We start from the raw sequence: 72,089 nt of genomic DNA on the forward strand, positions 1-72,089 counted from the left end.
ATGCATGAAAAACAGTCTCAGTTAACCCACAGAAAGGACATTTATTATCCCCCTCTCGGTTGATGATAGAAACAAAAGCGTTCACTGCCACAGCACCATGCAGAATCCTCCACTGAAGGTCTGCCGTTTGTTTCTTTAAAGGAGGTTTGTATAAAACCCTCCACACAGGTTGAGTGTCACTACCTGCACACAGCCTGCTCCTCCATACAGTGTCCACTCTGTTATTTAGCCGTTTCTTATTAATTATTTTGACACAGTTTCTGTACCAAGTTCAAGTTCTTTAATAGTTGTCATACAGAAGTACAGAATACTTTCATACAAAATGCTTCTTACTGTTACGCTCCAGAGACTGTGCTAGACAAGATAGTATCAAATAACATAATAACATAATATAGCATGAATTTAGAAGAAGAAAATGAGGTCACAGTGTTCGGTATAGACATATGTACAATGTTCTGAGTTACCATATAATATACAATACACAATACTATGCAGTGTACTAATGTACAGTACTATCTAGTGCAAAGCAGAAATGGGATGAGGTACAATTTTAGGTACAATTTACAGTAAGGTGTACGAGTTGTAGTGCAATCCTTCATCCATAAATATAAAGTGTGGGGAGTGGGTGCTACAGTGTGTTTGTTTAAAGTGGGTGTGTGCTATAAGTGTGTGGAGTGGGTGCTACAGTGTGTTTGTTTAAAGTGAGTGTGTGCGTGTGGATGTGTGTGCTATGTGCGTTTGGTGGTTGTTGTTGTGTAGTGTTCATTCATTGTTCGTTTAGCAGCCTGATGGCCTGGGGATAGAAGCTTCTTCTGAGTCTTTCTGTGCTCGCCTTGAGACTCCTGTATCGCTTGCCTGACCGCAGCAGTTCAAAGAGGCAGTTGTTCGGGTGACTGGAGTCTTTAATGATTCTCTTAGCCTTGCCCTTGCAACGCTTGTAGTAAATGTTCTGGAGGGTGGGGAGCCCCCCTCCAATTGTGCGTTCGGCTGAACGTGTCACTCTTTGTAGTCTGCTTTGGTCTTGTGCAGTGCTATTCCCAAACCAGGAGGTGATGTTGCCGGTCAAGATGCTCTCTATTGTACATGAGTAGAAGTTCTTAAGGATCTTCTGGCTGACTTGGAACTTCCTTAGGCGCCTGAGGAAGTAGAGGCGTTGTCGTGCCTTCTTCACAACACTGTTAATGTGTGTGGTCCATGTCAAGTCCTCGGATATGTAGGCTCCGAGGTACTTAAAGCTGTTGACTCTCTCAACCGGTGCCCCGTCGATGCTGAGGGGGCTGTAGTCCTTGACCCCCGACCTCCTGAAGTCCACAATCATCTCCTTTGTTTTGCTGACGTTCAGGGAGAGGCTGTTTTCCTGGCACCATCCCGCCAGGACCTTGACCTCTTCCAGGTAGGCCCTCTCGTCGTTGGCAGAGATCAGGCCCACCACCACTGTGTCGTCAGCAAATTTGACGATTGTATTGCTACTCCGCTGAGCCACACAGTCGTGTGTGTACAGGGAGTAGAGGAGGGGACTCAGAACACAGCCCTGGGGGGCCCCTATGTTGAGGGTGATGGATGAGGAGGTGCAGTTGCCTGCTCTCACCACCTGGGGTCTGCCAGTCAGGAAGTCCAAGACCCACTGGCAGAGGTCATAGCCCAAGCCCAGGTCCCTGAGCTTGGCTATGAGTATGGAGGGGACTATGGTATTGAATGCCGAGCTGTAGTCGATGAATAGCATTCTCACATAGTTCCCCTGCCTCTTGTCCAGGTGTGATGCTGCTGTGTGCAGCACATGGGATATGGCGTCCTCCGTGGACCTGTTGGGGCGGTATGCAAATTGCAGGGGGTCCATGTTGATGGGGAGGGAGGAGCAGATGTAGCCCTTTACTAGCTTCTCAAAGCACTTCATGGCTATGGAGGTGAGAGCTACAGGGCGGTAGTCGTTGAGGCAAGCAGGTTTGGATTTTTTGGGTACAGGGATAATAGTGGACTTCTTCAGGCAGGTGGGGATGACAGCCTGTTCTAAGGACAGGTTAAATATGTCAGTGAATACTGGGGCCAGTTGGTCGGCACAGACTTTTAGGACGCGGCCGGGGATGCCGTCTGGACCTGCTGCCTTCCTGATATTCACTTTTTTAAAGGTCCGCCTCACCTCATGCTCTGTTACCCTGAACACTGCGCCTCCATCAGCAGCCGACCCCCCCCCCCCCCATTGCCGAGGCTTGTGAGCTGGTGTTGTTATTACCAGCATCAAACCTCGCATAGAAGGTATTGAGGTCATTTGCTAAGGAGATGTCACTGTTCAGTTTGAGGGAGGCGCCTTTGTAGTCTGTCATCGTTTTGAGCCCCTGCCACATAGCTCATGATTTCCTATCCATTTTGTATAATGTTGAGTCCTTTATAGAAAGTAGAGGACCAGACATTTCTCCCAGTACAGGGCTCAGGTAGACATTTGGAAACTCATCCTGTTTGTCCGGTTTTAATGCTCCACTGCTGTATAAGCTAAGCATGCCCAGCTCCTCAACAGTCAACCTCTGTCTCCAGAGATCCAGCATCCGTGTTGCACAGCGCTGCGACCTCAGGCCCAATAAAGAGCACACAGCCTGAGCATCTTTTAACTCTGGTCCTGCTGTGTCTGAGAGAGAGAGAGAGAGAGAGAGAGAGAGAGAGAGAGAGAGAGAGAGAGAGAGAGAGAGAGAGAGAGAGAGAGAGAGAGAGAGAGAGAGAGAGAGAGAGAGAGAGAGAGAGAGGTGACCATGGTTTGGCGATAGAGAAGGGCAGACACAGACAGACCTGGCTGCCCAGAGAGGAGAGGCTGTGCTGTCTTTGTGATGAGGGAGCCGTAGAGACAGAACTACACTTCCTAACACAATGTGAACATTACAGAAATATTAGGGAGGAGTTCTTTCCAAAAATTGAAATAATTTCCCCAGAATTCCAAAGTATGACAGAAGTGCAGAAATTGCCATTCCTCCTGGGGGAACAGAAAGAATGTGCAGTTTTAGCTGCAAAATATGTCAATTCATGTCACAAGAAAAGGGACAACCAGTAGGACACATATACTGTATATACATGTACCATGTTTTACTCACCACACCATCTCCTGTATTTCTTTGATCTTATATTGTTATGTTGTTTATGTCATAATTGTGCTTTGGCAAGATTTGTGAAATTTCATGCCAATAAAGCTTTTTGAATTGAATTGAATTGAATTGAATAGAGGAAGAGAGATAGAGGAAGAGAGAGAGAGCAAGAGAGAGAGAGGGGGGAGAGAGAGAGAGAGAGAGGAAGAGAGAGATATAGGAAGAAAGAGAGGAAGAGAGAGAGGAGAGAGAGAGGAAGAGAGAGATAGAGAGAGATAGAGGAAGAGAGAGAGAGATAGAGGAAGAGAGAGAGATGAGAGAGAGAGAGAGGAAGAGAGAGATAGAGGAAGAGAGAGAGAGGAGAGAGAGGAAGAGAGAGATAGGAGGAGAGAGATAGAGGAAGAGAGATAGAGAGGAGAGAGAGAGAGAGAGAGAGAGAGAGAGAGAGAGAGAGAGAGAGAGAGAGAGAGAGACAGGAGTACTCCCTCCCCTGCTGGACCCTGAGGTCCTGATTGATCTCCCCTTACTCTCATTTCATTTTCTCTCCTGATGGATCATCTTCCCTCCCGGGAGCCTCGCTGCCCTGGCATGATACCTCCGTGTCTGTATCCTCGCTGCCCTGGCGTGATACCTCCGTGTCTGTATCCTCGCTGCCCTGGCGTGATACCTCCGTGTCTGTATCCTCGCTGCCCTGGCGTGATACCTCCGTGTTGGTCTGTATCCTCGCTGCCCTGGCGTGATACCTCCGTGTCTGTCTGTATCCTCGCTGCCCTGGCGTGATACCTCCGTGTCTGTCTCTATCCTCTCTGCCCTGGTGTGATACCTCCGTGTCTGTATCCTCGCTGCCCTGGTGTGATACCTCCGTGTCTGTATCCTCGCTGCCCTGGCGTGATACCTCCGTGTCTGTATCCTCGCTGCCCTGGCGTGATACCTCCGTGTCGGTCTGTATCCTCGCTGCCCTGGCGTGATACCTCCGTGTCAGTATCCTCGCTGCCCTGGTGTGATACCTCCGTGTCTGTATCCTCGCTGCCCTGGCGTGATACCTCCGTGTCGGTCTGTATCCTCGCTGCCCCGGTGTGATACCTCCGTGTCTGTCTGTATCCTCGCTGCCCTGGCGTGATACCTCCGTGTCTGTCTCTATCCTCGCTGCCCTGGCGTGATGCCTCCGTGTCTGTCTGTATCCTCGCTGCCCTGGCGTGATACCTCCGTGTCGGTCTGTATCCTCGCTGCCCTGGTGTGATACCTCCGTGTCTGTATCCTCGCTGCCCTGGCGTGATACCTCTGTGTCGGTCTGTATCCTCGCTGCCCTGGCGTGATACCTCCGTGTCTGTCTGTATCCTCGCTGCCCTGGCGTGATACCTCCGTGTCGGTCTGTATCCTCGCTGCCCTGGTGTGATACCTCCGTGTCGGCCTGTATCCTCGCTGCCCTGGTGTGATACCTCCGTGTCTGTATCCTCGCTGCCCTGGCGTGATACCTCCGTGTCTGTATCCTCGGTGCCCTGGCGTGATACCTCCGTGTCTGTCTGTATCCTCGCTGCCCTGGCGTGATACCTCCGTATCTGTCTCTATCCTCGCTGCCCTGGCGTGATACCTCCGTGTCTGTCTGTATCCTCGCTGCCCTGGTGTGATACCTCCGTGTCTGTCTGTATCCTCGCTGCCCTGGTGTGATACCTCCGTGTCTGTATCCTCGCTGCCCTGGTGTGATACCTCCGTGTTGGTCTGTATCCGGGACGTTATCCGAGACTGGGTTTAGAGTTGCCAGTCAATAATTCTTGCTATTTAAAAATATTCCTCTTCTTCTCCCCCACTACTCCTCCAACGGGTGTTTGTGCAACCATGTCGACCTGAACAATGGGGGATAATAATAAGAACGAGCCGCCTCGGAGGGAGGATACCGCAGGCGGCGGAAGACGGCCGCTGCTGCTGGAGCTGGACCGAGTCAAGCCGGCGGCGGCGCACGGAAGCCGGGGAGAAACCACCGCATCGCCCCGCTGGCGCTTCACAGCGCGAGAGTGTAAAGGGGGGCGTGCTAGCATAGGTCAGCGGCCAATCAGAGGAACCCGGAAACCGAACAGCGTTGTAGAAGGCATAGATGCGACCCGGATGCCCTGGGTGGAGTGAGTTTAGGGGGGTGAGTGTAACAGAGGTACCGCAGTCTATCCACAGTCACGTGGTACAAGTAGTTCGGTGGCTGTGGATGTTAAGCGGTACTGCAAGTAAACTCACTACCCAGAGGCATCCAAACTGAGCGCTTAGGGGGGATATCCTTTCTTGGCGCAGCGGTTTGTGATGTCGGCCCCGGTGCGGGAGACCGGGGTTCAACTCCCACTCAGGGCAGTCCCTTAACAGGGGTCGAATCGGAATTTGAAACACAACGCAGAGCAATACGAGACCGGTTACATATGCTGACTTAAATTCCACCCCCTGGGAGGAAACCAGGAAGTAGCCTGGTATGTGCCAGTACTGTAATAGAAGAAGAAGAAACCAGGAAGTAGCCTGGTACTGTATGTGCCAGTACTGTAATAGAAGAAGAAGAAACCAGGAAGTAGCCTGGTGCGTGCCGCGTCTCTACAAATCGTAGCTCCAGTTCTGCAGACCCGTCTCTGATTGGTTGAGCTCCATTTCTGCAGCCCCCTCTCTGATTGGTTGAGCGAAGCCCCTCTCTGATTGGTTGAGCGAAGCCCCTCTCTAAGGTACGCGAGGGAGGTGCGCGTAAGGTTATCGAGGTGCTCTCGCCAAGAAAAGAAAAAGATGTCGCAAATGTAATGCCGCAAATATAATGTTATGTTATGTTGGCTCGCTGCGGGGAGGCCGAAGAAAAGTGTGGTGAGCACAGACCATCGCTATAGTTTCCCAACAGGAGTAAAGTCTGGAACGCACCACAGCCTGTCACAAGCAGTAGAGATGTGTCGTAGCAATCCGAAGTGACATTGACCACCAATATAGCATGTACATAAAGACCCAGTGCCTCATCCGTAGCTAACAGTGTATGCACTATCACAGGACCTAGCATGTCCTACCATGCTCTGTAAATAACTTATGTACATATACCGATATGCCCTACTCTGTTTACTTGTTTTATTGCACAATGTCGTTCTATTGGATTCTATTATATGTTATTACTATTGTATTATGCACATCGTTGTGGGCAAGACCACCCGCATTTCATTGTAAACTTGTATGCAAATAAACAACTTGTGACAAATAAAACTCTTGACTTGACTTGACCACCAGCCTCTCTCTCTTAAGGCATTAACTGGGTTAATTAATCTAAATGTTATATTGTAACTGTCTAGTTAGGCATTAACTGTGTTAATCTAAATGTTACATTGTAACTGTCTAGTTAAGGCATTAACTGGGTTAAGTGGGGAGTGCGTCATGGTACAGTTTCAGTAAGTGGGGAGTGTAAACAAGTTGAACGCGTCACGTGAAATAACGTTATGTGAATAAACCTATAACGTTACAATGTACAGTTTCTGACAGCTGGCTGTGTTGTGAAATGTGCATAACGTTATGAATAAACCGCGAAGTCACGCGAAATAACGTTATAAACGCGAATCTGGTAGTACATTTATTTTTATCTTCTTGAGATGATAACATTACATCCGCCTTTTACCGCATGACGAGCTAAACCAATCAGAGAGGGGCTTCGCTCAACCAATCAAAGAGGGGGCTACAGAAATGGAGCTCAACCAATCAGAGAGGGGTCTGCAGAACTGGAGCTACGATTTGTAGAGACGCGTATGTGCCAGTACTGTAATAGGCAGGAAACAGTGGAGCATGTGTTGCTGGCAGGGGTGTAAAAAGTACCCAGAAATGATACTTAAGTGAAAATATGGGTACTGTCTCAATATCTTACTCAAGTAAAAGTCAGAGTATCTGGCTAAAAACACAGTTGAGTAAAAGTAAAAAAGTTTCTACTTTTAAATGTACTTATGTACTAAAAAGTAAAAGTAAAAACTTTTTTTCTGACTGTCTATTCTTCTGATATAGCAGGTGTTTAAGGATGATTTAATGTTTAAAGATCCCTGCTTTCTATCTTGCACAAGGACCAATCAGCGTTGGTGTGGGCGGGTTCATTTTCCATATATGGGGGTTTGATTGGCTGTTTTTAAATAAAGTGCAGATTAATAACGTTAACGTTAGTTCGGCCACTCGGCCAGAGAAACAAATTTACTAATTAAAATTGTTGGACCTGCGAGATTTGTACTTTGTACTTTGTAGGTCTGCATTTTAAATGTAAGGAGTAAAAAGTATGTTTTTTTCCTCTGAAATGTAATTGAGTAAAATTACAAGTATACAAACCTAATAATACTCGAGTAAAGTACAAATCCCCCAAAACAGTACTTAAGTATTGTAACAAAGTACAATTACTCAAGTACTTTACACCACTGGTTGCTGGATTGTATCAAATACCAACAGGAGAGACAGATCCTCAAAGACGGGTTGGAGAGAGACCACATCAAGCTGGAGGTGAGAGAATTGTTACGACTGAGCTCAGGGAATGTGGGGTACAGGGCCATTTACTTTTTCTAAACGGGACTTGATTGATTGATTGAAAAGTTTATTAACAGATTGCAGAATGGGTACAGTACAGTACAGCTCAATACATACAATTGTTAAGGGGATGCAGACCAGAGAAAGACTTTCGTCTTGTTTACATCAGGGTCCCCCATTTTCAATTCATCATAACATATATGACATACATGACATAAAGATAGACAGTACTGCTACATCTATACATTTATGACATATCAGATTTGCAAATACAGTACTGTTTGTGATACAAAAGTGTCCAGAAAAGGAGTGTATATACATTTGGCGTAGAAACTGTACATTGGAGGAGGTTGGATGGGTGGGGTGGGGTTGGGTGGGTTGGGTGAGGGCTGTACATTGGAATACTGGGTGGGTTGGGTAGGGGACACACACACATTTTACACTGTACATTGGAATACTGACAAAGCCTTACTTGGTCATTTACTGTACAACTAGGTTAGGACATTTGTAGGGGCCAGTTTCGAATTGCAGTCTCACGTAGGTGTTTTTTGAGAGTGTTTTTGAAAGTGGGTAGTGATTCACATTCCTTTACAGCTTTAGGTAGGGCGTTCCACATTGATGTGGCATAATTGCGAAACGTGTTTAGTCCCTTGTTTGAGCCGAATCTGGGTTTTACATGATTTGTGGAGCTCCCTCTGGTTTGAGTGGAAGGATATCGAGTAGTCACTAGTCATTAGCATCATGTGCATAACTCATCTAGATCCACACTCCATTTCAGAAGGTGGCGGTAATGCACCAAAAAGTTTGTGCCAACAGCTAATAAAAGCCAGAAGAAGAAGAAGCAGCAGCAGAAAGAGTGGAGAGTATGAATGAATGAATGAAAACTTTATTTAACAGATTGCAGAATGGGTACAATACAGTACGGCTCAATACATACAATTGTTAAGGGGATGCAGACCTGAGAAAGACGTTTGTCTTGTTTCCATCAGGGTCCCCCATTTTCAATTCATATAGACATTTATGACATACACAACATACATGACATTTATGGCATAGGGACATATAGGTATTTAGTACTGATACATTTGTGACATAAACGGTATTCAAATATACAGTACTGTTACCCCTAGATCCTGACAGAGTATATACATATGATGGGGAGGGGACTGTACTGTATGTAGTGGAGAATGGGACACCTCAAGGAAGCGTAATAAGTCCAGTTTTATTTTCTATTATGATAAATGAAGTGTTTAAGAATATAGAGAGCAGTATTGGGGTGGCATTATTTGCAGATGATGGGATTATGTGGAAAAGGGGAAATAATATAGAGTATATAGTTAAGAAATTACAAGAAGCAGTAGAGAAAGTAGAGAAGTGGACACAAGAGTGGGGTTTTAGATTTTCAGTGGCAAAGACAAAGGTGGCATTTTTTACCAGAAGGAAAGTTTCAGATCAGGTTAGTCTTAAGTTATATGGGGAAAGGTTAGAGAGAGTAGAGTGCTTTAAATATCTAGGGATTTGGTTTGATAAAAGGCTTACGTGGGCAAACCATATAGGGAAAGTTGTTGCTAAGTGTAAGAAAGTATTAAATATTGTAAGGTGCCTGAGGGGTAGGGAGTGGGGAGCAGGTAGGGGTTCTTTGAAAGCTGTGTATATAGGGTTAGTAAGGTCTGCTTTAGATTATGGCTGCATCGTGTATCAGTCTGCATCAAAAACGTTATTAAAGAAGTTAGATATAATGTAGTATCAGGCGTTAAGACTGTGCTGTGGTGCGATCAGAACAACCCCAGTATCTGCATTGCAAGTGGAAACGAATGAAGCTCCTTTGGAGTTCAGATGGAAGCAAATAGCGTTAACGTATTGGGTAAACTTAAAGGGCCATAAGGAGAGTCACCCCACTCAAAAGGTATTATTAGCGTGTCAGGAAAAAGAAAAGAAAGAGTTTAAGAGTTTTGGGTGGACAATAGGGAATGACAGTAGGGAGATAGGGATAGGGGAGATGGAGATAAGCCCGACGGTACCATTGTCTGATGTTCCACCATGGCTGTTTGAGGAGGTGGAGGTAGATTTTCATTTATTGGAAAGAAGGAGGGAAAGAGGTGAGGAAGTGTTGGATAGGTATGAAGTCAATAGGTATATAGAAAGTAAGTATGGAGAGCAGATTAAAGTATACACAGATGCATCAAAAACAATCAGTGGCAAGGTGGGGGTTGCATTTATAAGCCCAGAAGTGGATATCATGGAAAAGGTGAGGGTGAGTGATAAATTGTCGGTATACACGGGTGAGTTAATGGCTATTTTGTTAGCTATTAATTGGGTGGAAACAATTAAGCCAAGCAAGGTGTTAATAGCGTCAGACTCAAGCAGTGCGTTAGTAAGTATAAAGAACACAGAGTCAGAATCAAGGCAGGACATTATTTTAGAAATAGCGCAGGCGATGTTTAGGATAAGGAGGGTATAGGCGCAGATGTGTGTTTCATATGGGTGCCAGCACATATAGGGGTGGAGGGGAACGAACTGGCGGATACATTTGCTAAGGAAGCAGCTAGTAGAGTAGAAGTAAGTAGGGAAGTGAGGTACAGCAAGGCAGAAGTTAAGAGTGTAGTTAAGTATGAAATGAAAAAGAAGTGGCAGGAGGAGTGGGATAGAGGAAGTAAAGGTAGGCAGTTTTATAATATCCAGAGGGCAGTAGGGAAGATGAGAAGTGGGGGTAGGGGTACGAGGGAAGAAGTGATTGTATCAAGAATGAGATTAGGGCACACAGGGCTAAATAGTACACTTAGGTTAATGGGCAAGCATGAGACGGGTAGGTGTGAGTATTGCAGTAGGCAGGAAACAGTGGAGCATGTGTTAGTGGAGTGTAGTAAGTATAGGGAAGAGAGACAGATCCTCAAAGAAAGGTTAGAGTTACCTCAACTGTGACGACATCAAACTTATTACAAGCAAAAATGGACTTCACATATTTCATCTGAATACAAATAGCCTGAGACCGAAACTGGCTGAAATCAAACAGTTGTTTGTAAACGGTAAGGCTAACATATTGTGTTTCACAGAAACAAAATTAGACTCATCTGTACAGGATCCAGAGATTGAAATTGAAAACTACTCAATAGTCAGGAGGGATAGGAACCAGTATGGAGGTGGCGTCTGTGTGTATATACACAAGGATACCAAATACATCAACCGTACTGACCTTAACCATGATGAAATTGAAACTGTTTGGATTGAAATCTTATTAGACAGGGCGAAACCGGTACTAGTAGGCACAATCTATAGACCACCAGAACAGAGTGGGTTTTATGACACACTTGATGGGTGTTTAGCTGGGGTGGAGGGGGTAGAAAAAATTCTTATTGGGGACTGGAACACGGATATGCTGCGTAAATCAGCACCCGTCTTCAAGGCCTTCAGTAGATTTTCTGACCTGCACGGTTTCAGCCAGCTAATCACACAACCCACAAGGGTATGCGATTCGACACAAACCACCATTGACCTCATTTTGACCTCTGACAAGTCCATGATCTCCAGTAAAGGGGTGATAGCATGCGGGTTAAGTGATCATTATATGATTTTCTGTACCCGCAAAAAGCTAAAACAGAAGGCCGGCTGTCACAAAACAGTCACATCTAGAGACCTCAAAACGTACTCTAGAGAGGCCTTTAACCTAGAACTGGGGAGCTTGGACTGGTCAGATGAGCTCAGTGGTACACAGGTTGAAGAAACATGGCTAGGATTCAAAACCAAATTCACAGCAATACTCAACAACATGGCACCGATAAGAACCACCAGGGTTAAAAATCGCGCTGAGGCATGGATGCACACTGAAATACTGGCCGCTATGAAAACCAGAGACAAAAAATGCTCTGAACTTCATAAAAGTCAGACAAAGCTTTCCAAAAGCTCAAACAGTGAACTCCAAGCCCACGTGGTTGAACTAAAAATCCAAAGAAACAGACTAAGAAATGACGTAAACACCATGATCAGAACCGCAAAAAGAAATTTCATCAACGACAAAACTGAGGAAAACAAAAACAAACCCCGCGAACTTTGGAAATTACTCAATAATCAACTAGGCTGCAGTAAAAAACTTAAAACCAGATTCTCAAACATAAACATAAAGACGGACAACACGCTCATCACAGACAAGCTGGATGTAGCCAATTACTTAAACATCTTCTTCACAAACATAGCCACAACACTGGTAAACAAACTACCCTCCCACTCAGGGCATTATGGGGTAGAACACATAGTAGCATACTACAAAAACCTAGGGGTCCACAAAGACGATTTCAAACTTGAAATGGTAACAACCGATGAGGTACTCAAAAAATTGAGCGCCCTCCAACCTAACAAGGCCACTGGCCATGACAACATCCCCTCCAAATTCCTCAGAGACGCAGCAGCCGCCATCACCCCAGTCATCACACACATAATAAACCTCTCTATAAAACAGGGGCACGTCCCCAAGGACTTCAAAATTGCGAGAGTGACCCCTCTACACAAAAAGGGCAGCAAATTAGACCCAGACAACTACCGCCCTGTTTCTATTCTTACCTCCATCTCGAAAGTCATGGAGAAAATAGTCTACGAACAGGTCGAAAAGTACCTGGCGGAAAAAAACCTAATCTACGAATTCCAATCTGGCTTCAGAACGTCCCACTCCACTGACACATGCCTCCTCTATTTGAACGACCACATCAAACAAGAGGTGGACGCTGGCAAATACTGCGGCATGGTCATGCTGGACCTACAAAAGGCCTTCGACACTGTCAATCACTCCATTCTAATGGACAAGCTAAAAGCAATTGGTTTTGATAGCCTATCAGTGAGCTGGATGCAATCCTACCTGGAGGGGAGAGAACAGATGGTAGAGGTAAACGGTACTCTATCCCCCCCCCTCACAGTGAGCTGTGGTGTTCCACAAGGAAGCATACTAGGACCGCTACTCTTCCTAATTTATGCAAATGACATGTCGTCAGCCTGTGACTGCAACTTGTTCCTGTTTGCGGACGACTCAGCCCTGCTGGTCTCTGACAAGAACAAATTGCAGGTTGAAAAAACCCTCAGCACGGAACTAGGCAAAATCTGCATATGGCTCGCTGATAACAAACTATCATTACACATGGGCAAAACAGAGTCCATTCTCTTCGGTTCAAATAACAAACTCAGCAAGACCGACGGCTTCTCAGTTACAGTGGGTGACAATATTGTCACAAGGAAAGACGAAATTACCTACCTGGGTTCCATCCTAGAGGCAAATCTTTCCTGTGACAAAATGGCATCCAATGTAATAAAAAAAGTCAACCAACGAACTAGATTCTTGTACCGGATCTCCTCTCTGGTAAACAAGAATACCCTGAGGACTCTGGCAGGAGCACTCATTCAAGGGTACTATGACTATGCGTGCACCTCATGGTACCAAAGCACCTCAAAGGCGCTTAAAACAAAATTACAAACATCACAAAACAAACTGGTCAGACTACTACTTGACCTGAACCCCAGAACCCACCTCACCCCTGCCCACTTTGCCAACCTAGGATGGCTTAGAGTAGACGACAGAGTACAGCAACTTGCAATGGGCCTGGTCTACAAGATACACTATACGACCGGGGTGCCCATGTACATGTCAAAATACTTCCCAAAGGTCAGTGAATACCACAACCACTACACCAGAGGAAGCTCAACAAATCATGTTAAACCCAGATTCGGCTCAAACAAGGGACTAAACACGTTTCGCAATTATGCCACAACAATGTGGAACGCCCTACCCAAAGCTGTAAAGGAATGTGAATCCCTGCCCACATTCAAAACCGCCCTTAAAGAGCACCTACGGGAGGCTGCAATTCGAAACTGGCCACCGTAAATGCCCAAAACCCCCACCACCTCCTAATAGACAGTCTCCTCCCCACCGCATGTATATATTCCCTCCCCGCCGTATGTATATTCCCCTCCCACCCACCCACCCCCTCCTAATGTACAGTCCCCTCCCCATCATATGTATATACTCTGTCAGGATCTAGGGGTAACAGTACTGTATATTTGAATACCGCCTATGTCACAAATGTATCAGTACTAAATACCTATATGTCCCTATGCCATAAATGTCATGTATGTTATGTATGTCATAAATGTCTATATGAATTGAAAATGGGGGACCCTGATGGAAACAAGACAAACGTCTTTCTCAGGTCTGCATCCCCTTAACAATTGTATGTATTGAGCCGTACTGTATTGTACCCATTCTGCAATCTGTTAAATAAAGTTTTCATTCATTCATTCATTCATTCATTCATTCATTCATTCATTCATTCAGAGAGAGACCACATCAAGCTGGAGGTAAGAGAAGTGTTGCGACTGAGTTCAGGGAATGTGGGGTACAGGGCCATTTTTTATTTTCTAAATAGTACAGGTTTGAGTGGTAGGATATAGAGTAGTGTAGAATAGTGATTGTCATGTGCATAATCCATCTAGCTCTAAAATCAATTTCAGTAGGTGGCGGTAATGCACCAACACGTTAGTGCCAACCGCCAATAAACATTAGAAGAAGAAGAAGAAGAAGAAGAAGAAGAAGAAGAAGAAGAAGAAGAAGAAGAAGAAGAAGAAGAAGAAGAAGAAGAAGAAGAAGAAGAAGAAGAAGCAGCAGAAAGCAGGAAGTGCCGCCCCTTCTCTCCCTTTTCAGAGAAAACGAAACTGTTCAGTTGTTGTTGCCTCTTGTCTGAGGGCGACGTCACGTGTGTAACAGAGTGTCGGGTTCACTTCATTTCACCTGGAAGAGACGGTAAGAAGAGGGTTTAGCCATCAGAGATGTATTACAGAGTGAATAAAACAACATTACAGAGAATACACACAGCTGTGGAGTGGACAGTGGACACGGTTGGACATTTACACTTTCTAATTGCAGTCTCCTGTTGGTGCTCTTTGAGAGCGGTTTTGAAGGTGGGTAGTGATTCACATTCCTTTACAGCTGTGGGTAGGGCCGCGTTCCACATTGATGTGGCATAATTGCGGAACGTGGAGTTAGTTATTTTGGGGAAGGAAGTTTAAATGTGAAGAGTTTATCGCCGGCCACTAGAGGGCAGCGTCTTACCAACCATGCTGAGCGGCCATCTTTGTTTTCACTCATTCACTATTACTGTATAAATATTATATATATTATATTATATGCATTATATAGATATATATATATGTGTTAACATAGTGTTATTATGTATTTATGGTATATGTTGTCAGCCGAGTTTGCTATCTTGTTCTGTTTCAGGGTGTCTTCATCTTTGTCAAGTATTAAATACTATTAAATACTATACTACTATTATTTTATGTTGTACAACATGCAGGTATGCAATATGTGCAGTGACCAGAAAACTACAGTTATTGTATTTGATGTCCTCTGTAGGTATGTGGCACCATACATAATGCAAACATGTTATTTTCATTCACTACGACTATGCTTGCACCTCATGGTACCAAAGCACCTCAAAGGCGTTAAAAACTAAATTACAAACATCACAAAACAAACTGGTCAGACTACTGCTTGACCTTACTCCTAGAACCCACCTCACCCCTGCCCACTTTGACAACCTAGGATGGCTTAGAGTAGACGACAGAGTACAGCAACTTGCAATGGGCCTGGTCTACAAGATACACTACACGACTAAGGTACCCATGTATGTCAAAATACTTCCCAAAGGTCAGTGAATACCACAATCACAACACCAGAGGGAGTTCCACAAATCATGTTAAACCCAGATTCGGCTCAAACAAGGGACTAAACACGTTTCGCAATTATGCCACATCAATGTGGAACGCCCTACCCAAAGCTGTAAAGGAATGTGAATCACTACCCACTTTCAAAACCACTCTCAAAGAACACCTACGGGAGACTGACTGCAATTCGAAACTGGCCCCTGTAAATGTCCTAACCCAACCCCCTCCAATGTACAGTAAATTACCTAACCCAGTAATACACGAGACCCTCTTGGGACCAAGTAAGGTTTAGTCGATATTCCAATGTACAGTTTCCCCCACCCGCCCACCCAACCACCTCCAAATGTACAGTTTCTACGTCAAATGTATATACTCTCTTTTTTTAGACTATTTTTGTATCACAAACTGTACTGTATTTGTAAATCTGGTATGTCATAAATGTATAGATGTAGCAGTACTGTATATGTGAATGAATGAATGAATGAAAACTTTATTTAACATTGCAGAATGGGTACAATACAGTACGGCTCAATGCACACTGTATGTCGTGTATGTCATATATGTTATATATTGAAAATGGGGGACCCTGATGTAAACAAAGTATTTCTCTGGTCTGCATCCCCTTAACAATTGTGTGTATTGAGCTGTACTGTATTGTACCCATTCTGCAATCTGTTATTAAAGTTTTCAATCAATCAATTTTCAACGTTATATATTGTACCTGTTGCATTTCCTGCTATGTCCAGCAGGTTGTGCAAGTTTACCAATTTGGTTTATAGACCTACAAATGTATGTTATAGGCTACTGTGTTCTGGTACATTGTGTTGGCAAGTAGAGATTGTAAAATAGTACATGTATTTTTTATAAATACTGTGTCATTGAGACATTATAAAAAGAGCAGTCTTGTAGCTATCTGCTGAGGTATGCAAGATGTGCAGTGACCAGAAAACTACAGTTATTGTATTTGATGTGTCTTCTGTAGGAAATAAATAGTCGACAGCAGTCTATTCAATCTCTGACCAATTGAGAACCGTTACACGTGGGTAAAATGGCTGAACAGCAGGAGGGTGTTGTGTTGGACAAGGACCAGTTCTGCTGTTCTATCTGTCTGGACCTTCTGACGGAACCAGTCACGGTCCCCTGTGGACACAGTTACTGCAGCAGCTGTATTGGAGATAGCTGGGACCAGGATGAGAAGAAGGGAGTATACAGCTGTCCCCAGTGCAGACAGCGCTTCAATCCAAGGCCCGCACTGAAGAAAAACACCATGCTGGCGGAGGTGGGTGGCTCGATGAGCAGGTTGGCACCTTGCATGGCTCTGCCGTCGGTGTGTGAATGTGTGAGTGAATGGTAAAATGTGAGGAACAAATTGTAAAGCGCTTTGGATAAAAGCACTATATAAATGCACCATTTACTAGTTTAAGAGGGGAACAGATGACCTATGGCCCAAAACTGGGGGAGGGCTCTCAGTGTCTTTACTGAAAGGTTTGTTTTAAAAGTTTAAAAAAGGTGTTTTCTTCCTGTGCAGGATATTGAGCTTTTTGTTCTATGAACATTTTAAACATAAGGGCATTTTTGAATGTGCGATAATAACAATGCTAACCATACGAATCCTCATTTTTACTATGGATGTGTCAATCATCAATGAATTAATGAACAAGGCACAGAAAGGTCTAGCTATGCCCCTGTATACATAGTGTTCCTGCACATTTCAGAACTTTTCTCCAGGCCTACATTTCTTTGATTGAATTTAAAGTGTTTGGTCAGTGTGCAATATGAAGTAACTTATGCTAATAGTAGACTCAATAACAACAAATATCTCTGATGGTCAGTTTTGCGTATCAGTACTGAACCCCCCCTCCCCCCATGTACATGAAGAGAGACAGAAACACGTGTAATTTCTCATTGCAGATGTATTGTTTTCCTTGTTTTGTGCTCATCAGTGACTGAGCCGACTTCCTTCTGTCCTCCTAGGTGGTGGAGCAGCTGAAGAGGACAGGGGGCCAGCAGGCTTCTGCCTCTGCTGCTCTGACCTACGCCGGACCAGGAGACGTGGCCTGTGATTTCTGCACTGGAACCAGACGCCACAAGGCCCTCATGTCTTGCCTGGTGTGTCTGGCTTCTTTCTGCGAGACCCACCTCCAACCTCACCACAGTATCCCCGTGTTGAAGAAGCACAAGCTGGTCAAAGCCACGGCCAGACTGCAGGACATGATGTGTTCTAGTCACAACAAGCTGCTGGAGGTCTACTGTCGTACGGACCAGCAGTGTATCTGTCTGCTGTGCACCATGGAGGAACATAAAGGCCACGACACGGTGTCAGCTGCAGCAGAGAGGACTGAGGAACAGGTAGGACCAGAACATCTACTTCATGACGAAGATCACATTTAAAGAATGAGAAAGGTCCACAATGAACAAAGGTGTTTAATTAGATCATCACGAAACACAAGTGAAACAAGGTAATGATTACTGAGGAAAATAGACTAAAGAACATCTGAGTCAGAGATTTTATTTGCCATGTATGGACAAATCCACATTGGAATACAGGTACAGAGCAAACACTGTCTACAACTAATCCAATACAGGAGCAGAGTAGAAACGGTACAGAATAAAAAATAAAAACATAGACAATATAAAAGGACAAATGCTAAGGTTGATATCAACATCCCCTAAAAGTGCATATCATAGTAAAGTGCATAATGCATAGGGGCACAATTTACAGTAAAAGTGCATATAATCAAAGTGCGTGATGCACAGACACACAGAAACAGCACTTCCACAACCTGACTAATAACACACCAAAATAAAATAGGATAATATACAAATCTAGCCTTTGGAGTTATTCAGGCTGCGCACAGCACTGGGGAAGAAACTCTTAGTAAACTCAGAGGTAGAGCATTGATTGATTGATTGAAAACTTTATTAACAGATTGCAGAATGGGTACAGTACAGCTCAATACATAACATTTTTAAGGGGATGCAGACCAGAGAAAGACTTTCGTCTTGTTTACATCAGGGTCCCCCATTTTCAATTCATCATAACATATATGACATACACGACAGGGTTCGAAATTAACGGGGGCTTGGGGCAAAAATGCCCTCGAAAATTGACCAAATGCCCTCGAAAATCAGTTAAGGGGGGCAAGAAAAGCCCCAGACAGTTTACTAATTATATATATAATTATATATATGCTCGAACCGGAAAAATCATTTACTTGCAGTGTGCGAGACGAGTGAAGATTACAAAACAGCTCCGCTGTTAATAGTTCAGAAACTGGACTGAAATTCAGTTTTTGGGTGGAATGTTTGTTTGGGAGGGAGGCGGGGCCCGCTGCGTGTTACCGGTACTTGAGAGGTGCAACGCAGACAGACGGAGAGCTCTGCTTTCATCAAGCATGCATAGTGTAACATTAAGTTACACTGCTATCTTAACGTTAGCAAGCTAAGCATCTGCATAGCGCGACCTGTGTAACGTTAAGTAACTTGTGTTCCGCGGGGAAAGACTGTTCCATTTGTAACACAACTTCAAAGAATAACATCCAAATCCGATCCCGATGCGCATTTCCTTCATTCCACAGTGCTGAGCGCGCAACGTATTTCATTGATAGATCTGGCCAGAGCCTATACTCACAAACGTTCCAGTGCTGTCTTCGGGATGATTTTAATCCAAACGTCCATTCAAAACTTGTATTATGAAATAATTCTGGGATGTCTGACTATTTCCCTATGCATTGGTGCGAGTTCAGCTGACAGTCCATAGTCATGACATAAGTTCATGAGATGCTCTGTTCTTTTGTTGTGTTTGCGGTGGATGATGTTGCGTGTGTGGGGTTTTTCATGTATCAATTTGAAACAAGCCTCTTGACTGTTGGAATTAGGGATGTTAAAAATAAAATAGCTAATAATATTATTCAATATTCATTGATCCAGAGGCAACCGGCTATTCGTCTGCTATTTGTAGATATATCAAGACAACAACACAACTTGCCCTCAGGTAGGGCTGGGCGATATAACGATAACGATAAATATCAATATCGAATATCGGATTTTTTTTTTTTTTTTTGTGACCTGCAACAGGGCAGTTTTAAAACCAGAGACAGTGGACAGACTTGTCTTTCTTGCCTGCAACTTAAAGTAATGGCTTTGCTTGTCCAAATGACAATACTGACCAAATTGAGATTTATTTTTCTCTTGTCCATTTATTTTGTTTGCTTTCTAATTTAAAATACAGTTTGAAACCGTCTGTACACAGTAGGCTATGTGTGCTAGCAGAACTAGACTCCAGTCACGAGTTACGGTGCACATGTGCGGTGGTTTGTCCACCAAAAAAGCGTCAAAAGATCGAAAATAAACTAGCAGAGCCAGAACTGTTCAACTCCCCTGGAGCCACAGCCAGCAGAGAAGCCGGTTTACTTTCGCTTTTAAACCAGCTGCAGCCTGAGAACTGGAGTGTGAGGGGATGTAACACTAAAGATGGCGGCAATGACAAAGAATTGCTGCAAAATAAACATACATCTGTTGTTTAATTTTTTTAATTAATTAGCGATATCGAGAAATATGATAACATCATATCGTTATCGCGATATGATTTTTTTCCATATCGCCCAGCCCTACCCTCAGGGACAATCATATTTAATCTATTTAGATGGAGTATGTATGTATTATTTACAGATGATTGAAGGTACCTCAAAACATGAAACCAAGCCATGTCACACATCGTGTGTGTGTTACTTGAACAATTGTCACTGTGCTCCTAAATTTGTATTTAGATTTTATTTATTAACATTTTATTTAGGAGCACATGTGCTCCTTGGGAAAAAGGTTAGCGTAGAGCCCTATATATGGAGACATTAACATTACGTTATCAAACATAGGGACGAAGACTGTAAAAAAAAAACAATGTTTTATAATCTTTGTTAATTTTCATTATAAAAATGTTGTGCCCCCGAAATAAAAAAAAAAGCCCCCGAAAATCAATTAACACTATGGTCGTCAAAAACGCCGTAGCAGTCTTTCCCTGCCATGCTCATTCTGCCAAAGACGCCGTACCACGTCTTTGATATCAATATTTCAAAAATCTGTGATCGAAATCATATTTCTCCCCCGGAGACTTGAGATCTACTGTTGATCCCCTCTCAACTCTCCAACGGTTCAAGAGCGCCATCTGGTGGCGGATCGCCCAGAGCGGAAACAGGAAATGGAAGCTGGTGCTCATTCCAATTCGCATGCATTAAAGCATTCCGTCTCCAGACGGATTTCCGTCAATTTGATTGGGGAGATCCGTCCATTTGATTCGCAGTCTGACGGAAGTATTTGCATGATTTGTAGATGCATACAGATTGAAACAAAATTGAGCCAATCAGAGGCGCCAAATATGGAAAAGGGCTTTTTTTTCCTATCGCGCCAAGCAGTCATCATCACTCAGCGACTCAAGAGACAGGTCGCCTTTTTTGCAGCCTCACGCGTCAACTGCTTGTTTACCAACGTCACAGCCACCACGCTGCTTGCACTCGCTGCTATATACCGATTAGCTAACGTTAGCTTAATAGCGTCTGTTAAATGGAAGGAGTAAGCCGGCCACTAAAAAGAGAACCCACCACGGGGTTCTCAGATGAAAAGGATCAGCGGGACCACCTAACAAAAAGTTTCGAGAGGAGAGGACGTTTGAAGAGACTGGCTAGGCAGCGCTACTGGGGGCTGTAGTGGTGAGTTAACTTGTTCCGTGTGCCGCAACGATGTCAAAAAGAAAAACAGAAACAACACGTTTGTCATTGTCGTGTTACTTCACAGTACAATATGTGAGTCCCCTGCTGTGGTTGTGAGTATACGTTTATTAGCTTAACTCCGTAGCAACATCACACAGGTGTATCTGTAGACAGTCTCCTCCCCACCGTATATATTCTCTCTGTCAGGATCTATGGGTAACATTACTGTATATTTGCATATCGTATATGTCACAAATGTAACAGTACTATATACCTGTAGTATGTCCCTATGCTATAAATGTCATGATGTCAATGTCATGCATGTCATAAATGTCACTGAATTGAAAATGGGGGACCCTGATGATGTAAACAAGACAAACGTCTTTCTCTGGTCTGCATCCCCTTAACAATTGTGTGTATTGAGCCATACTGTATTGTACCCATTCTGCAATCGGTTAAATATTGATTGATTGTTATAACGGATTGCAGAATGGGTACAATACAGTACAGCTCAATACACACAATTGTCAAGGGGTTGCAGACCAGAGAAAGACTTTCCTCTTTACATCAGGGTCCCCCATTTTCAATTCATCATAACATATATGACATACATGACATACAGATAGATAATACTGCTACATCTATACATTTATGACGTACCAGATTTACACAGTATTGTTTGTGATACAATAAGAGTCTAAAAAAGAGAGCATATACATTTGACGAAGAAACTGTACATTGGAGGAGGTTGGGTGGAGGGGGGGGGGGACTGTACATTGGAGGTGGTTGGGGAGGGAAGGGTTGGGTAGGCGGGGTGGGGGGGTAACTGTACATTGGATTATCGACGAAACCGAAACAAGTAGGCTCCCTTAAAACGCCAACGCTATTAAAAAGAAATACAGTGGAGGTTAAAATAAGAATATGACTTGGCCTGAAAAAAATTTCAGTCAGGAGATTTTTTTTTGCTTTAATCCCTGAATTCGGTCCGATCACTCGGTAATAGTCCCAGGACTCGAGCTAGACACAACGGATAGCAATCCGTTACCAATAACTCGATAAACAACATGATTTGGACGTATATACTATTATACAGCCTGGAAATGGATCGCATATTTCTACATCCCATAATAGGAATATTTCTGTTCCACGCTCATCGCCCAACGCTATGAGGAAGCTACGGTAAGATTCAGCGTTATTTTTTAACGTGTTCGATACTAACTGCTCTAATGATCATATCACCCACACTAGATGAATCATCTAACGTTGGCCACGGAATTATAAACGACCCCCCCCCCCATCCGGTCAACATCAGATGATCAGTAGTAACTTCTAGAAGCACGTCCATTTGAAATTTTTTATCTCGCGCAGATTCCTATAAAACTGTATTTGATCATCAATATAATGCATTTGGGGCTATAAATCACGTTCTGGAGAAAGCTGCAGAAAACGATAAAAACATACTTATACTTTAGACCGTATTTTAGTATGAATATGTGAATGAAAAAGTATAACGTTGCTACACCCTGAACAATAGATACTTGACGTTGAATGGGCCATAGTAATGTCAATTTAGCAATACAATTTAAAAAGTTATAGCCCTGCAAAGAAGGTAAACATCCCCATAGACAAATAGAGCTGGTGGAGGATGGTATAATATTAAGAATATAATAGGTGATAGATAGACAGATGTGATAGAGCGGTAGCGTCTGCCCGACGGGAGGGGGACAAAGAGGCCTGCGGCATCATACTGCATAACCTAACAAGAGATGCAGGATGTTGCAATATGCTCTCAGTGCAGGCCTCCTCCCTTCCGGTTCAAAGATCAGCCTGATCTTCATGTTGACCTACTTCTAACGCAGTTATACAATAAAACATTCCCTTTTGCTCGGCATTCACAGGAGTCGGCACAAACAAAGTGCAATGGCCAAGCCTCACCCAGTGCGATCTCATCAACAGCCCAATTATTTTACTTGGCAACAGCTTTGGGCAATGATTATCATTTAGAAAATGTATATATAATATAAATTAGACATTTTGATTGATTTTTATTTATCTCGAACCAACACACATAACTATCACAACAAATTTGATAAAAGCAAAAACAATATACATACATACATACATACATACATATATCTACATACACACACATACATATACACACAAATACACTCACACATACAAATAAAAAGAATGAAACCAAAACATAGAATTTGGTTCGAGAAATGGTGGAATGAACTACCCACCCCAGTTAGGACAGCCGAATCACGTCCAATCTTTCGCCGTCGACTAAAGACGCACTTCTTCAACCATTATCTGAATTAAAAAAAAAAAAAAAAAAAAAAAAATCTAACCCTAACTAACCGTACTGTCATGCACTTGTCCTAATAAACTAACCTACACTGTAGCACTCAACACTTTGATGAACATTGTTGCTCAGCTGATAGAGTTGTGCCCTTCCTGATGGCTTGTCGTACAGAACTTGTAAGTCGCTTTGGATAAAAGCGTCAGCTAAATGACTAAATGTAAATGTAAATGTAAATGAGAAGGGTAGAAAGAATTAGTGCTTATCTAGTCCTGCCCCTTCCTTACATCACACAATTGACAGATTCTTGCTTTCTATCTATAGTGAAAAAAGTTGTAGAACGCGCTCACCTCACTAGACTTGACACTGGGTGCTGTAACCTCTGATATCATGTTGTATTGGCAGCCTGAAATAAATCATATCATATCATGACGTTTCGGTGTGAACATAGAGTAAATGATAAAAAAACTGAGAAGAGAAAGCAGTATTTGCAAGGAATAGAATATGTCATCATAATCGTAACTAACAGTACTACTCTAGATTTTCCTCTTCCATGTATTTGTTTAAGAATGTTTGTTTATAACCGCTTTTAAATGTTCTAATATTTTTACAAATTTTTAACGTCTCATGCAGGCTGTTCCAAAGTGACACCCCACAGACCGAGATGCCCTTTTGCTTCAAGGTCGTACGGACCCTAGGGTGTTTTAGGAGCAGTTTCCCTCTTAACCCGTAGATACCATCTCTGCCTGTGAACATGTACTGAATGTTACTAGGCACTGTCTGTATTATTGATTACTTTAAACATAATTTGCGCTGTTTTGAATTTAACCAGGTCAGTGAATTTCAAAGTTTGATTCTTTAAAAACAGAAGGTTAGTGTGAGGGAGTGAGGAGTTCATTTTGTGATGTGAACAGCGTGGCCAAAGGCCGCCAGCACGTCTCTTGTTTTCCAGTAACCAGCTAGTGTTACTCAGTTGTGTTTTGAGAAATCATGACATGACTGGTTGGGCAGTCAGAGTAAACGCTAGCGTTTTCTATTGGAAGCAACTTGTGTATGCTAAAGGCACATCAATCCCAATGAAAACCACAAACTGCAAGAAAGCACTTGTGACTCACACACCTCCTGAACAGACCACAAGAGACGATATAAAACATATATGTATCAGTGGCGGCTCGCCACCGGGGGCGCTAGGGCGCCGACCCACCTGTTAAATGAGAGAAGAAAAATAGCCCTATAAATAATATAAACATGTTTTAAAATGAATAATATTTACTCATTTTAAGTGTTTGTGTTTCCAATGCACAATATAACGTTAATATATAAAATAAAAAATACTCGTTTTCCTGAACAGGAAGTGACATACTTTTTTTAATTCTTTTTAATTTTTTTGTATTTCTCGGCCCGGGCTAGACGCAATAGCGCTCTGAGTGCGCGTCACTGGTTGATCGCTGTATCCGTCGCAGCCAATCAGTGCGTAACGCGTTGTGCGTTGAAATATGACTATTATGTTGGAATCCGGGCGCGATTTGAAGCGGTCTAGGCAGCAGCGTCAAGAATTTCTGTAGCCGCATTTCGCGGAGACGCTCTCTGATTGGCCGACGCCAGTATTTTTTTCCGTAGCAGCATTTCGCGGAGACGATCTCTGATTGGCCGAATCCACTTTCTAATGTTCCAATTCTAGCTTATTCTAGGTTGGTGGTAGATAGTTGTTGTTGTTGTGAGATGCAGCTGTTTGTCTTAGAGCGTGACTGCAAGTTCTTTAGAAGGTTAAGCTTAGGCACTCTTTCAAAGTTGGTTAAGGTTAGAGTTTGTCTTAGAGCATGGCGATAGAACGCCAGGTAGTTTGCAGTCTGTTCGACGCGGAAATGGACAAAGAAATGAAGTACTTGTGTTGTGTGGTGCTAACTGCTAACAGCTAACACTTGGCTAACAAGCTATATGGCGGATGCAGTCTGGACAGTGGTCTGGAATACATCAACAGTGGATTATACACTTTATCAAGCCCTCCTGCCCTGGACGTTTCAACTAAACAGTGAGTCTCTCTCTCTCTCTCTCGCTCTCGCTACACAGCTGTCTCCGCGAAATGCGGCTACGGAAAAAAGTATTGACTGTGCTTGCTGAGACGATAATAGGCTAGCGATTCAAAATGCTGTGTTGTGAACTATAACATTAATTTAGCTGCTGCTGATGCATAATGAATGAATGGTGAGTTGTTTAAAATGACAACATACATGTGTTAATTCTTTTATTGGATTGATCCGAGAGACGGAGAGAGAGATTGCTCCAGAGCATCTCAGAGCATTACACTTTCAACTCGACCTAACGTGAACTGCGACCCACAAGGCTCCGATAGTACCAGCCGCTACTGATATGTATACATGCCATACCTCCTTCACTCATTGGGGGGACATATTTATTCCCAATTATATAGCATGTCGCGGACATATGTGCTTCAACGAGCACCCATTCTAGTTTGTTACCGTTTTCTCTCATCCGCCATGTTTAAACGAGATGCAATTACCTCTCATGGCCACAGGGTGCCAATCTTACACTATAGTTAAAGCTGTCGCTAGTGTAGCTTTAAATGAAGTCCCTAACTAAAACTCTTCTTCCTACGTTGATTTGTTACAGAAACAGCTGGCGGAGAGTATTTTCAAAGTCCAGGAGAGAGTCCAGGAGAGAGAGAAGGAGCTGAAAGCACTCAGACTGGCTGTGGAGACACTGAAGGTGAGGTCATATGAAACTGGACTTTGAAGAAGAAGTCTTTATTTGTAGCACATTGCTACATCGTCATGCAGCGAACACACACATGCGAGATGGGTGACATCCTGTAGGACACGCATGCATTTTTTGGCATTCAGTCGTCTGGTAATCTGAATGTTCCCGGTTCGATCCCAGCTCTTCCTGGAAGCATGCCGAAGTGTCCTTCAGCAAGACACAATGGGCCTCATTTACGAAGCGATATAAGAACATATTTAGTTCTTAACTAGCATTTTTATTTTTTTTTTAAACTTTTTTTATTAACATTTATAGACAAACAACACTTACACCATATCTACAATGACATCAACAACACAACAGTACATCCACATGGGCCCCTTGAATTCGATTGGGCCAGGCCCCCCACCGAGCCAAGCCCGCTACCTCCCATGCCACCCAGCACCCCACCCCACGGCCGACGACCCCACAACATCCAAGACCCCACTCTCCCGGGCCAAACCGCGGAAACGATGGTCCCCCCCTGAGTTAAGCCCATAGGAGCCCCCCATATCCCAGGCCGATGCGCCCGCCGCCGGGCCCCCAGCGACACAGGTCCCTTGAATCAATTGGGCCAGGCCCAGTAGAGGAAAGGATAGGGGACTCCCCCCCCCCCCCCCCCCACCGAGCCAAGCCCGCTATTTCCCATGCCACGAGAGCCACGCCCACCGACCCCCCAACACACAGGACCCCGCCTGGCAAAGCCCAGCCGCTCTGATCCCCCTGAGAGAAACCCCTCCCTCCCGCCCTCCTCCCCGAGAAACGGAACACCCCCATATATCCTGGTCCACCATGCGCGATGCGTGATTCCCCATGTTCCCTGTCATCTTGTTTGTGTGTCATGTGTGCTAGTGTCTACCGTTTAGTCTAGTACGTGTTATTTGTATTATATGTCCCGAATCAAGTCCCAACCTCCCCAACGAATGCGTTTACCTTGTCTGTATTCCCAGTGGTCTGTGTGTTATCTGCAGTGTGTCTCGAACCATAACCTCCATTCTAGGGCTGTCTTAAATACTTCGATGCTTCGAAGCTTCGTTCGATGGCACAAGCTTCGAACAGAAAAAAAAATCGAAGTTTAAAAATAATAATTTTTTTTATTTTAAATTTTTTTTTTGCCTCCAAAATCTTGCGCCTCCATTCCAATGAAACGAAAGTAAGCGGCGTCTTCCCGCCTCCATTCCAATGAAACTGAAGTAAGCGGCGCCTTGACTCCACCTCTCTACAACAAGCACGTGGAGATTATCTGTGTTGAAAACATGTGCAGCAGACATGTCGACGAAGAAGCGAAGCAATGCCGTTTGTTATTTAAGACTATGTCGGACAGATTTGTGTTCATTGTGCTGCTTTTTTAAAGTGTCCCGACCCATATAAAAATATGTCTTAATAAAACGTGCTTAATTAAGTCGAATTCTGCCTTTGTCTCTATCAACTACATATAAATATTTATATAATTGTTTGCTTGATAGACGAAGGTTGCAACATAATTATGTAATGTCATGTCGTTGGCTGTGAGAGCAGCCCCACTGCACCCAGGCAGCGCAGCCGAGTGAAACCTTGTTGGCTGCGTCACAGTCACAAAAGGGGCTACTTAATTAATTAATCCAATCCACTTTATTTATAGAGCACATTTAAAAACAACAAAGTTCACCAAAGTGCTGTACAAGTCCCACAACATAAGATAAAAACAAAAAAATATATATATATTAAAAAAAAAAAAAAAAATCTCGAAGCTTCGAATTAAAATCGAAGCTCGGCCCCGAAGCTTCGATTGCCAAAAAAAGCTTCGAAGGTCAGCCCTACTCCATTCACTATCAAATAATATGCTTAGTTGTGCGTCATGTGTGTTTGTGTCTACAGTTTAGTCTAGTACGTGTTATTTGTATTATATGTCCCAAATCAAGTCCCAATTTCCCCATCTAATGTGTTTACCCTGTCTGTATTCCCAGTGGTCTGTGTGTTGTCTGCAGTGTGTCTCGAATCATAACCTCCATTCACTATCACATTATATGCATATGTGGTATTGAATCTTGGTCGGTGTGTATGACCTCAGTGCTCGAGTCCTGCTTGGTGTGTGAAACCTCATTATTCAAGTTCTGGCTGGTCCGGTTGATCTCGTTGCTCGGATCTCGGTTGGTGTGTGTGGCCTCCGTGTTCGCATCTTGGCCGCCCAGGCGACCTCCGCGCCTGCATCTCGTGTGCGGATGGTCCGGCCGACCTCGGTGTCCGAGTCCTGGTTGATCCGGTTGTATCCAGCGTCTCCCCGTCCCTCCCCTGGGGGCTGTCCGTTTCACCTCCCAAACCAGCTTGTATCCCTTGCTGCGTCGTATTCATTGTGTTAACTTCCATGTTAGCTTGCAGCTCCTTCTCCAGCCAGACCTCGCTGCGGTCCAACACCACGTTAGCTTGTATCCCTTGCTGCGTCGTATTCATCGTGTTAATTTCCATGTTAGCTTGCAGCTCCTTCTCCAGCCAGGCCCTGCAGCGGTCCAACACCACGTTAGCTTGTATCCCTTGCTGCGTCGCATTCATCGTGTTAACTTCCATGTTAGCTTGCAGCTCCTTCTCCAGCCAGACCTTGCAGCGGTCCAACGGCACGTTAGCTTGTATCCCTTGCTGCGTCGTATTCACTGTGTTAACTTCCATGTTAGCTTGCAGCTCCTCCAGCCAGGCCTCGCTGTGGTCCAACACCACGTTAGCTTGTATCCCTTGCTGCGTCGTATTCATCGTGTTAACTTCCATGTTAGCTTGCAGCTCCTCCAGCCAGGCCTGCGTGCTAGCTTGGATTGCCCGGATAGCCCGTGTGTTAGCTTGGATAGCTTGGTTAGCTAACTCAATAGCCCGTGTGCTAGCCCGCATGTCCTGGGCGATCTGCATTTTAACTTGGATGTCAGTCTGTATGCTAGCTGCCCACTGCGTCATGCTAGTCTGAATCATTCACTTTTTATTTCGCTTTGAATTGTTTTACTTCCTTTTCTTGATATTCACCGACCGGGAGCTCTTTCATGTGGCTGCTCACCAGAACGTCGCAAACCGGAAGTCCTTATTTTGTTCTTACCTGGGCTTCAGCAATGTTTTCTATTTTTGCTTTTCTCTTAGGCAAGACCAAATTCTAAGAGTGTTCGAGAGCACTCTTACCGAGATGAGAAACTCATACCCAGATAAAACATTTATTTAAAAGCCTACCATTGGTCAATTGCTCTCAAATCCGACTTTAAAATCCCAGTGTGTTGAGATAACAGACGGTTAAGCAAAAATATAAGAAAAATAATGAGAGTATTGGTGAATGAGGCCCAATGTGCCCAGAGATGGTGTAGTGGTTAGGACCCTGCCTCTGGAACCACATGTACCCCTGTTAGCCTGCGATCCAATCCTGCCAGAGCCTTCTTTCCTGTATCTGCCCTATTCTGCATCCCTCTCCACCATCTTACTGTCTACGTACATAAAGAAAACATACTCTCTTAATAATAATAAATAATGGTTTTAATAAAGAAAAAGACACTGACGGAACCAACAAGCAGGTTAGCGCCTTGCATGTTAACCTCAGCCTTCTGTGTGTGTGTGTGTGTGTGTGATTGAATACTTTATTGACACAACAGTAGGACAACATTTTAACTAACAGTGTCATAACGCTGGTCAAATGGATAAAACGCAATAAAGCCGTGGCTTGTTTCCATTGTGGCCATTTACATGGAACATAAAAAGGCACAAAAACACGAATGGACATGTACACAGACAGGACACCCTAAAAGTAAGTATAAAAAGAGATAAAAACTAGTGCTGTCAGGCGATTAAAAAAATTTATCTAATTAATTACAGGATTTGTAATTAATTAATTAATCTAATTAATCGCATTTTAATCGCATAACCATTTTAGGCCTGTTATTCTATATTCTATAATCCTATTTCAAATTGCATGTGTCCGGATGGCAGAATTCAGTACTGTATCATCTTCCATTTATTCATTTGCTTAGATTTTTCAGGTCTGGTCAATTTGAGCATGATGTTATTCACAGTCAAAGATTAAAAAAAATTAATTGATATTCTCATTTGGTTCATTACAATTTACTCAAGCTTCGTAACAGACACAGTATTTCTGACACTGGGAATACATTCCCTGAGATCCATAGATGTCCCTAGAATCAGATACCAAGAACATGCAAATGGACCATATTAAAAAAAAGTCTGTAAATGTGTATTCTACGTTCTTATGGAATGAATGAGATAAAAAATATATATATATTAAAAAAAGAACAAAAAAAAATGATTAGCTTTTTTCTGTATGAGCCCCTGGGAGTGTGCTTCATACTGTAATAAATAAAAGAAAATAAGTAAAAAGTATGCAGAATAAAGTAGTGTTCAGTCAATATACATATACAATACAGAGTCAAATTAGTAACGGTGAGGTACAACGCAGAAATGGAATGTGGTACAAAACTTAGGGTAAGGTGCAATGAGGTATGAATGAGTGCAAATCTCTTTGAATGTGAGACATAAGTTGTTTTGTTTAGTTTAGTTTATTCGGATCCCCATTAGCCATTGCCACAGGCATAGGCTACTATTACTGGGGTCCATACAAATCAATACAATACTCAATACAATACAATAAAACAATACAATACACCTCAATAACGCATACAAATATTATATAATAAAATATCTTAAAGTTCACCAATCACACATACCCATCTTCTCATGTTTCAAGGCATATATGTTCACTTAAAGTACAACAATACATCTCAATACAACATACAAATATATTAAAATTAGGGATGTCCGATATTATCGGCCTACCGATATTGGCATAAAAATGTGATATCGGAAAATATCGGTATCGGTTTTCAAATATATATATATATTTTTTTACATTTATTTAACCTTTATTTACCAGGCAAGCAAGTAAGAACAGATTATTATTTTATTTATTGTCAAAGTATGCATAATGTTGTGTTAATTACACGACAAGAGATATGTAATGTTAATTAACTGAAATTATTCAGTTTTTTGGGGGGGGAAACTCTGCATATATTGGTATCGGTTGGTATCGGTTGATATCGGTATCGGAAATTAAGAGTTGGACAATATCGGTATATCGGTATTGGTAAAAAAGCCAATATCGAGCATCCCTAATTAAAATCTAAGTTCACCAATCACACATACCCATCTTCTCAATCACCCACTATGTTTACTTAACTGACGGTACGATTCTTTCTTATATGATTTGTGTTTTTTAAATGTCTGTTTTTCTTCAACCCTAGTTAATGCAGGTGGTAAGGTATTCCATGCAGTCATGGCTCTATACATCACAGTCCTTTTCATTGCATTTGTTCTTGGCATCTTTACAGTACATCTTTCCATTGACACATAGTTGTAAAGCTCTTTAGAAGAAAGTGCTATAAAAGTGCAGTCCATTCATGTCTTTGTGTCTTAACAGAGTTCAGCCCAGACAGCAGTGAAGGCCAGTGATAAGATCTTCTCTGAGATGATCCGCTCCATACAGACGAGGCGCAAGGAGGTGAAGGCCCTGATCGGAGCCCAGGAGAAGACTGCAGTCAGTCAGGCTGAAGGGGTCCTGAAGCAACTGGAACAGGAGATAGAGGAGCTGAGGAGGAGAGGGGTGGAGCTGGAGCAGCTGGAGCACGCTGACGACCACATCCATTTCATTCAGGTTCACTAGATGTTAATATATTCTATTCCTTTTATATTTAAACCATATAGATCTACTTTAAAATGTCTGTTTCTGCCCATGTACTATTTGCAGTAGTAAAGTCAATAAATGTACGGTGAATCACTAGTATCCCTGTGGTTTTACCAAAGAAATACTATGTATATAGTTATTTCTATAGTGATTCACTATAGAACAGCCATTTGTACATCTGGAAAAAAAATAAATACTAGTTTTACTGTAGGTGATTTTCGTATGATTCTGACTCTTTGTTTAATATAATTTATCTCTATCCAGGGTTTCCAGTCCTTCTCCAGTCCCAGCGTATCTCCAGACTTACCCAGTATCGCGGTCCATCCTCTACGTGACTTCAGGAATGTGAGTGATGCTGTTTCTGAGCTGAGAGACGAACTGACGGACATCCTGAAGGATACGTGGCCGAAGATATCAGGAGAAGGTGAGATGAATATATATATAGACTGTTGTAAAACATGAAGATATCAGTTGTTACCAAGTAAACAAATCATGGAACGTTACTCTAGAGAGGCCTTTAACCTAGAACTGGGGAGCTTGGACTGGTCAGATGAACTCAGTGGTACACAGGTTGAAGAAACATGGCTTGGATTCAAAACCAAATTCACAGCAATACTCAACAACATGGCACCGATAAGAACCACCAGGGTTAAAAATCGCGCTGAGGCATGGATTTAAATACTGGCCGCTATGAAAACCAGAGACAAAAAATGCTCTGAACTTCATAAAAGTCAGACAAAGCTTTCCAAAAGCTCAAACAGTGAACTCCAAGCCCACGTGGTTGAACAAAAAATCCAAAGAAACAGACTAAGAAGTGACGTAAACACCATGATCAGAACCGCAAAAAGAAATTTCATCAACGACAAAACTGAGAAACAAAAACAAACCCTGCGAACTTTGGAAATTACTCAATAATCAACTAGGCTGCAGTAAAAAACTTAAAACCAGATTCTCAAACATAAACATAAAGACGGACATCACGCTCATCACAGACAAGCTGGATGTAGCCAATTACTTAAACATCTTCTTCACAAACATAGCCACAACACTGGTAAACAAACTACCCTCCCACTCAGGGCTGTTACGTGCCCCCGTGGGGAGACGCAACACTAGGCCACAGACAGGATAGGTGAGGGTGCAGTGACACAAAACACCAGAGACGGATTGTAAAATAACAATATTTATTTTACACAAATGAGGATCAGCAACACAGAGCAAAGAGGACCTACCAGTGAGCACCAAATAATATCAAAAGGAAACAAAAGCCCACCCCTCCCTTTACAGGCGCGGACGCCCCAAAGTACAGGTGGTGGTGCTCACTCTAAAGCTGGTGTTTTTAACAGTAGTTCTCCTACGTGATGCAGATGTAGACCCCAGGGTATCTTCCTGCCCTCAATGTCCCTGTGTGCAAAACAAAAGATTAATAACAAAGCAAAACAATCACCATAGGCTGGGTGACGAGGAAATACACAAGTTAGGAACAAAACAGAAATGTACAAATAACTAAACTAATGCCAACCAGGCCACAGCTCTATACAACACACAAACAGCACAAAACTATACCAAAATCCTAAACTAACTAATAGCACAAAGTGCCAGAGCCTTCACCAGCTCTATTACCAGACCACACAAAGATGAGCTCCCACACAGACACAGACCAAGTATAATTACCACAACCACAGACCAAACGAACCAGGGAGCCAACTAACACTGAAACACAAAGGGTATTATGAAGGGAGAGTGGATGTTGATTGCAGAACGAGTCTCAGCTGCCGCTGCACCGGGGTGAGTTGCTGATTGACCAGCTGCTGCTGCAACTGGGAACCTGGGGATATGTAGACACAAGAGGGAGACAAGACAACAACAAACAAAACATGCCTATATACACAACAGATTACATACATTACTCCCATATATATACACATAAGGACACCGTCCGTAACAAGGGCATTATGGGGTAGAACACATGGTAGCATACTACAAAAACCTAGGGGTCCACAAAGACGACTTCAAACTTGAAATGGTAACAACCGATGAGGTACTCAAAAAATTGAGCGCCCTCCAACCTAACAAGGCCACTGGCCATGACAACATCCCCTCCAAATTCCTCAGACGCAGCAGCCGCCATCACCCCAGTCATCACACACATAATAAACCTCTCTATAAAACAGGGGCACGTCCCCAAGGACTTCAAAATTGCGAGAGTGACCCCTCTGCACAAAAAGGGCAGCAAATTAGACCCAGGCAACTACCGCCCTGTTTCTATTCTTACCTCCATCTCGAAAGTCATGGAGAAAATAGTCTACGAACAGGTCGAAAAGTACCTGGCGGAAAAAAATCTAATCTACGAATTCCAATCTGGCTTCAGAACGTCCCACTCCACTGACACATGCCTCCTCTATTTGAACGACCACATCAAACAAGAGGTGGACGCGGGCAAATACTGCGGCATGGTCATGCTGGACCTACAAAAGGCCTTCGACACTGTCAATCACTCCATTCTAATGGACAAGCTAAAAGCAATTGGTTTTGATTAGGGATGTCCCGATCCGATCACGTGATCGGAATCGGCGTCGATCACGTGCTTTTCAGAGTATCGGGGATCGGGAAAAAATAATAATAAAAATCGGCAGTCAAAAAAAGAAAATTTTTATTCAACAAACATGACCATGTCCACGTCTTAAACTCATACGGAGGCCTTAGTTTTGGTTTTAAATTACATATAATATATCATCATTAATGTATTTATTGTCACACAGAGCAGAATAATTTTCCACAACAAACACATTCCCCTTTAATTTTCACCGTTGCAACAAACACCCCTTTAATTTAGACGCTACACGCTACACGCGGCTCGACCACAACAACAACAACACGTCGCTCCCGAAACACGGTTAATATCCACTGACTTGAGCAGCTAGACTTAATGTCAGAGGTTTGGAACTAAGCATTTAAAAATAGAAAGTCAAGCCAGTTGCAATGTTTGCAAGGAGGACAGCCGGCTGGAGGCGAAGTTTTCAGACTAACTTTTGGAGGATAACGTTACGTGACTGAGGATGATCGTCGGCGTTTCAGACCAGAATGGACCATTACGTAAGTCGAACACTGAATGTATACTAATGTGCAAACATATATTGAAACTTTTAATATTTCTCATATGAAGCAGAAGCACATTTCTCAGGGTGAATGTAATAACAAACGCCTCTGCGCTCGCGCCCCGGATATAGGCAACAGATGGGCTTGTCTCGCTCCACCAGTTTCTGACAAATGCGTCAAAATTGATTACTAATGTGAAAGATCGGATCGGAAATGATCGGATCGATAGATATTTAAAATCACATGCTCGGGATCGGATCGGAAGCAAAAAAAGGCGATCGGGACATCCCTAGTTTTGATAGCTTATCAGTGAGCTGGATGCAATCCTACCTGGAGGGGAGAGAACAGATGGTAGAGGTAAACGGTACTCTATCCCCCCCCCTCACAGTGAGCTGTGGTGTTCCACAAGGAAGCATACTAGGACCGCTACTCTTCCTAATTTATGCAAATGACATGTCGTCAGCCTGTGACTGCAACTTGTTCCTGTTTGCGGACAACTCAGCCCTGCTGGTCTCTGACAAGAACAAATTGCAGGTTGAAAAAACCCTCAGCACGGAACTAGGCAAAATCTGCATATGGCTCGCTGACTATCATTACACATGGGCAAAACAGAGTCCATTCTCTTCGGTTCAAATAACAAACTCAGCAAGACCGACGGATTCTCAGTTACAGTGGGTGACAATATTGTCACAAGGAAAGACGAAATTACCTACCTGGGTTCCATCCTAGAGGCAAATCTTTCCTGTGACAAAATGGCATCCAATGTAATAAAAAAAGTCAACCAACGAACTAGATTCTTGTACCGGATCTCCTCTCTGGTAAACAAGAATACCCTGAAGACTCTGGCAGGAGCACTCATTCAAGGGTACTATGACTATGCGTGCACCTCATGGTACCAAAGCACCTCAAAGGCGCTTAAAACAAAATTACAAACATCACAAAACAAACTGGTCAGACTACTACTTGACCTGAACCCCAGAACCCACCTCACCCCTGCCCACTTTGACAACCTAGGATGGCTTAGAGTAGACAACAGAGTACAGCAACTTGCAATGGGCCTGGTCTACAAGATACACTATACGACCGGGGTGCCCATGTACATGTCAAAATACTTCCCAAAGGTCAGTGAATACCACAACCACTACACCAGAGGAAGCTCAACAAATCATGTTAAACCCAGATTCGGCTCAAACAAGGGACTAAACACGTTTCGCAATTATGCCACAACAATGTGGAACGCCCTACCCAAAGCTGTAAAGGAATGTGAATCCCTGCCCACATTCAAAACCGCTCTTAAAGAGCACCTACGGGAGGCTGCAATTCGAAACTGGCCACCGTAAATGCCCAAAACCCCCACCACCTCCTAATAGACAGTCTCCTCCCCACCGCATGTATATATTCCCTCCCCGCCGTATGTATATTTCCCTCCCACCCACCCCCTCCTAATGTACAGTCCCCTCCCCATCATATGTATATACTCTGTCAGGATCTAGGGGTAACAGTACTGTATATTTGAATACCGCTTATGTCACAAATGTATCAGTACTAAATACCTATATGTCCCTATGCCATAAATGTCATGTATGTTGTGTATGTCATAAATGTCTATATGAATTGAAAATGGGGGACCCTGATGGAAACAAGACAAACGTCTTTCTCAGGTCTGCATCCCCTTAACAATTGTATGTATTGAGCCGTACTGTATTGTACCCATTCTGCAATCTGTTAAATAAAGTTTTCATTCATTCATTCATTCAGCGATTTAATCTTTTCAGTGATTAAATTAAAAAAGCAAAACTCTTATAGATTCATTACATACAAAGTGAAATATTTCAAGCCTTTATTTGTTTTAATTTTGATGAGTATGGCTTACAATCACAAAGCGGGCGCTGACATGGAACCCACAGCGCAGGAGGAAGAGAGGCAGACCGAAAGCCACCTGGAGAAGAACCACAGAACAGGAGATGAAGAAAGAAGGGCTGTCCTGGCAACATCTGGAGCGGAGGGCACAAGCCAGGGATTTAAAGACCTACGTAAAAGTAAGTAATGGCTTACAGCTCATGAAAACCCCAAATTCAGTATCTCAAATGTTTATATTACATAAGACCAATCAAAAAATATATATATTTAATATAGAAATGTCAGCCTACTGAAAAGTATGTTCACTCTACTAGTACTTAGTTGGGGCTCCTTTTGCACATATTACTGCATCAATGCGGCGAAATAAATGGACTTTTCCACGATATTCTAATTTATTGAGCTGCACCTGTATAGACTTGTAAAACATGACTCAATGCTGGCTACACTCCAGCAGGTACTATGATAACATATATATATATAAACAATATTTCATTAAGATGGTATCTATTTCTGCTCATTTCTTTTGTTTACTTTAGATGATCATGAAAGTATGTTTTAGGAAAGCAGTGAAGCAGTGAAATGGAATTTATTTTCATTTTTAATCAATAGAAATTGTAATCGATCACTCAATCCAATCAAATAGCAACAGATAACAGACCGAAATAGTGAGAGATAGATGCATACAAAGACAAATAAATAAAGACAAGTGACATCACAATAGAAACCCAGAATGAGCCTCCCTGTGAACCCACTCGTCAGGACCTCTGGAACAGCTCAAGGAGCAAATCAGAAATAAGTGATGAGTTCTATTGTTTCATCCATGTTGATAATAACATGCTATGACTGATATTTTGTGTCTCTAGTTTCTCCAGTGGCTGTTCTACTTCAACCAAAGCCCGGGACGAGAGAGTACTTTTTCCAATGTGAGTTCAACAATGACATCTTTCTATCACTTGTGTGTCGGCTGACGGACAGACTCTGACATAATAGGGAGGTGTAGTGGTTACGTCATTGCTGTTTCCGGCCGGTCCACCATCTTGAAAACACAATGTATTTGCCCATTTCTAAATTGTCTCGTTTAAACCAAGTAAAGCATGAACATTTGCATGGTGTACCTTTCTGTGCGTATTCATCCACAATCTATAGCTCTACATGAAGATATTCGCAATTAATGGTAAAAAGAAATCGTCGAATAAAATTTTAACCAAAAATGCTTAAACGATAATGTTAGTGATAGAAGGGAACACATCTTGTGCAAGAATGGAAAGCTTTTAAATGTTCATGCGGCAGAATTGTTACAATAGCCGATGATCCATTTTCCCAATGATGAATCCCTATACGGGTGGACCTCGCGGGCGGTCCAGAGTGACGTCAGACTGCACCTCCCTTTTTTGAGCAGCAGGGACAATGACGCCTCTGATAGCGTGGGTGGCATTTGGCCCTTTAGAAGGGAGTCGTTATATACACTCAGTAGGAAAGGGGCAACCAACACGGAGTAAGTTTTATAAAATTCTGTAGTATAGTCAAGTCAAGTCAAGAGTTTTAATTGTCACGGCATACAAGTATACAATGAAATGCGGGTGGTCTTGGTATAGCCATCTGGCCCGGGTGATTTACCACTTTGTAAAGATTTGATTGCCTCAGTCACTTCAGAGATGGTTATAGGCGTGCCTAACTCTTCAGCTTCCGCTTTATTCGCTTGAGGGTACTTGAGAGACTTGAGGGGGTTTGGGCGATCCCAGTCCTGCTGGGAAGACTCCGACGTGTAAAGTTTGGAATAATAGTCAGAGAAAATTTCAGACATTTCCGTAGGGTCTGTTGTAGTGACACCTAATTGGGATTTTATCTTGGGAATCAGTCTAGAGGCACTCGCCACTCGTGCTTGGTATGCAAGTAATCTTCCTGCCTTGTCCCCCTGCTCGAAAAAACGTTGCTTGGTGTGCAGGAGTAGTCTCTCGATCTTACTAGTTGAAAGCAAATCATATTGTGATTGAAGCTGGAGTCGTTTTTTATATAGAGCAGGGGTGGGTTTAGACGAGTACTGGATGTCTAATAGTTTAATCTCATCTGATATACCCGTTAATTTGGATTGTTCCTGCTTCCCAAAATGAGAGGCAAAGGAGATAGCCTGTCCGCGGAGATATGCCTTAACCTGTTCCACCCCAGGTGAAAATCTGCATAAAATGTATACCTAGGTAAATGGAATATTGCTCCACTTCTACAAGGGCTATTTGCATATTCTTGGTATCTAGGAACATCTATGGACCTCAATGAATGTATTCTCAGTGTCAGAAATATTGTGTCTATTACTAGGCTTGCTTAAATTGTGATGAAACAAAGGAAAATATGAATTATGATTTTTCTTTTCATCTTTGACAGTGAATAAAACCATGATAATAATGACCAGACTTAAAAAACTGCCACTGAGCTCATTCAGTACCCTCTTGAGATCATGTGTACAAAAGATCTAAGGAAATTAATAAAGGGAAGATGATAAAACTGAAGGTTCTGTATATACAGTACTGAATTCTCCCATCCGGACCAATGCAATTTGAAATATTATTATAGAATATAGAATATATGCTTATACATTACCTTATTATAGCCAATTCGCACATTTATATATATATATACATATAGTATCTTTCAAATGGCTGAGTTCAATTTGGATATAGTATCACCAAGCGTGCATAATAACAGATACTGATATTTACTGTAATCGACTGTACTTTTTTATTTCCACCACAGTGTAACCATTTTGAAACTAATTTCAGATCTAATTCTTCCTACATGGTAACAATAGTGAGGAGAAACTGACTGCGTTTCAATATTTGTCAAAAACGTTACCTTTTGTAGCTTATTATCGCGAATCATAAAAATTATTGATATGATTCATTCAGAACGCTGAACTTTGAACCACCATAGTATGTGACAGGAAGTGTAGATCGGATAAATTTCAACGCTGGCCGATAGCTATGAATCTCCTCTACAAAATGGCAGCAAAAAAACTACAATTCCCATGGTTCAACATTTCCATTTCCGGTTCCGGGTCAGATAGACGATTGCATATCGAAAACTTAAAACGATATAAGAACACTTTTAACCTATTGCTAAACTATTGCCAACCTAACGTTTTACATTCTACATGCATTTGTGACATAGTAGTGATGTTAATACTTGAAAACGGTTGATTTTAAAATCACAAATTATTTCCATCATTCATAAAAATATGCCTATATGATTATAATGTCAAAAGGGGTCAGTACCGACCCCGTGGGGGGGAACAAAGGCCTCCCAGAGTATGTCACTGCTAATTTCAGGTGTGTCGTTTATCTCAAAGAAGATTTTTATTTGTGTATGAATAAAATCCTTAAATTCAGGTTCAGATAATAAGTGGGAGTTGAATCTCCAAAATTTAGAGGGTTCTTTCCCAGCAACATCTATGCTATGTGTTTGTATGTTTTGCAGATGTGTTTGTCAACAACCTCGGTGTGGGGGGGATGTGGTGGGAATGAGGGAGGGGAAGGGGAAATTAAAGGGAAAAAAAGAAAAAAAATATGGAAAATGTACAATATCTACAACTGAAAATGTTCAATAATTTTTTTTCTTGTAATAAAGAAAAAAAAAGAAAGAAAATACTGCACCTACTCTCTACCTACTCTCTACCTACTCTCTACCTACTCTCTACCTACTCTCTACCTACTCAGTACCTACTCAGTACCTACTCTCTACCTACTCTCTACCTACTCTCTACCTACTCACTACCTACTCAGTACCTACTCAGTACCTACTCTCACTACCTACTCACCTTGGAACCCGTCTAGCACACTCAATCAATGGATGAATGATTCAATTAAGCAATCAATCAACTGATACATGACAGATATTCGCAATTAATGGTAAAAAGAAATCGTCGAATAAAATTTTAACCAAAAATAAAAATGGAGAGGCAGTTAAATCATTTTGTGTCCTGTAGGAGGTGAAGGAGGTTGAAGGAGGTAGAAGGAGGTGGAAGGAGGTGAAGTGGATCACAGTGATGTAGCAGGACAGTGGATCACAGTGATGCAGCAGGACAGTGGATCACAGTGATGCAGCAGGACAGTGGATCACAGTGATGCAGCAGGACAGTGGATCACAGTGATGTAGCAGGACAGTGGATCACAGTGATGCAGCAGGACAGTGGATCACAGTGATGTAGCACGACAGTGGATCACAGTGATGTAGCACGACAGTGGATCACAGTGATGTAGCAGGACAGTGGATCACAGTGATGTAGCAGGACAGTGGATCACAGTGATGTAGCAGGACAGTGGATCACAGTGATGCAGCAGGACAGTGGATCACAGTGATGTAGCAGGACAGTGGATCACAGTGATGTAGCAGGACAGTGGATCACAGTGATGCAGCAGGACAGTGGATCACAGTGATGTACCAGGACAGTGGATCACAGTGATGCAGCAGGACAGGTCTCTCTGTCTCTCTCTCTCTTTCTCTCTCTCTCTCCCACGGGCCGAATATTGCCCCGATCCTCGCGAGATTAAATCCACGGGTACCTCTCGGCGTGCCGAAGCTTTTCCTAAATCACTTCCATCATCGAAAACGAGGGGAAAAGGTCTGCTCGCGACCCTGAAAATTTTGCGTGATTTTAAAAACGCTGTATTAAGTGAGCCTATTATGGGCTCCACGCGAGCTTTCTACCGTGGGTACATCTGGGCGTCCCGCAACTTTCACCCATTCACATGTAGCCCCGAAAACGCTTAGAAAAGGAAAGTTGAAAGCGTGGAATAAACTCGCCGAAATGGTAAAGTGTCCCACGGGCGCGCCGTGATTCCGATCCGCGTGAAAATATTCCCGGCCATAGAGGAGACCGTGGGACACCTTTTTGGAACCGAATATGTGTCTCGAATTTGCTCCCACGCGGCGCGCAAAATCGCGCGCCCAGCCTAGTGAATGAGAAAAGCCTGCCCCTAGTGGAGCAGGACAGTCCCTACACAATTACAACAGTACAGGACACAAAATGATTTAACTCCTACTGCAAAAATGCTTAAACGATAATGTTAGTGATAGAAGCAAGAATGGAACGCTTTTCAATGTTCATGCGGCAGAATTGTTACAATAGCCGATGATCCATTTTCCCAGTGATGAATCCCTGTACGGGTGGACCTCGCGGGCGCTCCAGAGTGACGTCAGACTGCACCTCCCTGTAGAGGTTGTGTGTTTAACTTGCTCTGATTTGATGTCATGTATTTTTCTCCCAGACGCCCGTCCCCTCTCACTGGACCCAAACACAATGAAGAACTGGCTGTCCCTGTCAGTGGAGAACAGGAAGGTGACTGGTACAAGAAACAACCACCACTACGCTGACCATCCTGAGAGATTCACTGAGTGGCCTCAGGTGTTGTGCAGAGAGGGTCAGTCTGCACGCTGTTACTGGGAAGTAGAGTGGAGCGGCTCCTGTGTAAATACAGCAGTCTGTTACAGAGACATGAGAAGAGAAGGTGCTGTTGATGAGTCATGCTTTGGATGGAATAACAAGTCCTGGTGTTTGAGCTACAGGTCCATCAATGGAGGAGGCTACATGTTCACTCACAATGATGTTCACACTACAGTCTCAGGCCCTCGGTCCTCCAGGATAGGAGTGTACCTGGATCACAAGGCAGGTACTCTGTCCTTCTACAGTGTCTCTGACACCATGACCCTCCTCCATACAGTTCACACCAGGTTCAGACGCGCCCTCTATCCAGGGATAGGTGTTGGCTGTGGTGGAGAAACAGCAGAATTAATGAAGATATGGTAGAGCCTGAGATCAGCGTATCTATTTTTAAATATAATTGATACCAATTAGAGATGTTTTCGGCCTACCGATATTATTGGCCCATATTGGCATTAAAATGTAATATCGGAAATATATATATATCTTTTTTTTTTTTTTTTTTATGTAACCTTTATTTACCCAGGCAACCAAGTAAGAACAAATGATGATTATACAAAAGCAGCCTGACCAAAAACCTATATCCTTTAGAGGGGGGGGGGGGGGGGGGCTGCAACAAAAAACAAGGTTATGTGTACTGTACATGCATACTGTACAAGTAAATTAAATACAAAATGACAGTAGCAATAGTATACAAGGAGAATTGCAATAAATAAGGGAGAGAGAAGGAAAGAGAGAGAGGGAAAAAGGGGAGAGCGAGAACCAGAGGGAGAGAGAGAAGAAAAGGGGAGGTGCACAGATAATGTTTACATTTAGAAAGCCTTGTTGATGCATCCAGTGAAATTAACCCACCAATGCATACTTTTATTGTCAAAATGCATAATGTTGTGTTAATTCCACGACAAGAGGAATGCAATGTTAGTTACCTGAAATTAATTTGTATGTGCTCATTTCATCATTCATGTCTTTTCTATTCTAATAAAATCGAATCAAACTATAAACAAGGTGGCCTGTTGGAATGTTAGATCCTAATGTGAAAAACTGTGATTTTATATGTCTGCTCATTTTACTCTTGCTATTATTTTACTTATTTTTACTTTTGTCTTTACGCCCCACTATCCGCTGGGTCCATACTATAACCTGTATCATGTTTTGTAACAGATTACAGAAATTCAAGAAGCCTACGTGAGGTTCTGATATGATTTGATTAATATATCTGCATTTATCCCACTTTATGCTTTGCTCTTGCTGCTTGTTTTACACTGATTTTATGTCTTATTTCTTACTGATGTAAAGCACGTTTAACTGCAATCCCCTGCATGAAAGGTGCTATACAAATAAAGTTATTATTATTCAGTTTCAGTTTATTTAAAAAGGACAGTACACATTAATAAACATTTCTGTAAATGTGTCAGTTTTAGCCAAAAACATATTATTACTAAATAGACAACTATCGTCCTGTCTCTCTTCTCTCCTTTCTTTCTAAAACACTTGAACGTGCTGTATCCAACCAACTTAGTGATTATCTCTTACAGAATGACCTCCTAGATCCTTATCAGTCAGGCTTCAGGACTGGTCACTCCACAGAGACGGCCCTCATTGCGGTCACAGATGCTCTTCACTTAGCAAAAGTGAAAGGCCTCTCCTTTGTCCTGATTCTCCTGGACCTGTCGGCAGCCTTCCACACAGCCAACCATCAGATCCTCCTCGTGTCCCTCACAGGAATGGGAGTGGCTGGCTCTGACATCCTACCTCGACGACCGCTCCTACCAAGTGTCACGGAGAGGGACCCTGTCGGCCCCCCGCCCCCTTCGGACAGGTGTCCCCCAGGGCTCGGTCCTTGGACCCTGTTCCCTCTACACAAAATCTCAGGGTAACATTATTACGTCTCAAGCCTTCTCCCATCGAACAAGCGAGAGTAGACTATTGCAGCCGGGGGGGAGTCAGAAAGTCGAACACTTCATAGTTGACAACAAGCCTTATAGCCTGCTCGCCTAGTCTCGCATGGCAGATATCGCGTTCATGTTCCCACACACACACACACACACACACCTGTCCAGCTCATTACAATCAAGGGGCATGTCACCCCCCCCCCCCCCCCCACACACACATACACACACACGTGCAGATTCCTCATGAGCAACGTCAGAAGGATCTGCCCCTTCCTGACAAAAGAAGCTGCTCATCTCCTTGTCCAATCAACAGTCATGTCTCGCCTTGACCACTGCAATGCACTGCTTGCTGGTCTACTGATCACCACCACCAAGCCTCTTCAACTCATCCAGACTCATCCTTCTGATCTCCAACCTACCAAAGTCAGCCCATGTCACCCCACTTCTTAGGGACCTGCACTGGCTCCCCATCGCCGCACGAATCCGCTTCAAGGCCCTCGACTTGGCATATTGTGCAGCGAAGGGAACGGCTCCCGCCTACCTCCGGTCAATGGTCTCTAACTACACACCCTCAAGACCCCTCCGCTCTGCATCTTCTAACTACACACCCTCAAGACCCCTCCGCTCTACTTCTTCTGGCCGCCTCAGAGCCACTCCTATCGGAGTTCCGGGAGGTCGTCAAAATGAAGCCGCATATTCTCAGTCCTCGCTCCACAATGGTGGAACGAACTTCCCACCACAGTTAGGACAGCCGAAACCCGATCAGTCTTTCGCCGTCGACTAAAGACACACTTCTTCAATCAATATCTGAAATGAAAAAGAAATATTAAAAAAATAACCTTCTTAACTGTCCTATCATGCACTCTTCCTACTATACTAACATGTCTCTACTGCTCTGCACTCACCACTGCAGCACCCAGGTTTCAGCACTGTTTGATGAACATTGTTACTCAGCTGTAAGAGTTGTACCCTTCCTGCTGACCTGTTGTACAGACCGCGTAAGTCGCTTTGGATACATAAGTCAGCTAAATGACTAAATGTAAATAATCGTCCTTGCCTATATCACTACCTACTATGGTAGTATGTCTTTACTACGATGCACTGACTCAAGACTAGCACTCAAGCTTAGCACTGTTTGACAAGCAGTGCTACTTCGTTGAAGGAGTTGCACCCTTCCTGCTGACCTGTTGTACAGAACTTTTAATGAGAATGACTAAATGTCATTGGTGGAAGAAGTACACAGTTCCTTTACTTAAGTAAAAGTAAAAGTACTCAGATAAATGAGTAATCTGGTCGAAGTAAAAGTCCTCCATAAAAATTCTACTTGAGTAAAAGTAGAGAATTTTTTGCTATTGATATGATATGATATTTGCATTTATAATGCCCCCCCCAGCCAATATTTACATCGGTTCGGCGCGCAGCCCGGGGAAAAATAATACGAATAAATGGTCAGGACAAAAAAAACGGAACCAGGCAGACGGACGGACAGAGAACATGAGAACACCTCAGACACACAACACAACAGCAAAGTAACTCAGTGATCATCCGGAGAGAAAAGGTGGGTTTTAAGCGAGACCTTGAATGTCTGTACGGTGGTGGCAGACTCGATGTTGAGAGGGAGCTTATTCCACAGTGTCGGCGTCATCACTGCAAAGGCCCGGAAACTATATCGGCATTAAAATGTGATATCGGAAAATATCGGTATCTGTTAAAACATTTAAAATAAACAATAATTTTTTTTTTTTTTACATTTCTATAACTTTTATTTACCCAGGCAAGCAAGTACGAACAAATTCTGATTTTATTTATTGTCAAAAGTATGCATAATGTTGTGTTAATTCCACGACAAGAGATATGTAATGTTAATTACCTGAAATTATTCTGTTTTTTGGGGGGGGGGAAACCCTGCATATATCGGTATCGGTTGATATCGGTATCGGAAATTAAGAGTTGGACAATATCGGTATATCGTTATCAGTAAAAAAGCCAATATCGAGCATCCCTACTGGAAACCCTTTGTCACCAGTTTGGCCCGTGGGACCCTCAGCCACAGTTGCTCATTTGATCTGAGGGACCTGGAGCTGACGGGTTGGACCAAGAGTGCCTCAATGTAGGCCGGAGCGAGACCATTGAGGGCTTTGTAGGTGAGGAGTAGCATTTTAAAGTTGATTCTCTTCCTCACTGGGAGCCAGTGGAGAGAGACAAGGACTGGGGAGATGTGGTCCCTATTGAATGTACTTAAGTATCTAAAGTAAAAGCACACATTCTACATTTGTGACGTTTGTGTATCCATTGACCTCTATAGGTTGTGTTAAAGTGGTGTGTGGTCCAGTTATGCTGCTCTGATTAAAGGTTATGTTAAAGTGGTGTGTGGTCCAGGTATGCTGCTCTGATTAAAGGTTATATTAAAGTGGTATGTGGTCCAGTTATGCTGCTCTGATTAAAGGTGATGTTAAAGTGGTGTGTGGTCCAGTTATGCTGCTCTGATTAAAGGTGATGTTAAAGTGGTATGTGGTGCAGTTATGCTGCTCTGATTAAAGGTTGTGTTAAAGTGGTATGTGGTCCAGTTATGCTGCTCTGATTAAAGGTTGTGTTAAAGTGGTATGTGGTCCAGTTATGCTGCTCTGATTAAAGGCTGTGTTAAAGTGGTATGTGGTCCAGTTATGCTGCTCTGATTAAAGGTGATGTTAAAGTGGTGTGTGGTCCAGTTATGCTGCTCTGATTAAAGGTGATGTTAAAGTGGTATGTGGTCCAGTTATGCTGCTCTGATTAAAGGTTATGTTAAAGTGGTATGTGGTCCAGTTATGCTGCTCTGATTAAAGGTTGTGTTAAAGTGGTGTGTGGTCCAGTTATGCTGCTCTGATTAAAGGTTATATTAAAGTGGTATGTGGTCCAGTTATGCTGCTCTGATTAAAGGTGACGTTAAAGTGGTACGTGGTCCAGTTATGCTGTTCTGATTACAGGTTGTGTTAAAGTGGTATGTGGTCCAGTTATGCTGCTCTGATTAAACGTTATATTAAAGTGGTATGTGGTCCAGTTATGCTGCTCTGATTAAAGGTTGTGTTAAAGTGGTATGTGGTCCAGTTATGCTGCTCTGATTAAAGGTTATGTTAAAGTGGTATGTGGTCCAGTTATGCTGCTCTGATTACAGGTTGTGTTAAAGTGGTATGTGGTCCAGTTATGCTGCTCTGATTAAACGTTATATTAAAGTGGTATGTGGTCCAGTTATGCTGCTCTGATTAAAGGTTATATTAAAGTGGTATGTGGTGCAGTTATGCTGCTCTGATTAAACGTTATATTAAAGTGGTATGTGGTCCAGTTATGCTGCGCTGATTAAAGTTTATGTTAAAGTGGTATGTGGTCCACTTATGCTGCTCTGATTAAACGTTGTGTTAAAGTGGTATGTGGTCCAGTTATGCTGCTCTGATTAAAGGTTATGTTAAAGTGGTATGTGGTCCAGTTATGGTGCTCTGATTAAAGGCTGTGTTAAAGTGGTATGTGGTCCAGTTATGCTGCTCTGATTAAAGGTTATATTAATGTGGTATGTGGTCCAGTTATGCTGCTCTGATTAAAGGTTATGTTAAAGTGGTATGTGGTCCAGTTATGCTGCTCTGATTAAAGGTCATGTTAAAGTGGTATGTGGTCCAGTTATGCTGCTCTGATTAAACGTGATGTTTAAGTGGTATGTGGTCCAGTTATGCTGCTCTGATTACAGGTTGTGTTAAAGTGGTATGTGGTCCAGTTATGCTGCTCTGATTAAACGTTATATTAAAGTGGTATGTGGTCCAGTTATGCTGCTCTGATTCAAGGTTATATTAAAGTGGTATGTGGTGCAGTTATGCTGCTCTGATTAAACGTTATATTAAAGTGGTATGTGGTCCAGTTATGCTGCGCTGATTAAAGGTTATGTTAAAGTGGTATGTGGTCCAGTTATGCTGCTCTGATTAAACGTTATATTAAAGTGGTATGTGGTCCAGTTATGCTGCTCTGATTAAACGTTGTGTTAAAGTGGTATGTGGTCCAGTTATGCTGCTCTGATTAAAGGTTATGTTAAAGTGGTATGTGGTCCAGTTATGCTGCTCTGATTAAAGGTGATGTTAAAGTGGTATGTGGTCCAGTTATGCTTCTCTGATTAAAGGTTATGTTAAAGTGGTATGTGGTCCAGTTATGCTGCTCTGATTACGTCCTCTTGAAGTTGACAGGCTTCACATGTGAAAGTATATAATCTTCATAATTTTTTTTAATGTTGTATAAATTGTGTTTTCTATGCAAAATCTTTTTCTTGAAAGTAACTAGTAACTGATGGGTTCAGATAAATGTAGTGGAGTAAAAAGTACAATATTTCCCTTGAAATGTAGTGGAGTAAAAGTATAAAGTTCCTAAAATGAAAATACTCATAAAGTCCAAGTAGCTTGACATTGTACTTTAAGGTTAACTGTCTGTATAATAATAATGCAGGACCTGCTCAGAGGTCTTTAATTGGCATGCAATTATCCTCAACACACACACACACACCGGAACACACACGCATGCATTGTCTCTGTAGGATCGCCGATGCGATTTGTCTCTGCGATTAACCCATCCCGTCGTCCTTCCCCCCCAAGGGCAGCCGGGAGCAGACAGGCGTCAACGTGAGCCGCGCCAGGGGACCAATCCAAGTGCTCCTGTCCGTCTTCGTCAAGGACGCCACAGCGTTAGCGATCTGTTGTTGTGCATGTTTTTCCATTGTGTTTATCTTATCGGGGGGGGGGGAACCCTTGCGAGCACGGGGAGAACATGCAAACTCCACACAGAAAGGCCTGGGAGATACCCCACCTGGGTACCTGGCATCATGGAAACCTGGTCCCCAAGCGGGAATCGAACCCTGGACCTTCTTGCTGTGAGGCGACAGTGTTAACCACTACAACACCGTGTAGTGTGGTAGTGAAAGGGTTAACCGTCTGTAGTGTGGTAGTGAAAGTGTTAACCGCCTGTAGTGTGGTAGTGAAAGGTTAACCGTCTGTAGTGTGGTAGTAAAAGGGTTAACAGTCTATCGTGTGGTAGTGAAAGGGTTAACCGTCTGTAGTGTGGTAGTGAAAGTGTTAACCGTCTGTAGTGTGGTAGTGATAGGTTAACCGTCTGTAGTGTTGTAGTAAAAGGGTTAACCGTCTGTAGTGTGGTAGTGAAAGGGTTAACCGTCTGTGTTGTGGTAGTGAAAGGGTTAACCTTCTGTAGTGTGGTAGTGGAAGGGTTAACCGTCTGTAGTGTGGCAGTGCAAGTGTTAACCGTCTGTAGTGTGGTAGTGAAAGGGTTAACCTTCTGTAGTGTGGTAGTGAAAGGTTAACCTTCTGTAGTGTGGTAGTGGAAGGGTTAACCTTCTGTAGTGTGGTAGTGAAAGGTTAATGTTCTGTAGTGTGGTAGTGAAAGGTTAACCGTCTGTAGTGTGGTAGTGAAAGGGTTAACCTTCTGTAGTGTGGTAGTGAAAGGTTAACCTTCTGTATTGTGGTAGTGAAAGTGTTAACCGTCTGTAGTGTGGTAGTGAAAGTGTTAACCGTCTGTAGTGTGGTAGTGAAAGTGTTAACCTAAAGGGGGACCCTGATGTAAACAAGATGAAAGTCTTTCTCTGGTCTGCATCCCCTTAACAAGTGTGTGTATTGAGCCGTACTGTATTGTACCCATTCTGCAATCTGCTAATACAATGTTCAATCAATCAATCAGTCGGAGGACATTCCATGGTGTTGGAGGCATCAAAGGAAAAAGCAGTGATATGATTACTGGCAAAGCGTCTTGCTCCACCTATTGGACTATGGACGCGCCTATTTGTATTTTGTATTGTATTTTTGTATTTATTTATTAACACAAAGAGTTAAACAAAAGTTAAAAATAGTACATAATAACCATATTGTGTAGGAGAAGTTTAGAAGCCTAGAGGCTTATGGAGAACTTCCCCTGTTTTGTAAAATCAATCATACAAAAATATACATATTATTTTAAAATACCAGTAATACATTAAAAAGATATGTGTCAATACAAACATACATACACACAGCACATACATGCATATATACTGTGTACATAATAATACATAACCACCCACCCACCTGCCTACAAACCTACCCACATAACCAAATGCATACCTACATGTATGACCTATTTATCTATCTACTACTTTTGGATATGACCATTTTTTTGTAGTTTGCTTTATAAATAAGCAGAGATGGAGATTTCCTCAGCATAGGATCGGCTGCATTCCACAGACTGGACCCTCTATACCTCACTGAGAACTGCCTAAGAGAATTACCACAATAAGGTATGTGCAGGTCCCTGGACTGACGTGTGACATATGAATGAACATCCGAATTAAAAGAAAAAAAGCTATTAAAACCCTTTGCGCCTATTGCGCACGTTGAAAGAACTTTTCACCTTACATCTACCGAGCCACGCCCACTTCTGTAGTATATAACCAGGTGAAGTGGCCATGTTCACCATTCCTCGCTCTTTCACGCGAAAGGACAGCTCATACGAGAGAGAGAGAGAGAGAGAGAGGAAGAGAGAGATGGAGGAAGAGAGAGAGAGGAGAGAGGAAGAGAGAGATAGAGGAAGAGAGATAGAGGAAGAGAGATTGAGAGAGACAGGAAGAGAGAGAGATAGAGGAAGAGAGAGATAGAGGAAGAGAGACAGAGATGAGAGATAGAGGAAGAGAGAGATGAGAGAGAGAGGAAGAGAGAGATAGAGGAAGAGATAGAGAGATTTCTTTGATTTTTTAAAGTACTTAATGTAGCAGGGTGGATTATCCTTGCTTCGTGGGAACTGTGGTGCAGTTTTTGGGGTCCGGAGCGTCAACTGGAGACTGGCAGTGGGAGTGTATGAGGCCCAGGATTTACAAACCCGGTCCGGTACTCTGGTCTTCCTCCCTCTCTCTGGGGCAGTCAGCAGTACTCCCCAACACACCCTCACCCTCCACAATTGTCTCCTTAGCCCTCCCACACCTAATGACTGGATGGTAAAGAAATAACTTGGTTCCCCCCGCAAGCAGTACCCTCCCTCAGTAACACCAGAAACCTTACAGTGGAAATGGAAGGTGGAATAGGAAGGGGTTAATGATATATATATTAGCCGCATCAAAGGGTTAGGATTAGGGTTAGGTTCAATAAAAGACACGCACACAGTGCTCCCGTTCTGGATGGATGTTATTATAACTCAGCCTAGTTACAACAATGCTACGTCTGGTGATTACTGCACCATGGGTATCAACACAATGATTACACTGGCATAAATCAATTATTGTACTACACCCAGGCACCAAGTGCTCTCACGGTACCCAGACTAAGTGCTGCCCACGTCTGGGCGGAACACAGTATTTACCTTCTCTAAGGAATTACACATACACTGTTCCCGGTTGGTAATAGGGGGAAGGAAGGGGGAGCATAGGGAATGAGAATAAAAGGGATTCACTGAACGGGAAATATTATGAAACACACACCTTATCACGCTCAAAGAAAAGGAATGAAATAAAAGAGTGAGCCCACAAAATACCGGTAAAGTCCTATCTTAATGCCGGCATATATTGTTCGGGGTACCCCTATGAAGTGGTAGTAGCAACGTTACTTTCGCCCGCGGGCTGCACCACACTGTGTATTGTATAAGGAATCGGGAGCATCAATGCTCATTTGTACTCATCCGAAATGGCCGCCTCGCCACTCCACTGTTGTCCGGGAGGCAAGATGGCGTCGAACGCTCTCGGCGAGGATGTTAGCAGGCGGAGCTAGGCAGAGAGGCAGCGCCGGCTGAGAGCGTGTACTGAGCGATGACGACCCCTGCTGGATGGGCGGAACTCCCGTCGGCCGCAGGCAGCCTGGTGCAGGTCTGAGTGAAGTCCTCCGGAGCAGGCTGAATGCAGGCAGCCGGTTGCAGGTCTGGTCGAAGTCAGCCGGAGCAGAATGGTTGTTGGCCCACGCTCGTCCTGGTGCGCGCACTCTATACCGCACACTGTAACTACTATAACTCGGTAGTTAAAGACTTGAATACTTCTTTAACCGCACGTTACTTATACCGCACACAGTAACTATCATAACCCGATTGCTAGTGCCTGGCTCTGCACTTATTGTTCATATACTACCGCTGGTACTGCTAGGATATCGTGTCCACTAGCCAGTACTGGTTATCACCCGTTGTCCTCTCTCGGGGCCCTCTGGCATAACGTCAGCAACAGGGCTATCCAGAGCCCCCGTTAGCTGCAACTACTCGTTGTCCAAGTTCACTGCCGAAGAGAACGGCTTCCGCTGGTCTCTTCCATATATCACCTCCCAACTCTCTCCGCCACTCTCTGCCTGCTACCGCCCCCTGCTGGTCCCGCCTGCCAGTCACAAGGGGAGACGCATTGTAGAATATGATTCAGTACTGTCATTTATAATCCATATTCCAGTGCTCTTCGGAAGGGGTCTTGTGTCGTTGTTCGTGTGAATATCAATGACACTAGTTAGAATGTCTTTGTGTACAAAAGGGATATAAAACACCAGTCAGCAGTTCTGAATAATATACCATATTTTCCAGACTGCTACATTTATTTTGTACTGTATCAAAAACCTTTACAACAAGCCTTTAAAATACTTTACATCTTCAAGATAAAAAAAAAAAAACAATACACAACAATACAAAAAAATAGAATTTCACATATTCATAATGTTGTTAAACACCAATTCATCATCAATGACATCACAAATCACATTTCCATAACACCATTCCCGAGCAAAAGCTTCCAAATGTCCCATAGCTTTATAAAACCTGAACTCCAGCCAGACTCTAGCCTTCACATTACAGAACCACACTAATACTGCATCCTGGTCCGGTCTATCTTCCACTCTGTTTCTCCTGTTCACATAGACTGCACGCTTAGCTTCCCCCACCAGAAAATTAAGCAGTTGCCATTTTTTCTTATTTTATTTTTTATATCCTGCTCCAAAAATATAACCAATAACAGAGAGGGTTTCACCAAAATGCCTGAAAACGTCGGTGAGCAGCTCAAACAGCCCTAAAAGCCTGTTACACTCTAAAGATGCATGAAAAACAGTCTCAGTTAACCCACAGAAAGGACATTTATTATCCCCCTCTGGGTTGATGATAGAAACAAAAGTGTTCACTGCCACAGCACCATGCAGAATCCTCCACTGAAGGTCTGCCGTTTGTTTCTTTAAAGGAGGTTTGTATAAAACCCTCCACACAGGTTGAGTGTCACTACCTGCACACAGCCTGCTCCTCCATACAGTGTCCACTCTGTTATTTAGCCGTTTCTTATTAATTAATTTTGACACAGTTTCTGTACCATGATTTCCTATCCATTTCGTATAATGTTGAGTCCTTTATAGAAAGTAGAGGACCAGACATTTCTCCCAGTACAGGGCTCAGGTAGACATTTGGAAACTCATCCTGTTTGTCCGGTTTTAATGCTCCACTGCTGTATAAGCTAAGCATGCCCAGCTCCTCGACAGTCAACCTCTGTCTCCAGAGATCCAGCATCCTTGTTGCACAGCGCTGCGACCTCAGACCCAATAAAGAGCACACAGCCTGAGCATCTTTTAACTCTGGTCCTGCTGTGTCTGAGAGAGAGAGAGAGAGAGAGAGAGAGAGAGAGAGAGAGAGAGAGAGAGAGAGAGAGAGAGAGAGAGAGAGAGAGAGAGAGAGAGAGAGAGAGAGAGAGAGAGGGGAAGAGAGAGAGGGGAAGAGAGAGAGAGAGAAGGTGACCATGGTTTGGCGATAGAGAAGGGCAGACACAGACAGACCTGGCTGCCCAGAGAGGAGAGGCTGTGCTGTCTTTGTGATGAGGGAGCCGTAGAGACAGAACTACACTTCCTAACACAATGTGAACATTACAGAAATATTAGGGAGGAGTTCTTTCCAAAAATTGAAATAATTTCCCCAGAATTCCAAAGTATGACAGAAGTGCAGAAATTGCCATTCCTCCTGGGGGAACAGAAAGAATGTGCAGTTTTGCTGCAAAATATGTCAATTCATGTCACAAGAAAAGGGACAACCAGTAGGACACATATACTGTATATACATGTACCATGTTTTACTCACCGCACCATCTCCTGTATTTCTTTGATCTTATATTGTTATGTTGTTTATGTCATAATTGTGCTTTGGCAAGATTTGTGAAATTTCATGCCAATAAAGCTTTTTGAATTGAATTGAATTGAATAGAGGAAGAGAGATAAAGGAAGAGAGAGAGAGAGCAAGAGAGAGAGAGGGGGGAGAGAGAGAGAGAGGAAGAGAGAGAGATATAGGAAGAGAGAGAGGAAGAGAGAGAGGAGAGAGAGAGGAAGAGAGAGATAGAGAGAGATAGAGGAAGAGAGAGAGATAGAGGAAGAGAGAGAGATGAGAGAGAGAGAGGAAGAGAGAGATAGAGGAAGAGAGAGAGAGGAGAGAGAGGAAGAGAGAGATATGAGAGAGATAGAGGAAGAGAGATAGAGAGGAGAGAGAGAGAGAGAGAGAGAGAGAGAGAGAGAGAGAGAGAGAGAGAGAGAGAGAGAGAGAGAGAGACAGGAGTACTCCCTCCCCTGCTGGACCCTGAGGTCCTAATTGATCTCCCCTTACTCTCATTTCATTTTCTCTCCTGATGGATCATCTTCCCTCCCGGGAGCCTCGCTGCCCTGGCATGATACCTCCGTGTCTGTATCCTCGCTGCCCTGGCGTGATACCTCCGTGTCTGTATCCTCGCTGCCCTGGTGTGATACCTCCGTGTCTGTATCCTCGCTGCCCTGGCGTGATACCTCCGTGTCTGTATCCTCGCTGCCCTGGCGTGATACCTCCGTGTCGGTCTGTATCCTCGCTGCCCTGGCGTGATACCTCCGTGTCAGTATCCTCGCTGCCCTGGTGTGATACCTCCGTGTCTGTATCCTCGCTGCCCTGGCGTGATACCTCCGTGTCGGTCTGTATCCTCGCTGCCCTGGTGTGATACCTCCGTGTCTGTCTGTATCCTCGCTGCCCTGGCGTGATACCTCCGTGTCTGTCTCTATCCTCGCTGCCCTGGCGTGATACCTCCGTGTCTGTCTGTATCCTCGCTGCCCTGGCGTGATACCTCCATGTCGGTCTGTATCCTCGCTGCCCTGGTGTGATACCTCCGTGTCTGTATCCTCGCTGCCCTGGCGTGATACCTCTGTGTCGGTCTGTATCCTCGCTGCCCTGGCGTGATACCTCCGTGTCTGTCTGTATCCTCGCTGCCCTGGCGTGATACCTCCGTGTCGGTCTGTATCCTCGCTGCCCTGGTGTGATACCTCCGTGTCTGTATCCTCGCTGCCCTGGTGTGATACCTCCGTGTCTGTATCCTCGGTGCCCTGGCGTGATACCTCCTTGTCTGTCTGTATCCTCGCTGCCCTGGCGTGATACCTCCGTGTCTGTCTCTATCCTCGCTGCCCTGGCGTGATACCTCCGTGTCTGTAGCCTCGCTGCCCTGGCGTGATACCTCCGTGTCTGTAGCCTCGCTGCCCTGGCGTGATACCTCCGTGTCTGTCTGTATCCTCGCTGCCCTGGCGTGATACCTCCATGTCTGTCTCTATCCTCGCTGCCCTGGCGTGATACCTCCGTGTCTGTCTGTATCCTCGCTGCCCTGGTGTGATACCTCCGTGTCTGTATCCTCGCTGCCCTGGTGTGATACCTCCGTGTTGGTCTGTATCCGGGACGTTATCCGAGACTGGGTTTAGAGTTGCCAGTCAATAATTCTTGCTATTTAAAAATATTCCTCTTCTTCTCCCCCACTACTCCTCCAACGGGTGTTTGTGCAACCATGTCGACCTGAACAATGGGGGATAATAATAAGAACGAGCCGCCTCGGAGGGAGGATACCGCAGGCGGCGGTAGACGGCCGCTGCTGCTGGAGCTGGACCGAGTCAAGCCGGCGGCGGCGCACGGAAGCCGGGGAGAAACCACCGCATCACCCCGCTGGCGCTTCACAGCGCGAGAGTGTAAAGGGGGGCGTGCTAGCATAGGTCAGCGGCCAATCAGAGGAACCCGGAAACCGAACAGCGTTGTAGAAGGCATAGACGCGACCCGGATGCGCTGGGTGGAGTGAGTTTAGGGGGGTGAGTGTAACAGAGGTACCGCAGTCTATCCACAGTCACGTGGTACAAGTAGTTCGGTGGCTGTGGATGTTAAGCAGTACTGCAAGTAAACTCACTACCCAGAGGCATCCAAACTGAGCGCTTAGGGGGGATATCCTTTCTTGGCGCAGCGGTTTGTGATGTCGGCCCCGGTGCGGGAGACCGGGGTTCAACTCCCACTCAGGGCAGTCCCTTAACAGGGGTCGAATCGGAATTTGAAACACAACGCAGAGCAATACGAGACCGGTTACATATGCTGACTTAAATTCCACCCCCTGGGAGGAAACCAGGAAGTAGCCTGGTATGTGCCAGTACTGTAATAGAAGAAGAAGAAACCAGGAAGTAGCCTGGTATGTGCCAGTACTGTAATAGAAGAAGAAGAAACCAGGAAGTAGCCTGGTGCGTGCCGCGTCTCTACAAATCGTAGCTCCAGTTCTGCAGACCCGTCTCTGATTGGTTGAGCTCCATTTCTGCAGCCCCCTCTCTGATTGGTTGAGCGAAGCCCCTCTCTGATTGGTTGAGCGAAGCCCCTCTCTAAGGTACGCGAGGGAGGTGCGCGTAAGGTTATCGAGGTGCTCTCGCCAAGAAAAGAAAAAGATGTCGCAAATGTAATGCCGCAAATATAATGTTATGTTATGTTGGCTCGCTGCGGGGGAGGCCGAAGAAAAGTGTGGTGAGCACAGACCATCGCTATAGTTTCCCAACAGGAGTAAAGTCTGGAACGCACCACAGCCTGTCACAAGCAGTAGAGATGTGTCGTAGCAATCCTAAGTGCCATTGACCACCAATATAGCATGTACATAAAGACCCAGTGCCTCATCTGTAGCTAACAGTGTATGCACTATCACAGGACCTAGCATGTCCTACCATGCTCTGTAAATAACTTATGTACATATACCGATATGCAGGGCCGCCTCAGGGGGTGTGCGAGCAGTGCGGTCGCACAGGGCCTCGCGGGAAGGGGGGCCTCGCAAAAAAAAAAAAAAAAAAAATATTTTTTATTAATTTTTATTATAATTTTTTTTTATTTATTTTTTTTTTTGCGAGGCCCCCCTTCCCGCGAGGCCCTTTTTCATCACAGACCTAAAATCTAGTTTTGCTTATATGCTTATATATTTCACATTAGACACGTTTGTAGAATGACTTGTTCCTGGGTCTGCACCTGGGTCACTATTGGAGCTCTGGTGCTCTGCAGCAGGCATTGGTTTCAATGAGGGGAGGGGTTACAGGTAAGGTAGCTTCTGACTATTCCGCGCGTGCAGCATTGGAGGTTATGCCAGCCAAGGTGAAGAGGACATCGTTCGGCAGATGGACTGAAGATGAAAGTTGTTGCATGTTAGACAGTTCAGTCAGGCTAGCCATCCCGGCTAAAGACAGGGACAGCTAGTTAGCTTTAGCTACGTTATAATATTGAGTGCTAACGTGTGGTTCAGTCGGGATAGCCATGATGATGTCGGCTAGTAGCTAGCTTAGCTAACGGCTAACTAGCGTTAGCTAACCTATTCAGAGGAGCGAGGCGAGGCGAGTGGATGTCTTTTCAAAAGAAGGAGAAGAGAACTTGTGAGCACATAAATCTGTTAGGCAGCAATACGCCGAAAGGTGTCCAGTCTGCCGGAAAGTACTCGAAGAAGAAGAAGAAGAAAGTCTCCTTCCAACTTTACCATTGGCGCCGGCCGCGCCGCATTCATTGATACTGCGTTATGGTGAGTCAACCTATCTATGATTATATACCCGCCGTGGACCTGTCCTGACCTATCTATCTTTCTCTCTCTCTGGAGCCAAACTGGTCGACTAGCTAATATATAGTACTACTAGTAGCTAACTGTGTGTGCCTGGTGAGAGCACCTGGCTGTATGTAGACAGTAGCCGCATAGCTTGTTAGCTGTTAGCTAACGCAGAAGCAAGCTATGCGGCTACTACATACAGCCAGGTGCCTGATTGAGCTAACTGTTAGCCAGTTAGCTGTTTAGCGTCAGCTGGGAACGTTCGTTTGATGCTATCAGTTAGCCTTGAGAATAGCAGGCCCTGGCACTCTGACTACGACATCATCTTTGACAGAAGATGTAGTCGGGCCTGCACCATGACAAGGCTCTGGCCATAGCTTTGTCCCGACAGCGAGAGGCCTTTCGTCAACGTGGAGACCTGTGTTGCGGCCTTTCGCCCTGCGTTCCTCGTGCAGGTAACGTAAGATTAATGAAAATGTCATGACATTACCCCACTCTTCCTTCCTTCCCCTCCCGAATGTTTTGTTAATAACGATGTTTTTTTCCAGGCAAAACATATGCTACTTCACAACATTTGGAGATACGACATGTGCTGTGTGTGAATGGTCGTTTGTGTAGCTTGGGTAGCGTTGGGCCGTTGGCCAAAGCTGTGTGTCACGTGGCCTGGTGTCACAGTACCTGGCTAGCCTATTTAGCTGATGTCGGCCATTGGCTCCTTGCTGCTTTGGTTTCTCTGTTGACCCTCTTCTTGTTGGATTTAAGTGTTGATCTTTGTCCTTTTGAATCTCTCATACATGCTATAGTCTCTCTCTAACACACACACACATGACAAACACACATGTTCTCTCTCTCTCTCTCTCTCTTTCTAACACACACAGTCTGCCTATGGCGGCCTTTCTCGATGGCTAGGCTGTGCTCAAGGATCTTCAGTCACAGTGCTCAGGTATTCTGCCACTGTGTACTCTCTGTTTAGGGCCAAATAGCATTTCAATTTCTTTCCAATGTGTCTCTCTCTCTCTCTCTCTCTCTCTCTGTACACTGTATATTGACTGTAGAACGGGAGCTCTCTCTCGCTCTCTCTTTTGCTATATGTTGACTGTATCATGCCCCGCCTCGGGCAGCGCTATTATTTAAGAATATGTTGACTGTATAAAAAAAATAAAAAATAAAAATATATATATATATATATATAATTTTTATTTTTTATTTTTTTCCTTTGGGGGGGGGGGGGGGGGGGGGGGGGGGGGCTCGCGTTAAATCTCACACAGGGCCTCGCATTTCTCCCAGGCGGCCCTGCCGATATGCCCTACTCTGTTTACTTGTTTTATTGCACAATGTCGTTCTATTGGATTCTATTATATGTTATTACTATTGTATTATGCACATCGTTGTGGGCAAGAACACCCGCATTTCATGGTAAACTTGTATGCAAATAAACAACTTGTGACAAATAAAACTCTTGACTTGACTTGACCGCCAGCCTCTCTCTCTTAAGGCATTAACTGGGTTAATTAATCTAAATGTTATATTGTAACTGTCTAGTTAGGCATTAACTGTGTTAATCTAAATGTTACATTGTAACTGTCTAGTTAAGGCATTAACTGGGTTAAGTGGGGAGTGCGTCATGGTACAGTTTCAGTAAGTGGGGAGTGTAAACAAGTTGAACGCGTCACGTGAAATAACGTTATGTGAATAAACCTATAACGTTACAATGTACAGTTTCTGACAGCTGGCTGTGTTGTGAAATGTGCATAACGTTATGAATAAACCGCGAAGTCACGCGAAATAACGTTATAAAAACGCGAATCTGGTAGTACATTTATTTTTATCTTCTTGAGATGATAACATTACATCCGCCTTTTACCGCATGACGAGCTAAACCAATCAGAGAGGGGCTTCGCTCAACCAATCAAAGAGGGGGCTGCAGAAATGGAGCTACGATTTGTAGAGACGCGTATGTGCCAGTACTGTAATAGGCAGGAAACAGTGGAGCATGTGTTGCTGGCAGGGGTGTAAAAAGTACCCAGAAATGATACTTAAGTGAAAATATGGGTACTGTCTCAATATCTTACTCAAGTAAAAGTCAGAGTATCTGGCTAAAAACACAGTTGAGTAAAAGTAAAAAAGTTTCTACTTTTAAATGTACTTATGTACTAAAAAGTAAAAGTAAAAACTTTTTTTCTGATTGTCTATTCTTCTGACATAGCAGGTGTTTAAGGATGATTTAATGTTTAAAGATCCCTGCTTTCTAGTCTTGCACAAGGACCAATCAGCGTTGGTGTGGGCGGGTTAATTTTCCATATATGGGGGTTTGATTGGCTGTTTTTAAATAAAGTGCAGATTAATAACGTTAACGTTAGTTCGGCCACTCGGCCAGAGAAACAAATATACTAATTAAAATTGTTGGACCTGCGAGATTTGTACTTTGTACTTTGTAGGTCTGCATTTTAAATGTAAGGAGTAAAAAGTATGTTTTTTTCCTCTGAAATGTAATTGAGTAAAATTACAAGTATACAAACCTAATAATACTCGAGTAAAGTACAAATCCCCCAAAACAGTACTTAAGTATTGTAACAAAGTACAATTACTCAAGTACTTTACACTTTGCTGGATTGTATCAAATACCAACAGGAGAGACAGATCCTCAAAGACGGGTTAGAGAGAGACCACATCAAGCTGGAGGTGAGAGAATTGTTACGACTGAGCTCAGGGAATGTGGGGTACAGTGTAGTGTATTGAGCTATGCGGGTACCCGTACTGGGAGTAACCCGGATGTGGGACGAGAGACTGCATTCTGTATATGCATGAAGCAGGAGAAGAGACATTAAATGAGGGAGTCGATGTTAGACTAAATCTGGTCGTCCTGTCAAGTTATTTTATAACACAAGACAAACATCACATGGTGTCAGAAGAAACTCGGGAAACTCGGCAAGAATGGCACACTTTAAGCCACCGCCGAATTTGAGTCTGGAGGGGAATCTCGCGGAGAATTGGCGAACGTGGCTGCAGCGTTATGAGCTTTTCTGTGTCGCTACGGGAGTAGCAGAGAAGTCAGAAACAGTGCAGTGCGCGACATTCCTACATGTGGCGGGAGACGAAGCCATAAAAGTGAGTAACACGTTTGTGTTCGCGGACGGGCAGAGGAACCAGATTGCCATATTGAAACGGAAGTTCAAAGAATACTGTGAGCCTCGGAAGAATATGCCATACATAAGGCATATGTTTTTCACCCGTGTACAAGGTCCGTCAGAAACTATAGATGCATATGTCACAGACCTGAAAAATAAAGCAAGAGACTGTGAATTTGGCAACCTATACAACTCATTGATACGTGACAGAATTGTCTGTGGGATACGTGACGATCAAGTAAGAGCCAGATTGCTCAGAGAGGCGGATCTCACGTTAGAAAAAGCTCTTGATGTGTGCCGTGCCAGTGAAATAACATTCACCCAGATGAAAGCATTACATGAGGAAGTTGAAGTGCACAAAGTTAGCACAGCAAGGCCATACAGAAAAGGAGGAAACTTCACAAAAGAGAGCCCAATGAGTAGTGAATGGAAAGTGGACTGTGACCGATGTGGATACAAGCATGAACAAGGGAAGTGCCCAGCCTATGGACAGACATGCAGGAAATGTGATAAGAAAAATCACTTTGCAAAAACGTGTCGTGCAAACAGTCAACTCAGAAATAAGAAAATGCATGTTGTGGAACAGAATCAGGAGGACAGTGACAGTGAGACAGAGGAAATGTTCGTTGGAACAGTAGAGATGAGAAGCATTAAAGAAATTGAAAAGGAAAAAAGGGACCAAGACAGATGGTCTGAAGAGCTGCTAATAAACAAGAAAATAGTCACATTTCGAATTGACACAGGAGCTGACTGTAACGTCATGTCAGCCAAAACGTTTCACACGTTACATGTTCACGACAAGTTGCATGCATCCAAGTGCAAATTAGTGACTTATTCAGGCCACAAGATGGAGCCCTTGGGCAAAACATCAGTCACATGTCTGTATAAAGGTAAAACACAGAGGATTGACTTTGAAATTATAGAGAAAGATGCTCCAGCGATTCTAGGAAGAGAGACCAGCACAAAGCTGAAAATGGTCAAAAGGCTATATAGCATGGAGAAAGGAGAGAAAGAAGACAAAATGCAGAAAGACTATGAGCATCTCTTCTCTGGACTTGGCTGCTTACCAGGTGAACACAGCATCAAGATAGACCCTGACATAAAGCCAGTGATACACGCACCTAGGAGGATACCAGTTGCTCTGAGGGACAGAGTGATTGAACAGCTTCACAAAATGGAGCAGTCAGATGTAATCATAAGGCAATCTGAGCCAACACAGTGGGTCAACAGCATGGTGACAGTAGTCACGCCCAAGAAGATAAGGATTTGTATGGATCCTAAAGATCTGAACACAGCAATACGAAGAGAACACTATCCACTCCTCACAGTGGAGGAAGTGGTGTCACGCATGCCAAATGCAAAATATTTTTCGGTGTTAGATGCAAACCAAGGATTTTATCAAATAAAACTGGATGAAGAGAGCTCCAAACTGTGCACGTTTAACACACCTATTGGGAGGTACCGTTTCAAGAGGCTTCCCTTTGGCATCTCGTCAGCGAGCGAGGTGTTCCAGAGAGCTGTAGCCCAGATGATTGAGGGGTTAGATGGTGTGGTCAACATCATTGATGATCTGCTGGTGTGGGGGGACACCTTAGAGCAACACGATCAGAGGCTGGTGAAGCTGCTGCAGAGAGCAGATGAGAACGGCCTGAGATTCAATAGAAGCAAGTGCAAGTTCAGGATGACAGAGGTCAAGTACATTGGCCATACACTCAGCGCAGATGGACTAAAGCCTGATGATGAGAAGATAAGAGCCATTGTACAAATACCTCCACCTGCTGACAAGCCAGCATTAATGAGGTTCATGGGAATGATTCAATATCTAGCTAAATTCATTCTTAATCTGTCTGAAATCTCTGCACCTCTAAGGACGCTGTTGCAGGGAGAAACAGAATGGCACTGGGAGGAACCTCAACGTCAGAGCTTTGAAAAGCTGAAGCAGCTGATCACAGGAGCTCCCACTCTGAAATACTATGATGTAAACAAGGCTGTGACGCTGTCTGTGGATGCCAGCTCGGAGGGCATCGGGGCTGTGATACTGCAGGATGAACGACCTGTGGCATACGGCTCAAGGGCGCTCACAGATTGTCAATGCAGGTACGCGCAGATCGAGAAGGAGCTGCTAGCCATAGTGTACGGATGTGAGAAGTTCCATCAATATCTATATGGCAGAGAGGTCAAGGTCGAAAGCGATCACAAGCCTCTAAAAAGCATTTTCAAGAAGCCACTGCATCAGGCTCCCCTGAGACTGCAGAGAATGCTGCTGCGGCTTCAAAAGTACAACATTGCAGTATCATACAAGCCAGGAAAGGAGCTTCACATTGCAGATGCATTGAGCCGTGCTTATCTACGTGAGCAGAAAGAGGATCTTCTGGAAGAGGAACTGCATGTGAACTGGATCACACCACAGTTGCCCATATCAGAGGAAAAGCAGGAGATGTTCAGGAATGCAACTGCACAAGACCCAGTACTGCAGGAACTAAAGAACATGACAATGCACGGATGGCCTAAGGACAGGTCTGCTGTGTCAGATAAGGTGCAGCCGTTTTGGACATTCAGAGAGGAGATCAGTTTTGCCTCAGGTCTACTGTTCAAATCAGAGAAACTCATTGTACCACAGCAACTGAGAGCACAGATGCTGGACAAGATACACAAGTCACACTTGGGAGTGGTCAAATGTAAAGAAAGGGCCAGAGATGTGCTTTATTGGCCAGGCATGTCTGCACAAATTGAACTAGTTGTAGCACAGTGTGCTGTCTGCAATGAGCACAGGAGCAGCAATCAAAAAGAGCCACTGATCTCACATCCACTGCCAAATAGACCATGGGAGAAGGTTGGCACCGACATGTTTCATAGCAAGGGCTCAGAATATCTGCTATGTGTCGACTACTTCTCAAAGTACACAGAGATAATGAGGCTGACCGACACCACCAGTAAGGGTGTTATAACTGCCATGAAGTCCATATTCGCCAGGCATGGGATTCCAGATATTCTGGTCAGTGACAATGCCCCTCAGTACGCCAGTGCAGAATTCAAGAGCTTTGCAGAGAGCTGGGAGTTCAGTCATGTCACCTCAAGTCCACACTATGCTCAGTCAAATGGACAGGCAGAAAAAGCTGTGCAAACTGTTAAAAGGATGCTCAAAAAGTCTGGTGACCCTTACATAGCGCTTCTGGAATACAGAAATACACCACTGGAAGGTGTGGGCCTGTCACCTGCCCAGATGCTGATGGGGCGTCGGTTGAAGTCAAAACTGCCAGTGTCCACCTCACTGCTCACCCCTGAAGGTGTACTTAATGTTCACAACAAGTTGAAAGGAAAGCAAGCTAAACAAAAAAGCTACTATGATCGCCACGCTAAACACCTACCTGTGCTGCGTGCTGGAGAGAATGTGAGGATGCAGTCTGGAGACACTTGGAGGCCAGCTGTAGTTCTGAGGGAGCACGAACAACAACGTTCCTATGTGGTGCGTACACCTGAAGGAAGGATGTTCAGAAGGAACAGGAGACATCTCAGGGAGACTGCTGAGAGAGAGTTTCCATCTGCTGCTAAGGAGCAAGATCTGAATGGGGATATGAACTGTGACAACCCAAGGTTTGTTGATCAGGACAGTTCACACGCACAGACCCCAGCGCACACTCCACAGGGAAGCAGTGACACTACTGACACTATCGCACAACCTTTTCGCACTAGATCAGGGAGTCTGGTCAAAACTCCAACAAGGTTTAGAGTATAGGGAAACAAAAAGTGGACTCTGCTCATTTATGGTGCACTGTAACTGATTCATTTAATGTTCACTGGATGACTTTCTGGTTACAAAAACTAAAGTTTGTGTTGTTTTAAATGCAGGAGGCACCTTTGGTTGTTTATGTGCCGTATAGGCCCACAGTGCTTAGTTTTAGTATTTTCTATCCAAGAACTATTTCTCACTATGTTCCGTGATTATTCAGTTGTTGACAACTTGTTAAAAAAAAAATAAAAAAATGTCTTTAGAATGTGGAACTTAAGAAGGGAGATGTAGTGTATTGAGCTATGCCGCCTATGCGGGTACCCGTACTGGGAGTAACCCGGATGTGGGACGAGAGACTGCATTCTGTATATGCATGAAGCAGGAGAAGAGACATTAAATGAGGGAGTCGATGTTCCTGTCAAGTTATTTTATAACACAAGACAAACATCACATACAGGGCCATTTACTTTTTCTAAACGGGACAGGTTTGAGTGGAAGGATATCGAGTAGTCACTAGTCATTAGCATCATGTGCATAACTCATCTAGATCCACACTCCATTTCAGAAGGTGGCGGTAATGCACCAAAAAGTTTGTGCCAACAGCTAATAAAAGCCAGAAGAAGAAGAAGCAGCAGCAGAAAGAGTGGAGAGTATGAATGAATGAATGAAAACTTTATTTAACAGATTGCAGAATGGGTACAATACAGTACGGCTCAATACACACAATTGTTAAGGGGATGCAGACCAGAGAAAGACTTTAGTCTTGTTTCCATCAGGGTCCCCCATTTTCAATTCATATAGACATTTATGACATACACAACATACATGACATTTATGGCATAGGGACATATAGGTATTTAGTACTGATACATTTGTGACATAAACTGTTATGGTTTGTAACCGACCCCAATCGCACAACACAAGACAGGTATGATGGTTTGCCAAGAAACAGATATTTATTGAGAGACAGGGAAAAAAGGGCACTGTCCCTTTAAGGGAGAACACAAATACAGGAATATAACAAGAGGGGAAAAACTAGGTGCCTTTAAGAGGCGGGCAGGAAAAGGGAACACTAAGGGAAGGTTAATGAACGCTAGGGGAAACATTAAAGGAAACGCTAGGGGAAGGTTAAAGGAACAGAGGAACTAGAGACTAGGAGATGTCGGGACAAGGAGAGCTAGGGAACAGGAGAACTGGGGACTAGGAGAACTAGGGACAAGGAACTAGGTGGAACTAGAAGGGGAGAACTTGGGACCAGGAACTAGGTGGAACTAGAAAGGGGAGAACTAGGGACAGAGGGGACTGAGGCCCGCGGAGGCGGGCTGGGGACAGGGAGGAACTGGGGACTGGTGGGAAAACATCTGGGCCGCTCTGCAGAACAGAGGAGAGGGTTAATATTCAAAAGGGAACAAACAGAGCAGATGCAGAACAGTCCAAATAAACAAAGTAACAAAGTAATAATATCTTCGTGTGACAACCACACAGGGGGAGATGTAATGTCCAAAAATACTATCTAAGTGAGAACAAAAACAGAGTGGGAGATGAAATGTCCAAACTACTAACTAAGTGAGAACAAAAAAGGAGGCATTACGCTGGGTGAGTGACTTAACAATCAAAACTCACCCAAGCGTATGCGTAATGGTACAGGAACAGCAGCGGGACGAGGGCAAGAGGCATTACGCTGGGTGAGTGACATCACAATCAAAACTCACCCAGGCGTATGCGTAATGGTACAGGAACAGCAGCGGGATGAGGGCAAGAGGCATTACGCTGGGTGAGTGACATCACAATCAAAACTCACCCAGGCGTATGCGTAATGGTACAGGAAACGCAGCGGGACGGGGGCAAGAGGCATTACGCTGGGTGAGTGACATCACAATCAAAACTCACCCAGGCGTATGCGTAATGGTGCAGGAACAGCAGCGGCGGCGAGGGTGTCGCCACCGGGTAGCTGGCTGTCCGAGCCGAGGAACAGAGTGCTGGAACAGCGGCGGTGGCGAGGGTGTCGTCAACCGGGTAGCCGCTGTCGGAGCCGAGGAACAGAGTGCTGGAACAGCGGCGGTGGCGAGGGTGTCGTCCACCGGGTAGCCGCTGTCGGAGCCGAGGAACAGGGTGCTGGAACAGCGGCGGTGGCGAGGGTGTCGTCCACCGGGTAGCCGCTGTCGGAGCCGAGGAACAGAGTGGCGCGCCACACCTTGGTGTGCACGTCGGAACCGAGAGACGCCTCGGGGTGCGTCTGCGAGGAGGAGTGTGCCAAGCACGAGGATCCTTGGAAGATGCGCGTTGCGCGCTGGAGACTGGAGAGCGTGCCAAGCCCTTGAAGATGCGCGTTGCGCGCTGGTGACTGGAGAGCGTGCCAAGCCCTTGCAGATGCGCGTTGGTGACTGGAGAGCGTGCCAAGCACGAGGATCCTTGGAAGATGCGCGTTGCGCGCTGGAGACTGGAGAGCGTGCCAAGCCCTTGAAGATGCGCGTTGCGCGCTGGTGACTGGAGAGCGTGCCAAGCCCTTGCAGATGCGCGTTGCGCGCTGGTGACTGGAGAGCGTGCCAAGCACGAGGATCCTTGGAAGATGCGCGTTGCGCGCTGGAGACTGGAGAGCGTGCCAAGCACGAGGATCCTTGGAAGATGCGCGTTGCGCGCTGGAGACTGGAGAGCGTGCCAAGCCCTTGAAGATGCGCGTTGCGCGCTGGTGACTGGAGAGCGTGCCAAGCCCTTGCAGATGCGCGTTGCGCGCTGGTGACTGGAGAGCGTGCCAAGCCCGAGGATCCTTGGAAGATGCGCGTTGCGCGCTGGAGACAGGAGAGCGTGCCAAGCCCTTGAAGATGCGCGTTGCGCGCTGGTGACTGGAGAGCGTGCCAAGCCCTTGCAGATGCGCGTTGCGCGCTGGTGACTGGAGAGCGTGCCAAGCCCGAGGGTCCGGGAGATGCGCGTTGGTCTAGATGTGCGTCAGGACGAACAGCTGCGCTGGGGTCTGCAGTGGAGCGCTGGGGTGCCTCCCGTGGAAGTACAGGGAGCGCAGAACAGTCTCCTCCACAGGCTACGGCGACAGCAGACGAAGGCTGGAGCAAAACATCTCAAGGCTGGAGAAATCCATATACAGCATTGGTAGACCAGAGGATCTCCCGAAAGAGTCTAGATGTTAGAGAATATGACTCAGCATGAATACAACACGACCCCACGCCGAAATGAGGGGAAGAGCCCTGGTATTTAAAGCCCACAGGGGAACTAATTAGCCTGCCACCACAGGTGCGAGAGGTCATTGATAATAGTCCAGGTGTGGCCACTGAGAGTAAACGAGAGTAAAGAACGAGAGGGTGGGGGCTAGAGAGAGTGAGTGAGAAGGGAATTTCTAACAGTAGGCTTAAAGAAAACAGAGAAAGTTGGTGAGCAGCGGACAAAACCTCACAGTACCCCCCCCTCAACGGGAGCCACCCGGCGACCCAAAACAAATACAGACAGAGTGGCAGGGGGCAAAACAAGACAAAAACTGTTATGGTTTGTAACCGACCCCAATCGCACAACACAAGACAGGTATGATGGTTTGCCAAGAAACAGGTATTTATTGAACAACAGGGAAATACAGGGAAAAGGGCACTGTCCCTTTAAGGGAGAATCACAAATACAGGAATATAATATGAGGGGAAGGAAAGGTGCCTTTAAGAGGCGGGCAGGAAAAAGGGAACACTAAGGGAAAGTTAGGGAACGCCTAAGGGAAGGTTAAGGGAACGCCTTGGGACAGAGGAACTAGAGACTAGGTAAACCAGGGACAAGGAGAACTAGGGAGAGAAGACTAGGGACTAGGAGAGCTAGGGAACAGGAGAAAACGGGGACAAGGGGAACTAGGGACAAGGAACTAGGTGGAACTAGAAGGGGAGAACTTGGGACCAGGAACTAGGTGGAACTAGAAAGGGGAGAACTTGGGACAGGAACTAGGTGGAACTAGAAGGGGAGAACTTGGGACAGGAACTAGGTGGAACTAGAAGGGGAGAACTTGGGACAGGAACTAGGTGGAACTAGAAGGGGAGAACTTGGGACAGGAACTAGGTGGAACTGGGGACTGGTGGGAAAACATCTGGGCCGCTCTGCAGGACAGAGGAGAGAGTTAATGCACAAAGGGAAAAAACAGAGCAGGTGCAGAACAGTCCAAATAACAAAGTGAACAAAGTAATAATATCTTCGTGTGACAAACACACAGGGGGAGATGTAAAGTCCAAAAATACTATTCTAAGTGAGAACCAAAAACAGAGGCATTACACTGGGAGATGAAATGTCCAAACTAACTAACAGAGGCAATACGCTGGGAGATGAAATGTCCAAACTAACTAACAGAGGCAATACGCTGGGAGAGTGACATCACAATCAAAACTCACCCAGGCGTATGCGTAAAGGTACAGGAACAGCAGCGGGAACGGGGGCAAGGGCACTACGCTGAGTGAGTGACATCACAATCAAAACTCACCCAGGCGTATGCGTAAAGGTACAGGGACAGCAGCGGGAACGGGGGCAAGGGCACTACGCTGAGTGAGTGACATCACAATCAAAACTCACCCAGGCGTATGCGTAAAGGTACAGGGACAGCAACGGGGCGAGGGCAAGGGCACTACGCTGAGTGAGTGACATCACAATCAAAACTCACCCAGGCGTATGCGTAAAGGTACAGGGACAGCAACGGGGCGAGGGCAGGGGCACTACGCTGAGTGAGTGACATCACAATCAAAACTCACCCAAGCGTATGCGTAAAGGTAAAGGGACAGCAACGGGGCGAGGGCAGGGGCACTACGCTGAGTGAGTGACATCACAATCAAAACTCACCCAAGCGTATGCGTAAAGGTAAAGGGACAGCAACGGGGCGAGGGCATCGCCACCGGGTGGCTGGCTGTCCGAGCCGAGGAACAGAGCGCTGGAACAACGGCGCTGGCGAGGATGTCGTCCACCGGGTAGCCGCTGTCGGAGCCGAGGAACAGAGTGCTGGAACAGTGGCGGTGACGAGGGCATCGTCCACCGGGTAGCCGCTGTCGGAGCCGAGGAACAGAGTGCGCGCCACACCTTGGTGTGCGCGTCGGAACAGGGAGCTGGAACAGTGGCGGTGGCGAGGATGTCGTCCACCGGGTAGCCGCTGTCGGAGCCGAGGAACAGAGTGCGCGCCACACCTTGGTGTGCGCGTCGGAACAGTGGCGGTGGCGAGGATGTCGTCCACCGGGTAGCCACTGACGGAGCCGAGGAACAGAGTGCGCGCCACACCTTGGTGTGCGCGTCGGAACAGGGAGCTGGAACAGTGGCGGTGGCGAGGATGTCGTCCACCGGGTAGCCACTGTCGGAGCCGAGGAACAGAGTGGCGCGCCACACCTTGGTGTGCGCGTCGGAACAGAGAGACGCCTCGGGGTGCGTCTGCGAGGAGGAGTGTGCCAAGCACGAAGGTCTAGAAGATGCGCGTCTGTGCGCTGGTACGGAGGAGCGTGCCAAGCTCGAAGGTCTGGAAGATGCGCGTCAGTGCGCTGGGACGGAGGAGCGTGCCAAGCTCGAAGGTCTGGAAGATGCGCGTCTGTGCGCTGGGACGGAGGAGCGTGCCAAGCTCGAAGGTCTGGAAGATGCGCGTCAGTGCGCTGGGACGGAGGAGCGTGCCAAGCTCGAGCGTCCTTGGAAGATGCGCGTTGCGCGCTGGTCTGGAGAGCGTGCCAAGCTCGAGCGTCCTTGGAAGATGCGCGTTGCGCGCTGGTACGGAGGAGCGTGCCAAGCTCGAAGGTCTGGAAGATGCGCGTTGCGCGCTGGTCAGGAGAGCGTGCCAAGCTCGAGCGTCCTTGGAAGATGCGCGTTGCGCGCTGTGGACTGGAGAGCGTCTGCGCTGGTCTGGATGTGCGTCAGGACGACAGCTGCGCGGGGGGTCTGAAGTGGATGACTGGGATGCCTCCCGTGGAAGTCTAGGGAGCGCAGACCAGTCCCACTCTCAGGCAACGGCGACAGCAGGCGAAGGCTGGAGCAAACATCTCGACGCCGGAGAATGGAACAGCATAGGCAGACAGAGGATCTCCCGAAAGAGTCTAGATGTTTAGAGAATATGACTCGGCAAGTATACAACACGACCCCACGCCAAAACGAGGGGAAGCGCCCTGGTATTTAAAGCCCACCGGGGGACTAATTAGCCTGCCACCACAGGTGCGAGAGATAATAGAATATCAAACAGGTGTGGCCACTAAGGGTAAGGAACGAGAGGGTGGGGGCTAGAGAGAGTGAGTAGGGAATTCCTAACAGTAGGTTTAAAGAAGACAGAGAAAAGGTAGAGAGCAGCGGGCAAAACCTCACAGTATCCCCCCCTCCAACGGGAGCCACCCGGCGACCCAAAACAAATACAGACAGAGTGGCAGGGGGCAAAACAAGACAAAAACGAAGGCACTGGCCAAGCCAGTAGGGGAAGCCACCACAAGAGTGGGGCTAGCAAAAGAAACAGGGTCGCCGAGGGGTAACTAGGGTAGCAGAGGGGCAACTGGTCTAGAGGAACTGGGTCTAGAGAACTAGTCTAGCGAACTGGGCAAGAGAACTGGTCTAGAGAACTGGTTTAGAGAACTGGTCTAGAGAACTGGTCTAGAGGAACTGGTCTAGAGAACTGGTCCAGAGAACAGGTCTAGAGGAACTGGGTCTAGAGAACTGAGGGGCAAGCAGGGTAGCTAAGGGGTAACCATGGAAGCACCGGGAAAGGGCTAGCAGAGGGAAGGATAGCTGCCAGGGCACTGATAGCTACAGGGCCTATGCTAGCTGTACTGCTACATCAACATAGAGGCTGCGCAAGCTGCCGGAGCCAGGCTAGCAGAGGGAAAGGGTAGCTGCCAGGGCACTGATAGCTACAGGGCCTATGCTAGCTGTACTGCTACATCAACATAGAGGCTGCGCTAGCTGCCGAGCTAGGCTGGCAGACAGGGCTGGACCAGCATGAGAGAACAAGCTAGCTGGAAGGACAGTCCTAGCTGTGTGAGAGAAACTGAACATGCTAGCTGAAGGGGCAGTCCTAGCAGTGGGAATACTGACCTTGCTAGCTGAAGGGCAGTCCTAGCAGCGTGAGATAAACTGACCTTGCTAGCTGAAAAGGCAGTCCTAGCAGTGGGAGATAAGCTGACCTTGCTAGCTGAAAGGGCAGTCCTAGCAGTGGGGAGAGAAACTGACCTTGCTAGCTGAAAGGGCAGTCCTAGCAGTGGGGATGGTACACAAAAAAGTGGAGGCCATGCAGAGGGACCGGGTTAGCTGCTTGGGCCTGGCTAGCTACAGGGCCTATGTCAGCTGCAAGGCTGCATTAACATAGAGGCTGTGCTAACAGCCGGGGCCAAGCTAGCAGACTGGGACCATGCAGAGGGAAACTGGGTTAGCTGCCAGGGCATGGCTAGCTACAGGGCCCATGCCAGCAGCAAGGGCTGCATAAACATAGAGGCTGTGC

The 72,089-nt window shown here is 44.8% G+C and overlaps 1 protein-coding gene across 4 annotated transcripts; it reads left to right on the plus strand.

The window, feature by feature from the left end:
* Positions 1 to 14,243: 14,243 nt before the first annotated feature.
* LOC311248769 (tripartite motif-containing protein 16-like) lies at positions 14,244 to 42,671 on the plus strand. Of its 4 annotated transcripts, none has more exons than XM_084339597.1 (10): positions 14,315 to 14,501; positions 14,900 to 14,958; positions 16,252 to 16,548; positions 17,244 to 17,618; positions 25,911 to 26,006; positions 31,468 to 31,701; positions 31,996 to 32,155; positions 36,711 to 36,866; positions 37,551 to 37,610; positions 41,946 to 42,671. In XM_084339597.1, the coding sequence occupies exons 3-10, from the start codon at positions 16,318 to 16,320 to the stop codon at positions 42,482 to 42,484; spliced, it is 1,851 nt and encodes a 616-aa protein (XP_084195723.1). In that variant the 5' UTR covers positions 14,315 to 14,501; positions 14,900 to 14,958; positions 16,252 to 16,317; the 3' UTR covers positions 42,485 to 42,671. The 4 variants fall into 4 exon arrangements, with proteins under 4 accessions (XP_084195724.1, XP_084195723.1, XP_084195726.1 ...); XM_084339600.1 differs by having other exon boundaries at positions 36,735 to 36,866; XM_084339598.1 differs by lacking the exon at positions 14,900 to 14,958 and having other exon boundaries at positions 14,244 to 14,343.
* Positions 42,672 to 72,089: the final 29,418 nt, after the last annotated feature.

This window comes from Notolepis coatsorum (assembly GCF_963971535.1).
Source record: "Notolepis coatsorum genome assembly, contig: SCAFFOLD_462, whole genome shotgun sequence".
Classification (NCBI taxonomy): domain Eukaryota; kingdom Metazoa; phylum Chordata; class Actinopteri; order Aulopiformes; family Paralepididae; genus Notolepis; species Notolepis coatsorum.

Coding starts and splice junctions, on each gene's coding strand:
- LOC311248769 (XM_084339598.1), top strand. CDS start 16,318: ATGGCTGAACAGCAGGAGGGTGTTGTGTTGGACAAGGACCAGTTCTGC. Junction 16,549..17,243: donor AAAACACCATGCTGGCGGAG/GTGGGTGGCTCG, acceptor CTGTCCTCCTAG/GTGGTGGAGCAGCTGAAGAG. Junction 26,007..31,467: donor TGGCTGTGGAGACACTGAAG/GTGAGGTCATAT, acceptor GTGTCTTAACAG/AGTTCAGCCCAGACAGCAGT.